Below are 72,089 nucleotides of genomic sequence, written 5' to 3'. Positions count from 1 at the left end.
GACTATCAAGATAACATTTTGGGGCTTCCCTGGTGGCGCAGTGGTTGAGAGTCCGCCTGCCGATGCAGGGGACACAGGTTCGTGCCCTGGTCCGGGAAGATCCCACATGCCGCGGAGCGGCTAGGCCCGTGAGCCGTGGCCACTGAGCCTGCGCGTCCGGAGCCTGTGCTCGCCAACGGGAGAGGCCACAACAGTGAGAGGCCCGTGAACACCCTCCCCCGACAAAAAAAAAAAAAAAAGATAACATTTTGCACATATATTTGATTAAATAAAAATATTGTTCTCACCACAAATGGAACTCATGAAAATAAAAAAAAAAATGATTTCAACTTCATCTTTCTCAATTAAATACCAATCTTTAATTTTCATTCTTAGATTTTTGTTAATAGTTGTCAAATTTTACTAAAAAGAACCTACACTATTAATTTTTCTACTGAAGCCATCAAATTATCATCCAAAGTTTTTACCATTTTTTTTTCCGCATTTTCCTACTCAAATGTTTTTCACCTATGACTTATTCAAACCTGCTTTTTTTTACAACTTATATTTTAGCTTTCAGGTAGCTTTTGAAGTTGCTAGTTCACCTGGCTAAATATTTTCAAAAGACATCATGGCTGTTCAAAGGTACCTAATATCTTTACTGCTTTATACTTTCTGTGAAAATTTAGAGCTTGTCACTACATTTCTAAAAGCAGTTAAAAAAAAAAAAAAAGGAAGAAGCATGAAAAAGAGAGAGTTCAATAGTAAAGAAAAAAATGCAACAACCTGCAGAGCAAAGACTCTAGAAGTCAATTTCCAGCCTGATCCCCTGTGTGACTTTAATAATCTAACCTTAGGAAAATGCATAGTTTTCACAGTTTGAAAGCATAAAGAATACACTATTCAAAACTTCTGTCAAGATTTCCTTATTCTAAAACCTTATCAGCTAAAAAAGACCCTGCTGTATTAAAACTGTCAGCAACAGTCCACAAATATGGAATATGGTTAATATCTCTCTTAATGTTTTGCAAATCAGTTTCCTCTAAGGAGTAAAAAATTTGGCTGTACCTGTAACACCAATCTGTTGATACTTTACGAATAACAAAATTCAAATCCCCTTTAAGCAGCAATAAAGTGATATGAAAGCACTATAATGTAGTGGAAAGAGCTTGGGCATTTTCAGTACGTTGAAATGGGTTTTGGCAGGGTAAGTACTGCGGTAGATAGCCTGTAAAATGGGACCCCATAATCCCCCTCCTATATTTATGCCCGTCTATAACCCTCTTTCCTGAATGTAGGCTGGACTTTCTGACTTACTTCAAACCAATAGAGCGTAGCAGAAATAATGGAATGTCGCTTCCAATTTAGATTATAAAAAGACCTGGTCTTCCATCTTGGTGTCTCTCTCTCTCTCTCTCTGTCTCCCTGTCTGTCTCTCTATCTGTCTGTCTCTCCTGTCTCTCTCTCTCTCACTGCTCAGCCTGGGGAAACCGTGTCATGTCATGAGAAAGCACCGTGGAGCAATCTATAGGGCAAACAACCAAACAACTGAGAGAGGGCTTTGGGCCACAGCCAGCAAGAAACTGAGATTCAGAAGAGTGAATCTGGAAGTAATTCTCCCCTAGTCTTCTGATGAGACTGCAGCCCTTGCCGATGGCTTTACTGCAACCTCACGAGAAACCTTAAACCAGAGGCACTGGATTCCTAATCAAAGAAATAGTGAGATAATAAACGTTAGCTGTTTCAAGCCAGAAATTTGGGGGTAATTTGTTATGTAACAATAAATAACTAATACAGGTGCTCTGTATTCTTACTACTGGTATCCTACAATTCCTTAATAGGAACTCAATAAATGGTACCTTCTGTTACTCTTTAAATCACAGCCTTGAGTTTAAGATACTGAGCTTTAAGCCTAATGCTTTCTCCCAAATAACATTCAGTAAGCATCCATGTGTCATATAAGACAATGTGTACAAGTCTACCAGGTATGAAGATGAATAAACTGTCTTGCCCTTATGATTATAACGAATGAAGTTACAATAGCATGGAAACTGAAAGATTAACAGAAAAATACAATTTTAAGTATCTATAGCGTAGAAATAATGTTAAATCACCTAGATATATAATAACAGACCCATTGCCTCTCTCACAATCCATTTTTCCACCAACTTCTTCGTCTCTCATTGATTCCTGAACAGAGTACCAGCGTCTTGCTTTCCAGGGGCTGCAGCTCTACAATTCACACAGCCCAAGATCATGCTTCACAGAACTACTAAGCATAGTGCACTTCCTCAAATGCTTGTTGGATATAATTAATGCACTCTATTTTAGGAAGCCACATGGTGGTTTCTCTCTCCTGCTGGACATGTATCATAACTGTGAAGTCATGTTTGTTTATTCATTACATCGTTCATGGTTTGCAGAAGGCAATAAAGCTTTCCAATCAGAACTCTCTGAGTTTTAATCTTGGTTCTATGACTTATTGGTTCTGTTACTTAGACGTTAAGAAATTAACCCCTGACACATAATTTGTTTCCCCTATAAATTGGAGGTATCAGTGCCAACTCTATCAATTATTAATTCTGAAGACTAAATAAGATGATCAAAGTGCAAAGAACCTAGTAGTGAGTCTGGGACAAAATGAGAACTCAATAAATTATAGTTAGATACATGGGGGTACAAAGATGAGTGAGACACAATACCAGCACGAGTTACACCATTTTTGAGAGACTTCTGATTAAATGAAAACATCAGTAAAGTATGGTTAAACCCACACAGATAACTGAAAGGTGATTCAGAATCAGAATTCAGTTTAAATACCTATCGATTGCCAACTCTCTGCAGATTTCCATGTTAATGCCTATGATGTGTGAGCAAGACATAGCCCTCGACCTAGAGTAGAATATTATGAAAAGAATAAGTGGACATAACATAAACTCCTGCTAAATAAGGACAAGAAGGCTAGCTATAATTTAAAAAAAGCAAGCCACAGTGAAAATGGGGACATAAGATTAAATATGACGAAAGTTTTGGGAAACTTCTTGAAGATTCTGTGATTTAAGATAGATTTTTTTTTTTTTTTTTTGCAGTACGCGGGCCTCTCACTGTCGTGGCCTCTCCCGTTGCGGAGCACAGGCTCCGGACGCGCAGGCTCAGCGGCCATGGCTCACGGGCCCAGCCGCTCCGCGGCATGTGGGATCTTCCCGGACCGGGGCACGAACCCGTGTCCCCCGCATCGGCAGGCGGACTCTCAACCACTGCGCCACCAGGGAAGCCCTGAGATAGATTTTAACGGCTAGGAATTATATTTACCAATAGGAAAAAAAGAAGTATGCAAGGCAGAGGAAACTATATGAGCAAATATCCTGAGGATGGAAAGTGCTGGAAAAGCAATTGTGACAAGATTAAAAGACAGAGGTGGTGAGAGAAAGAGGAAGGGAGGAAAGAGCAGAGAGACAGAGAAGAGAAAGTTTCCTGGGCATACATTGCAGATTGGTGGAAATTCAGTTACATGATAATGAAGGTGCCCTAATTTTTCAAGAATTTGATGCATTATATGTCTGGAGAAATCACTTTTAGATATAATAGTGCTCTCTAATATGTATCAGATTTCCTCCCTAAAGACAATTCTCTGCTATTCCAAAGTATTCCTATTTGTGAAATTAGAAATGTCTTCAATAATTATCTCTCAAGGCACAGAGGCATGCCTTTCTGCCATTATTATTTAATATACTACATATATGTTTACATGTTAGAAATGAGTTGAGCTAAATTCTCCTACAGAGTCAGCCCCATGAGAGCATAGCCTTATATTCTGTCTCTGATACAGGTACTCACGGACATCTCACTGAAAACATGATTTGCTTCCAACATGATCATCTAAGATATATAGGAATCCTTCCTCTAAACATCCCTTGATTTTCCTATGGTATAAACATTAGCATCTTTTTAGACTATAAAGCAGTTTTTCAAACTAACTTATATGGCAGCTAAGATGTTTTTAACCAGGAAAAGCCCAATAGGGGTTGATATGCAGTCAAACTCAGCAGCCCTCTCGCATTGACAGTGACCAGCAGTTTGAAGGAGGAACATGTTTCTGCCTATAATAAAAGAAAAACCAGGACCTTAAAACATAATTACAACTCTAATTCTCCCTCTCCAAATAAACAAACAAAATCATAAAGGCTTTGTTTGTACCCTCTGCAAAATAACTTATGAGGATAGAAACACCTGTCTCACTATTTTCCACTAATATTTCATGCTATTTAGTCTTTTTTTTTTTTTTTTTTTTGCGGTACGCTGGCCTCTCACTGCCGTGGCCTCCCCCGCCGCGGAGCACAGGCTCCGGATGCGCAGGCTCAGCGGCCATGGATCACGGACCCAGCCGCTCCGCGGCATGTGGGATCCTCCCGCACCGGGGCAGGAACCCATCCCCTGAATGGGCAGGCGGACTCCCAACCACTGCGCCACCAGGGAAGCCCTTTCTAAGTACTCTTGATAATTAATTTCTTAGAATATAAAGGTTGGTCAAATTATTATCATTCTCAAATATGAAGCTTATTTGCACAGTCCTTAAAAAAAATTAAGACCACAGATAAAGATAAAACCATTCTGGACAGTGGTGAGCAGATTCAACACATATCAGATACTTGAAATAATGCTTTTAAGAACATGTAAAATTCTCAGGATAGAATATATAATATGAGAGATTAATGCCTTAGATCCCCGTGGACACTTTCTCAATAGTAAGTCTTCACCAGTGTTAAAGCACTATCCAATTTAACTCCTGTCAAAATGCCAACAAGTCCCAGAAAAGTGTGATAGATTAACCTTCTTCAGCAATTAACAACCTCGACACCAAAGAGTTTAACAGAAATTCTAAAAAAAACCTGCAAAAAGACAATAGCAGTTAAGTGACCATGCTATATGTCACCCATCAAATTCACCTTCTTAAACACTTTTTACATCATTCCAGCCTCCAAATTAGAAACTCAAAGAAACTTCCCATTGCCCAAAGGATAAATTTTAAGATCCTTGGCCTGGAATTCATATTTAAACATAATTTGGAATCAATCTTTCATTTCATGTTTATTTCACATTGATTCTCAAAATGAACCCCTGCATCTAGTCCGTCTCATCTAATTCATACTGCTGATGGCCATGGCAATGTAATAATTAAAATACTTTTTCATGTTAATCCTTTTGAAACACCTATATGAAATCCAAGTGTCACCTCTTCATTGTTAATGAGGTCCGGTATCACTACTATAATCAAGATTAGCTTCCTCCTTTTCCAAACTTGTTTAGTACTTATGATCTGCACCATTTATTTAGCAGTTAATGATACCAGAGAATGTATGATGTGTATAGATGTCTCTTCCACTGTCCTTAAGTCTGACCACCAGTTGGACCTAAAAATTTTAAAGTAGCATTTTACAGTGAAATGAGACATATCAATGGGACCGACATCCATTTAGTGAGTTGCTACCAGACCTTACCCCCAATGAAATAGAATAGATCAGAACATATCACATACAGTAAGGGTAACTATTATCTATAAAATTTTTTTTTGTATGTGTGTGGATGTATGTGTTTAGAGGGTTGCAATGAATATTTCTTACAGTACTGCATTATTTCTTTTTAAGCTTGAAAAACACTGTCCTAGAAGACCATGTCCCCTGCTGATTTACATATAGAGTGCCTAATAAAGAACTCTATATTAAATAAATGCTTAAAATGGGAGCACTTGTATCCATAGGACAGGAGACTGAATGAAATTAAGAGAAAATCAGATACACACAAGGGGAAGCCAAAACTAAGGGACAGAATGGATACAGTGGGAGCACCAATGAATACATACTGAATGAAAAAAATGGGGAAGGTGAAGTTGCTATGGTTAAATTTGATTTTCAGTACTGCCTGGAGTTGTCTCAGATTTGGCACACGACTATGTGACACTTTGACTACCATGCTTCAATGAGGACATCTTTGAATCATCCTAAAACTCAAGGGTCATCTACAGCAGGTTGTAATACCAGGAAGTTGTGCTACTGAGCAATATAAAAGAAGAGCTCATTTCTCATCAACGTGTAAGGTGGAACATTTGGCACCCTTAATAAAATCCATAAATAGTGGTTTTCTAGATTCACGATTTTCTTACGACCATTTCCTTTATTGTTCTGTTACACAGCCCAGAATTTGGTATCTACTTTTCACATACGCTATAAAATTAAATCTTTATATTTTAATACAAAGATGACACATAAATAAACATTAACTAGCTTACAGAACTGAAATAGCATCATCTGTCTAAATAGTATCATTCCAAAATACATGGGACCTTTACCTGCTATATTTCTCAAAGTATAGTTTGAATTTATGTGAAGTGTACAAAATGTTACAGAATATTACTAAGCATATTTCATGTGGCAATAGTATTGTTTGTTAACAATTCTTTCTTCCTTCTCCATCGTGAAATGGCTTCATTGTGGTGTATATACAATGTGTGTATACATGTCCTCTTCACTGACTTGGAGCTTGACTATGTGCCTTGCCTGAACAATTGCCACGTGAGCTGATAGAATTTATCATATCCAACCAGGCTTTAGATGTGCATGTATGGCTTTGTTTGTATATGTAATCCTGCCTTAAACCATACAAATATTACTCCTCAGGTAAGCATCAATCCCAGAATATCAGACGTGTGAAAGAGACATGAACCTAACCACAGAAGCAGAATCACACCAGCCAACATTCAGTCATTTCAATGAAAAACAAATTTTCTTGTTGTTAGTCATTGAGATTTTTGATAGCTTGTTATGCAGCATTATTTTAATGAAAACTGACTAATACATTTCATAATTCAGAATACCTTAATATAACATAAATTCCTAAAAATATATCACAAAAATCCATTAGCACTCTTGAATTACCTCAAAGGTTTAAGTTTTCCAGCATAATTTTCTTGGTATATACTATTCTTTGTTTATAATCCTATTGAATCTTTAGCATGGAGATCATTTTAACTACTTTCCATTCTCATTATGAATTAAAACCCACCCTCCTGGTCACCTCAAATGCAACCTGTTGCAATTCACAATTACTTGAATTTGGACATATAACAACCAGAAAAAGATGGAAATAGATATAGACTTATGGGCTTCCAGCTAATGTATTTAATAATGGGCGTGTGTGTGTGTGTGTGTGTATGTATACATGGGTGTATGTTGAACACCTTTAGAATTTTTGCACTACCATTTTTCAAAGGAAAGATAAAGTTTTGAATCTTGTCTCAGAGACAAAAACCTATATAAAAATTACATGAGAAAAGCATGTGGCAGTAAATACTAAACCAGTGAAGCAATTCCTAACTTATTAATGAATAACTGTAGTCCTTCTTAATGATTCTTTGGAAGGTGCTTTTTTAAACAAGAATAGGATTTCTACGGATTTGCAGTTGTTAAGAGGACAAAGCTACCTACAACCAAGATTACTCTACCCAGCAAGGATCTCATTCAGATTTGATGGAGAAATTAAAACCTTTACAGACAAGCAAAAGCTGAGAGAGTTCAGCAACACCAAACCAGCTTTACAACAAATGCTAAAGGATCTTCTGTAGGCAAGAAACACAAGAGAAGGAAAAGACCTACGATAACAAACCCAAAACAATTAACACAACATTGTAAAGCAATTACACTCCAATAAAGATGTAAAAAAAAAAAAAAAAGAGGATAAAGCTGTTAAAGTAGCACAACCAATTATCATTTTTTAACATTTTTAACTTATTAGTTTCTGCTGTATAACAAAGTGAATCAGCTATACATATACATATATCCCCATATCTCCTCCCTCTTGTGTCTCCCTCCCACCCTCCCTATCACACCCCTCTAGGTGGTCACAAAGCTTCGAGCTGATCTCCCTGTGCTATGCGGCTGCTTCCCACTGGCTATTTTACATTTGGTAGTGTATATACATCCATGCCACTCTCTCACTTCGTCCCAGCTTACCCCTTCCCCTACCACCAACCCCTCCCCGCCCTGTGTCCTCAAGTCCAGAAGATTCCAAGTCTGTCCCTGGGAAGATCTTCAAAAGACAGAATATCACAAATCACTGTCAAGTACTTAAAAAGGACAACTCTTGATTACATAAGCTCTGGTGAAAAAGTCAGGACAAAGGCAGCCCTAATCATTCATTAAATAAAGATTCATGGCTAAATATACCCTTAAAGGTCATTCTGGGCCCAGGGCCCAAGGCAGGGCTACTTATTGAAATGGGCATTTTAGTAAGACAAGAGATGTGTGACTTCTGCTATAGATAAGCTCTCTACAATATTTTGTAGAATGAAAAACTACATCCAGGGAAATAAAATGATTTGCTCTAGGTTACAACTATTATTTCCAGAGACAGGACAACAAATGCTAATATTTTATTGACCCATTTAGACATTACTGTGGAAGGCACAGGCCACACACTGTGACTTAAAGGGGAATGAGGAATAAATGTAGGATGATTCTGCTACATCCAAAGAAATGTACCATGATTTTGGCTTATATTTTCCCCCTTGTGGAAATACATGGAATTTGGGGATTACTGTGCAATGTACTATAATGAGTTTATCTTCTTTACAGGGGCCTGGGGAAAAAGTAATTAATGAGAGCCATGAATATGGATATGCTAGTACAGAAAAAAGAAGACGAATGACATATGGCACTTCTATTAAAGTGAATTTCTCTGCACACAATTTATCCAAGAACCATCAGTGCTTTCAATTTTAAGATTACTTTATCGAACTTTTAATAAGTGTAATTTTTAAATTGAATTTTTCAATATATCAATTACTGACCAAGACACATATTTGAGACAGAAAGCATACGTATTTTTTTCAATGTTATGTTAGAATATAAGATGTACATATCATAATCAATAGTTGAACTAAACTATGTTACTTTCTGAACATATACTCAAAATGAATAAATATTGAGCTATATCCACTGACGGTTTTAGGTTTCCGAGAACATTTTTAAAAAAAAAAAGTAAAATAGTGGTGAGTAAAGGAAAATGATAATACAAAATAACTGTTGTGACATGAATGATACTTGGAGAAAGAAGACTAGAAGAAAATGAGAGACTGGTGACAAAAGATGAGGTGCTAAACCAAACAGATCTGTAATGACTGTTGGGCTTCCCTGGTGGCGCAGTGGTTGAGAGTCCGCCTGCCGATGCAAGGGACACGGGTTCGTGCCCCAGTCCGGGAAGATCCCACATGCCGCGGAGCGGCTGGGCCCGTGAGCCATGGCCGCTGAGCCTGCACGTCCAGAGCCTGTGCCCCGCAACGGGAGAGGCCACAACAGTGAGAGACCCGCGTACCGCAAAATATATATATATAATGACTGTTGACTTAAAATAACGCACAACGTTAGAGCTGCGAGTAAAGTTTTATTTGGGGCAAAATGAGGACTGCAGCCCGGGAGACAGCGTTTCAGATAACTCTGGGAAACTGCTCCTGAAGAGGCAATGGGACGAGCCAAGATATATAGTTTTGCAACAAAGAGCATGTAATTGGGACCATCAAAAGATTACTGTCAAATAAAGAAAACCAGATATCTCAAGTTAAGGAATTTAGCGCTTTTCTATGTATGGGAAGATGCAGAATTCTGGGCTCACTGAAATCATTCCTTTGCTATGCACCTCAGCTATCTGGGGCCTTTATTTCACACCCTGAGTTTCCTCAGGGCTCACCGCAGGGAGTGGCTACAGTATGATGGCTACTAGATGCCAGGTATTCTTTTCAGCCCTGAGTTTCCTCAGGGCTCACCAGCTCACATTGGAGGGCTGCAATCACTGGTGACTGTGACACCCTTTGTTTATACATATGGCAGAAAATATTCAATTTATAAATATTCCATTAGATTCATAAATATTCCATTTATCATGACCAATGAATTAAAGAAATAATAGCTTAGGGCTTTCAATTTGTGGCAAATTGACACATTGAAATAATATGTGCCCTTTTCCTGCAGGAAAAGCATAGAAATGTGAGCTGCATCCTTTATCAGATATTTTAGAAACAACTAACTGGGTTACAAAGAAAGAAAATTTATATATTCTAGAAATGAAAATGGAACTTCAAAATGAGAATCTTTAACTCTTAACAGGAGGTAAAGATTTTTTTTTGGAGGGGATTAAGGTGGGGTGTGGAAACTACATAAACATGCTAGAAACTGAGGTTTTAATTTTACTTTTGTTACCTGTATTGTTTACAAAAGGCACACCTAAAACATAAGAACAAAAAAGAGAACAATCAAAAGTAAAATCTTAGAAAATGACATGACTGACCGGGAAGAAAACAACCCAAAGAAAGTTGATGGAGACATATTATTATGGGACAAAAAAGACCTATAGGCAATAAATAATTCTAGATATGCAGATGAGGCATCACTTAATAACACAAGAGCTGACTAATCCTATAACAATTAAATGAGCTGAATAAGTAATTAAAAATATCCACGCAGTTTTACAGATAAATTCAACAAAACTTTCAATGAATAGGATAGGTAATTCCAATATTACTCTTTCAGAAAATGCAGTCAATCAGTCAATAAATGGGACAAAACTGCAACTCATTTGATGAAAATTATAACCTTGATCTCGAAAATTAATGACAGTAGAAAAAATGTAAAGGCCAATTTCACACATGAACATAGATGCAAAAACCTAAACAAAATATTAATAAAATAAATGTAGTGTTCAATCTAAGTAAACATGATTAACATCAGAAATCCAATTAAATAATCCATTCTGTTAATTATTTTTTCTTAAAATAATCATTCCAGGAAATAAATGAAAGCATTTGGTAGAAATATATATATATATATATACACACACATACATATATATGTGTGTGTGTATATGTACACATATAAATAGAATGGAACTTTAATATGATAGATGGTTTCTATCACATACCTACAGCAAACATCACACCTAACTGGAAAATGCTTAAATAATTCCCTTTAAGACCAGGAAATACATAAGAATGAGAGCCATTGACACTTCTATATAATAAGACACATGCATACAAAATGCAAGGGGATTAGAAAGGAAAAAACAGAACTGTCACTATCCATAAATGACATTCTTCATATTTAGAAAAACACGAAGCAGAAATTTTAGAATCTATGAGAATCTCTAGCCAGCTCCAGGGTTTGTAGACAGAAACAAAACAATTTCTATAAATCAGCAACAAGCAAATAATTGAATTTAAAATAAAAATAAAATCAATTCTATATATATATGTATGCATATATACATATACATATATTTAGAAATTTAAAACAATGCACAAGTATTTTTAGTAAAATCATAATGCTTTATTTGGTCATTTAAACATAGCTTAAATAAGATGAATATTGTATAGTTATCACCTGTTTGATCAATAGTTTCTATCAAAATCCCAGTAATTTTCTTCTTTAACTTGAAAAATGTCATGGTGATATTCATATGGGAGAGCAAATGACAATGAATTTGCAAATTATATCTGAGTCAAAACAAGAACAAGACCAAGTGGAAAACTGTGTTACAAGTTATAACGACTTTATAGCTATTGTTACAAATATAGTATGGTGTTGTCATAAGGATAGAAAAACAGAGCAAATGAGCAGAGCAGAGGTCCCAGTACTAGACCTATCCGTATATGGAAACATGATTTATTACAATGCTAGTATTACAGATAAATTAGTAGAGGATGCTTATTCAATTACTCTATGTATCTTGTATAAAGAAAGATATCTCTACCTCACACTATAAACGACAATCAAATCTGGGTGAATTAAAACATAAATGTAGAGATGAAATTATATAAATACTATATATATAATAATAAGTGAAATATTAACAAACCTGATTAAATTAAGATTAGACTCTTCTGTTGGTCAAATAACACCACAAACAACATGAAAAGGCAAGTCACAAACTGAGAAAACACATTTTCAAGACATAAAACTGACAAATAATTAAGATCTGGACAACATATAAAACTCCTATATGTAAAATTTAATTAAAAATATTTTGAATGAATGTTTCATTGAAGTGAAAAGTAGGGATGGCTGATATATACATATATCTACACATATATATACATATATACACACACACATATATATATTCATCCTCATTAGCAACAAAAAAATATGAACCAAAATCCCAGACACATTGCACACATCTTTCTGATGAGGGGGAAAGAGTGTGACATTATCAAATGTCGACAAAAATTAGGGCAATTGAAATTCTTATTCTTTTCATGAAATAGTTTGGCATTACCTGGAAATAATCTAAATGTCCAAAGAAAGGATAATAGAAAAATAAATTGTAGTATATTCATTCATACAGTGGGATACTCCATTGCAATAAAAATTAAACTACAGCTACATACCAACATGAATAAATCTGAGGGACATAATGTTGAAAAGCAAGTTACAAAGACTGAATATATATGTGTATGTGTTAAAAATATGGAAATGAATGTGATTAGTTTCAGGGGTATATCTGTATGTGGTGAGCTAAAGGAAAACAAGGTAATTATTTACTCAAAATGCAAGATTGAAGGGCTCAAATAAAAGAATAAAAATGTTTAATATATGAGCAGCATCCTTAAACAGCTTATTTTTTCAATATATACATATAATCTTCACCAAATTTATTAAAATGTACACATTATAGACTTTAAAATTTATAAAAATAACTAATATATGGTTAATTTTATATTCGCTCTAATCAAATATAAATAATTAACAAAAAAACATTTTCTGCTTGTGCTGCTTAAAGTGAGTAACCAGTAAACAAAACTGGAGAAAAAAAACTTGATTCAGAATTTTTAAAAAAATCATTAGAAATATATGTAGGCAAAAAAAGAAATAATAGTGGAAATTTAGAAATACTTAGAATTAAGGGGGAACAAAAGTACTACATTTCAAACATTCAGAACACAGCTAAAGGGGTACTCAGAGGTAAATTTAGTTCCTTAAATGGATATTTTAGAAATGATAAAATTTAAAATTAGCAAGTAAGCATTCAATTCAAAAAGTTAGGTGGCAGAGGGGAAGAAAGAAAATAAAGGTAGGGAATGCTTTTTCTTGTATCATAGTACCAGTAAAATAAATCTTGTCTATTCACAAATGCTCTGCTATAAAAACATCACACATTAGTTCAATGAGATATCCAAAACGGTTTAGACAAAGTATTAAACAAAATGCAGTACTGTATAGTAAACTTGGAGACTATTGACTTCAATCTGCTTTAAGACTAAGGTAAAAACCTCCGACACAACTCCTTCTCTTGCCTGAACTTTTATTCCCAAATACATTTTTTAATGATAAAGAAAATTATTTAAGTACAATTTAATTTTGTAAAATAAAGAATATTGATAATATGACTCTACTGGGTACTGTTTGGCTTATTTCATCATTTCAACATTTTCCAGTAAGGGGATGGAAGGGTTATGAAGGGTTTGAAAGGTAATCATAACTGAGTTTCATTTAAAATTAAAAAAGAATGCAGTGTCACCAATTTTCTCTGAAACTCTGACCAAACAGGTCATCGTCTTCCCAATATAAAGAGGAAAATATCAGCTCTTTATATCTTGCTGGCTTTGAACTCTTTCTAAATTCAATGGAGTTCTGTGAGTTCTCTCTGTTGAACATCGGTGTGATCTACTCCCTCACTACAGTGGTTCATAAATTTAGATTTGCTCTGGGTATTTAGTTTCCAAGCAAAGTCAAATGGGAGAGTGCAATTATACCCCTGAGGTTACAATCTCCCTTAAAAATGACTGAAATCAACTCAGTGACCCTAAGGTCTATTTTCTACATCTGAGAAAATATATGCATGTTATTTAGGCACCAGAAGGAAGGCATCCTGGCTCTAGCTTCTAAATCTATACTCCAAACCCAGTTGTTCTGTCTTGGTTTCTTTGTCTCACACCTGGTTTCTACCTTACTGCTCAGCATGTTCAGATCAATGTTTCAATAAGACAGTTTTATTTCAGCTTCATCACTTAAGCTCTCCTAAAGATTTCCCCAAGCATTAGTTCTGCAGGCTGCTTGCCAGGTCCTCTCTAATCCTTTGTCATTGCCTATAGCTGAAATCCCAAACTGACAAGACACTCCAATACACTGCTTACCCAGGGTCAAGTTAAGACAGCCACTACCTGTATAGTAGAACCGATTAGAACATGTTTTGGGAGGATGCCTGGGTCTTCTGAGAAGAGTTACAATAATATAACTAAATGTTGCAAAATACATGACAATACAGAGATAAGTAAAATACCTCTGCCTTATCATGAGTAGAATATGGGAAAGGTTAAAAAGAGAATGAAACAAACATTATATAACTACTTGCTGTAGTACAAGAGAATCACCTACCTTCCAAACCTTTAAACATTTCCTGCTGGTTTTACAACAGACACAAAATGTTGGCTTCCATACCGATAAACTCTCCCCCCAGTCCTTTCCAAGACGTGCATTCAAGAAATATGTGGCACCTCACACCGGTCAGAATGGCCATCATCAAAAAATCTACAAACGATAAATGCTGGAGAGGGCGTGGAGAAAAGGGAACCCTCTTGCACTGTTGGTGGGAATGTAAATTGACACAGCCACTATGGAGAACAGTATGGAGGTTCCTTAAAAAACTACAAATAGAACTACCATACGACCCAGCAATCCCACTACTGGGCATATACCCTGAGAAAACCATAATTCAAACAGTCATGTACCACAATGCTCATTGCAGCTCTATTTACAATAGCCAGGACATGGAAGCAACCTAAGTGTCCATCAACAGATGAATGGATAAAGAAGATGTGGTGCATATATACAATGCAATATTACTTGGCCATAAAAAGAAATGAAATTGAGTTATTTGTAGTGACGCGGATGGAACTAGAGTCTGCCATACAGAGTGAAGTAAGTCAGAAAGAGAAAAACTAATACCGTATGCTAACACATATATATGGAATCTAAAAAAAAGATGATTCTGATGAACCTAGGGGCAGGACACGAATAAAGACGCAGATGTAGAGAAAGGACTTGAGGACACGTGGAGGGGGAAGGGTAAGCTGGGATGAAGTGAGCGAGTGGCATGGACATATATACACTCCCAAATGTAAAGAAGATAGCTAGTGGGAAGCAGCTGCATAGCACAGGGAGATCAGCTCCATGCTTTGTGACCACCTAGAGGGGTGGGATAGGGAGGGTGGGAGGGAGACACAAGAGGGAGGAGATATGGGGATATATGTGTATGTATAGCTGATTCACTTTGTTATAAAGCAGAAACTAACACACCATTGTAAAACAATTATACTCCAATAAAGATGTTTAAAAAAAGAAGTATGTGGCAAAATTATTTTCTTTTAACAATAAAAAAGGCAAGAAATAAATTGGATTATAGAAAGTGTTGGGACAGAAAAACCGTCATATTTAAAAATGCTCAAGGCTGAATAGGAATTTGCCATGACTTCAAGGCAAATCTCTGAACTTCTAGGTCCACTTAGCCCTACTTCTTCACCAAGGGCTCCCTATAATGCTCCTAAGTACCCACTAGAAATATCCAAAGTGGAAATGGCCCACCAGAGTAACAGCATGACCCACTGCCTTTTATGCTCAACAAACTTGGGCTATCTAGAAGACTTAAAAAATAAAATAATTCCTATACAGCTTTTAACTAATGGCAATGAAATCCTGGATGACATAGGTTCAATTGATTCCAAGATGCAATTTAGAAATGCAGAAAAAGATGTGCTTTGCTTTTTTTCAAACCACAGAAATTATAGACCCTCTTCTTAATTATATTCTGTTAATGTGGTTGGGATTTACTGGCTATGAAATGCACTATTTCCAGCCAATGCTTCTATGCAGTATTTTCCACTGTTCCACTTCTATTAACAAGGACAACTCAAGGGCAAACACTAATTATGATTTTGACACAGTTTTACTTTTGTGTTTTGCTTTGAAAGTAATTCCGTAGTATGACCCAATTCCCTTGTCAGTTTCCTCTGCTTTTAATTTCTAATTTAATAAACTAGTGAACTGAGAAGAGGCTCTGACTTTAAGAGTATTTTTTCCCTTCCCCAAATTTTAGTTTCATTTTTCAAAAGAACATTTACAATTAAGGTATATTATGAAGAACACACTAAGAAAAATTTAAATTCTAAAGAACAGCTGTACAAAAGGGCTTTAAAAATTATGTATCTATCCCTTTTGACTGAGTAACCACTCACTATTACTAGTCAGGATAGACATTTGAGGTACAGTTCTATAAACTACAAAACATTCATGAACAAGAGTACCTTATACTCAAGGAAACAACAGCAATTGTTATTGAGATTTTGAGAAACATAAATTTACTCTCTTATTCCCGGCATGCGTCTTGGGGTTTTGGGGTCGTTTTAGAACACATCGATTTATCTCATCCCTAAAGTTGGACATCTGACTCTCAACTGAAAAGCGAGTACATTCATATGATCTCCAAGTTTCTTGGTTCAGAAATAATAAAAATAAACAAACAATTCTTATCATACCATAAAAGAGAAAGTCAGTCCAAGTAACACTGACAGAATGATCTGAACATATTTCCAACTTCCTAGTGCCATAAAAGATATTCTGGGGCTTCCCTGGTGGCACAGTGGTTGAGAGTCCGCCTGCCGATGCAGGGGACGCGGGTTCGTGCCCCGGTCCGGGAGGACCCCGCATGCCACAGAGCGGCTGAGCCTGCGCGTCCGGAGCCTGTGCTCCGCAACGGGAGAGGCCACACCAGTGAGAGGCCCACGTACCGCAAAAAAAAAAAAAAAGATATTCTGATATTGGCAAAAGACCTGAAAATAATACCTTAACGTTTAACATGTATGGTTTACGAAAAATAGTGACTGATGCTAGAAGGGTTAATCTAGGGAAAAACGGTGAATAAACATTATAAATTTCAAAATTATTATTTTAAAAAACTTACTTGTTATTTTTAAATGTATACTTATATAAGATCAAATGTTTTTAAATTATAAGCTAAAAAAAGAAAATAAACCATATGTTCCACTGATAAATAACCATTAATGAATATACTAAAGCAAGTGTAACTAAACAATTCTAACTATAGAAATATGCACATACATATACAGTTATTACATATGTATTACAATACATACATTTTTGCATATATGTGTATGTGTATTTTTAAAATCATTGTACGTTTAATGCAAATTGTACATTCAATGCCAGGACAGAGATTGCTATTTGGACACCCAAAAATTATACTTAGAGCAGGTAAGTCTATTTACATCCATTAAATCAACCATATTAATTGCACTATTCCTCACTAATTTTATGTCTACTTAACATGCCAATAATTGAGAGAGATATATTGAAAAATTCCACTATAATGGGAGATTTATCAATATCCCTTGGAATTTGAGCTAAAAGATATTCTGAGACTGTGCATATAACTTCATATTTTTATATCTTACTATATATATATATATATTTTTTTTTTTTTTTTTTTGCTGTACACGGGCCTCTCACTATTGTGGCCTCTCCCATTGCGGAGCACAGGCTCCGGACGCGCAGGCTCAGCGGCCATGGCTCACGGGCCCAGCCGCTCCGCAGCATGTGGGATCTTCCCGGACCGGGGCACAAACCCGTGTCCCCTGCATCGGCAGGCGGACTCTCAACCACTGCGCCACCAGGGAAGCCCTTACAATATGTATTTGTAAGTCTATATTATTAGGCATACAATGTCTAACAGGTATTGAACTTTCATCGTTACATATTTACCTTAGTGATACTAATGACTATTTTTGCCTTAGAGTCTGTTTTGTCTCATGTAATATAGCCGAAAGTGATCTTTTCATTATTGCTCTTGTTAATATTTGCTTGATTATTTCCCCCCTTTTTATTTTCTTTTAAACATACTTACTGAAACATATTTGACAGTCAATAAACTGTATATATTTAAAATGTAAAAAAGAGAAAAATAAAAAAGAATTATACTTAGGGTAGAAATATTTCCAGGTACAGACTATGTATTTCCTAGAATCTCTTGTAACTAAGTGTGGCCATGTGATAAAGTGCTTGGCTAATGAACAGTAAACAAAAGTTTTTTGAGGATGATTCCAAGTAGGCTCTTTAAAAGGTTACAGGGAGCTGAAGCATACTTCCTTTGCTGTCTTTCCTCCCTTCTGCTACCTGGAACGCAGGCACAGGGACTGGAACTCCAGCAGCAAGTTGGAAGATAAGTATTAAGTGCAGGAAATAAGATAAGCAGGGTGCAGGAAATGTATAACCGCTGCCCATACCTGCCCCGGAATGTCAGTCTCAGGGTTTCTTTTGTAAAAGAGAGAAATAAGGACCAACTTTGCCTAAGCCACTGCGATTTGCGGTGTTCTGATAAATGTGGCTGAACGCAAACTTCAGTGGTGATATACATGTGTAAAAGTAGACTAATTCTATCTGCTGTATGAAATCTATATTTCTTATTTAAAATTCTGCATACATGTTTATTTATTATTAAATATTATTCTATATTGAATTTAATTTCATCTTTAATCTAATTATAATTTATTTAACTAAATATTATGGAGGTTTAATTTGCCAAGTTGAATTTTTAGGTTTAATTTAGACATTTTTCAAATTTGATTTATTCCTAGATTCTTGTCTTTATTCTCTTGTTTTTGAATCAGTTATTTAAACTCTAGTTTTGCCATCAATGGGTTGCCATGAAAATTAAGAGATAAAAATGCATGTAGCTGGCACCCAGTGAGTATTCAAATAACATCAGCTACTGTCAGCATCTTCATCATTGTCTCGCTTAAGTCTTTCATTTCTAATGCTTTTGTATAATACAGTAATTTCAGATACATAAACTAGAATAAATCCAATTTCAGTGTACCATGACAATAACAAAATTAATTTAGAAGTACATCTGACCCTTGAACAACCTGGGGGTAGGGGCTCTGACTCCCCAGCACAGTTGTAAGTCTGTGTATAACTTTACAGTTGGCCCTCTGTACCAGTGAGTCTGCATCTGCAGATTCAACCAACCTCTAGATCGTGGGGTATATATTGATTGAAAAAAATCCACGTATAAGTGGACCCGTGCAGTTCAAACCCATGTTGTCCAAGGGTCAAATGTACTTTTTTTTTTTTTTTTTTTTTTGGTATGCGGGCCTCTCACTGCTGTGGCCTCTCCCGTTGCGGAGCACAGGCTCCGGACGCGCAGGCTCAGCGGCCATGGCTCACGGGCCCAGCGGCTCAGCGGCCATGGCTCACGGACCCAGCCGCTCCGCGGCATGTGGGATCTTCCCGGACCGGGGCACGAACCCGTGTCCCCTGCATTGGCAGGAGGACTCTCAACCACTGCGCCACCAGGGAAGCCCCAAATGTGCTTTTGTTTTATTGACGTTTCTAGCATCAATAAATCGTATTTGCTTTTTAAAAAGAAATAGGGCTGAGTTTTAATGACAGGTGTTTCCTGTCTTAGTTTTAATGACAGCTAATCCTGTTTTGACAGGATGAGAATTAATAATAAGAGTAGAGAGAAAAAGAAAAGCCAGGCTACACGTTTTTCAGTTCCAACTGAGATTCCATGTGGTTCTCTCTTTTCACATTTTGACTCCCCTGAACAGAAACCTCTTCTAGAACTCTCTATAACTTTAAATTCAATTCCATTGACATTATTACCTTGAAAATATCCTATTAAATAATTTTAAACTTGAATAGAACACAGGTTATATCATCAAAGCAAACGTGTGTATGAATAGATTAATTTATAAAAAAATCTAAGTTAGAAAAAAACATCTATTTGAAAACAATAGGGTTTCTACTTTTTTCACCCTTTACATATAAAATGCCATATTGAGACATACTGCATTCATATTAACTATATTAAGATGAAAGGGAAGTTGGAATCATAGGTCAGAAATTAAAATCTTTGTTAACAATTTTGTCTTTGGCAAACTCCCTACAGCTAGAAGGTTAGAAAAAAGATTTTCATTTCAAGGAATGCAACTGGGAAAGAGAAGCATTACATCCATCTGAGAAAACAATCTGAGATTTTACTGATTTGAAGAATTTAGGCACAGTTCACTCGAGTACATAAAGAAAAATCTGACAACTCTTTATTCTTTGGACCAAATTTAAAATAAAATCTTGATTAAGTATGAGACCAACAACTACAGTAAGCATCAAACCCATCAGAGCCCCCCTCCTTTATGCTCTGTGGACTGAAGTAAACACAGAGAGGAAAAAGGCTGCTCCCAATAAATCATGATTAATCAGATGAGAAGGATCAGAATACAGTTAACAAACATAATGAGGCATGAGTATCTCTGAGTTAAACTAGCATTAAACTAAACAATAACCTCAACAATTATTTCAGCTGTAATCCTCAGGGCTTACAGGTCGGCAGCCCATGGAGGGTCAAGTTTGAAGAGAAGCAATTACCCAAAAAATAAATAAAAGTCATTCATTGGAATTATTTAGATAATTAAGAGGAGTGACTCTTGCAGGAAGCAAAAATGAGTTTTCTGTAACTGTTCCCTATTATGTCCAAATGCTTTATATATTTTAATCAACCTTTTATCGAACAAATTAATATTAGAGGCGAAGTTCAGACCACAGTATCTGTTAGTCTAAGTACATTTTTAGAAAAAAATAATTCTGGATCAAATAGAAAGTTGCCTTCCTAAGACACATTAATTCTTTCATTTATAAGTTGATGTGGTGTGTTTGAAGGGATTCTACTGGAGTCTGCTTCAGCGTATCATATTAATATGTGATACAATGCAAAGTTCATAGGCATGGGCATTTTTTTAGATGTGGTTAAGAAAGTGTATCGTCTTGTACCAACTTTTCATATAGGTTTCTTTACTGATACTGGGAGGATGGGACTGCCCAAAGACAATCTATCTAAAAACTTTTTTCAAAGGCTGTTCTTTTGCCACAGTCTCAATCCTCTTTATAAATAGCTTAGAACATTTTACAAATATATATTTGTCCACCGCTTTTTAATCATCTTGAAGGTAAGAACCATTCCTATTATATTTATGACCCCTCACTACCTCACATGGGTTCTGCATGGGGTTTATATTCAACAAATAATGATACTGAAAAAAACTGGACTTCAAGAAGTATGTAAATCTTCACAGATTAAATGATTATTTTTCACATTCTATTCCTTTTCCTAGTAACTAATTATTTTCCACCATCCTCATTTTTCATCTCTAAATACTTTATATTTCTGAAGTATAAGTAAAAGCCACAAGATATTGTAAAATTCAGAAAACATATCAAAGATAAAACATTATCACCTAATCTACAGTAAAAAATTCAGATTTCCTCAATTTTCCAATAACATCCTTTATGATTTTCATTTCTGTTCAGTCCAAGATGCAATACTATATTGTATATTGCACTTAATTGTCATATCTCCTTTGTCTTTTTTATTCTGAAACAGTTCCACAACTTTTCTTTGTCTTCCTTCACCTTGACATTTTCGAAGAGCACAGGTCACTATTTTGTAAAATGTCCTCAATCTACATTGATGTGATATTTTCTCATGTTTAGATTCATGTTAAACATACTTGGTAGGAATGCCACATGCATGATGCTATATCATTCTTGGTGCCTTATGTCAGGACACAGACTATCAGTTTATCCTAATTATGGTGATGTTAACGTGAATCATTTGGTTAAAGTGATGTCTATCAACAGATTTCTCCTCTGTAAAGTTGGCATTGTTTTCTTTGTAATTAAAAAAGTATTATGTTTTGTACCCTGAGAAAACCATAATTCAAAAAGAGTCATGTACCACAATGTTCACTGCAGCACTATTTACAATAACCAGGACATGGAAACAACCTAGGTGTCTATCGACAGATGAACTGATAGAGAAGATGTGGCACATATAGACAATGGAATATCACTCACCCATAAAAAGAAACAAAATTGAGTTATTTGTCATGAGGAGGATGGACCTAGAGTCTGTCATACAGAGTGAAGTAAGTCAGAAAGAGAAAAACAAATATCGTATGCTAACACATATATATGGAATCTAAAAAAACAAAAATGCTTCTGATGAACCTAGGGGCAAGACAGGAATAAAGACGCAGATGTAGAGAATGGACTTGAGGACGTGGGGAGTGGGAAGGGTAAGCTGGGACAAAGTGAAAAGAGTAGCAAGGACACATATACACTACCAAATGTAAAATAGATAGCTAGTGGGAAGCAGCTGCATAGCACAGGGAGATCAGTTCGGTGCTCTGTGACCACCTAGAGGGGTGGGATGGGGAGGGTGGGAGGGAGACGCAAGTGGGAGGAGATATGGGGATATATGTATACATATAGCTGATTCACTTTGTTATACAGCAGCAACTAACACACCATTGTAAAGCAATTACACTCCAATAAAGTTGTTTAAAAAAAAGTATTATGTGAGGAGATACTTTGAGATTATGTAAGTAACCGTTCCTCATTAAGCTTTCTCCTAATTGAGCCCTTGATTTTTGAAAACCATCATTCTTTCTACTTATAGTATTTTGCCTTCCACAGCAAAGAAAAGCTTTTCTTTTCTTTTCTTTTTTCTTTTCTTTTTTCTTTCTCTCTTTCTTTCTTCCCTCCTTCCTTCCTTTCTTTCTCTTTCTTTCTTTCTTTCCTTCCTCCCCTCCCTCCCTTCCTTCTTTCCTTCTTTCCCTCCTTCCTTCCTTTCTTTCTCTCAGTACAAACTCATGGATTTCTATTTCGTTCAACATCTTGGCAAGTATTCATCCCTTAATTCCTCAAACATTTTTTCCTTTCTTTTTTATCCCATCTTTACAGGGGTATTATTGACATACAGCATATAAAAGTTTAAGACATACAACATTGACTTTATACTCATGTAAACTATGAAATTATTACCACAATAAGTTAATTAACTCTTATGTGATATCACATAATTATTATTTCTTTTTGTGGTGATAACAATTAAGATCTACTCTCTTAACAAATGTCAGGTAGATAATAAAGTATTGTTAATTTATAGTTACTATGCTATACTTATTAGATCCCCAGAATTTATTCATCTTATAGCTAGAAGTTTGTACCCATTTGACCAATATTTCCCCATTTCCTCTACTCTCCAGCCCCTAGTACCTACCATTCTGCTCTTTACTTGTATGAGTTACTATGTTTAGATTGCGCATACAAGTGAAAACGTAAGTACCTGTCTTTCTGTGTAGACTCATTTCACTTAGATTGAAGCCCTCAAGGTCAATCTATGCTGTCCAGAAGTTTTTCCTTCTTTCCCACGGCAGAATAACATTACATTGTATATGTACTTTTCCACATTTTCTTTATCCTTTCAATTATAGATGGACATTTTGGTTATTTCTATGTCTTGGCTATCACAAATAATGCTACAATGAACATGGAGACGAAGATATCCTGCAAGACAGTGATTTCATCTTTTTTTCAAATATAAACTCAGATGTGGGATTGTTGCATCATATGGTAGTTCTATATTTAACTTCTGAAGAACCTCCATACTGTTCTCCATAGTGGCTGTACAGTTTACATTCCCACCAACAGTGCAGAAGAGTTGCCTTTTCTCCACACCCTCACCAAAACTTATCTCTTCTTTGCTTAATAATAGCCAGGTGTGAGATGGTATCTCACTGTAGTTTTGATTTTCATTTCCCTGATGATTAGTGATGCTGGGCATTTCTTCATGTATGCTGTTGTTTTTTTTTTTTGGAGGGGGGAAATGTCCATTCACGTCCTCTGCCTATTTTTTTTAAATTGAATTATTTGTTTCCTTATGTATTTTGGATACTAACCCCTCTTCAGATAGATGATTTGCAAATATGTTCTCTCATTACATAGCTTGCCTTTTCATTTTGCTCAATGTTCCTATTTTTATGCAGAAGCTTTTTCAGTTTGATATAGTCCCACTTGTTTATTTTTGCTTTTGTTGCTTGGGCTTTTGGTGTCATATCTAAAAAATCACTGTCAAGAACAATGTCCAGAAGCTTTTTCCCCCACGTTTTCTTCTAGCAGTTTTACACTTTCATGTTGTACATTAAGATCTTTAATTCATTTTAAGTTACATTTTGTGAGTGGAGTAAGACAGAGGTCCCATTTCAGTCTTTTGCATGTGAATGTCCAGTTTTCCCAACCCCATGTATTGAAGAGACTATTCTTTCCCTATTCTTGGCTCCCTTGTCAAATATTAGCTGACTATACAAATGCAGGTTTATTTCTGGGCTCTTGACGATGTTCCATTGATCTATATGTCTGTTTTATTCTAGGACTACACTGTTTTGATTACTATATACTTGCAGTAATGTTTGAAACCATTATTACAAATGTGTGATATCTCCAGCTTTAATTTTCTTCTTTAGGATTGACTTGGCTATTTGAGCATCTTCTGTGGTTCCATATGAATTTTAGAATTGTTTTTTCTATTTTTTTGAGAAAGATATCATGCGGAATTTTGATAGGAATTGTACTTAATATATAAATGACTTTGAGTAGTATGGACATTTTAACAATATTAATTCTTCTGATAGATGAATGTGGAATATCCTGTATTTTCTATTTCTTCAATATCTTATAACTTTGAGTGTACAGATCTTTCACCTTCTTGAATAAAATTATTCCAAGTACTTTATTATTTTTGATGCTATTGTAAATGGGATTGTTTTCTTAATTTTTGTTTCCAATGGGTCATTGTTAGTATATAGAAATGCAGTTATATTTTGTATACAGTTGACCCTTGAACAACAAGGGTTTGAACTGCATGGGTCCAATGACAAGTGGATTTTTTTCAAGAAATACCACAGGACTACATGACCTACACTTAATTGGATCCATGGATGTGGTACTGCTGAGGGCCAACCATGGGACTTGAGCACCTGCAGATTTTGGTATCCACAGCAGGTCCTGGAACCAATCTCCTATGTATACCTAGGGACGACTGTACAGATTTTGAATCCTGCCACTTAAATCAATTCATATAATAGTTCTAACAGTTTTTTTGGTGGAATATTTAGGCCTTTCTATATATGAGATCATCATCTGTAAACAGAGAGAATTTTACTTCTTCTTTTCCATTTTGCATGCCTTCTATTTTTCCCAATTCTTTCCCAATTGCTGTGACAAGTACTTCCAGTTCTATATTGAATAGGAGTGGTAAGAGTGGGCAACCTTATCTTGTTCCTGAACTTAGTGGAAAAGCTTTCAAACTTTTACCATTTAGTGTTAACTGTAGGCTTGCCATATATGGCCTTTATTGTGTTTAGGTTCTATACCCAATTTTTTGAGAGTTTTTATCATGAAATGATGTTGAACTGTATCAAATACTTTTTTCTGCATGTATTGAGATGATCATGTAATTTTTATGTTTTATTCTATGAATGGGGTGTATCATATTTATTGATTTTCATATCGTGAACCACTCTTGCACTCCAGGGACAAATCCCACTTTATCATGGTGTATGATCCTTTCACTGTGCTGTTAAATTTGGTTTACTTATATTTTCTTGAAAATTGTTGCATTTGTGTTTATCAAGGATATGAGCCTGGAATTTTATTTTCTTTTAGTATCTTTATCTGGCTTTGGTAGCAGCATAATCCTGCCCTCATAAAATGAGATTGGTAGTGTTCCCTCCCCTTCAATTTTGTGGGAGAGTCTGAGAAGCATTGCTGTTAATTTTCTTTAAATGTTTGGTAGAACTCACTAGTGAAACCATCTGGTCCTGGACTTTTCATTGTTGTAAGGTTTTTGATTACTGGTCTGTTCAGATTTTTTATTTCTTCATGATTCAGTTTTGGTAGGTTGTATGTTTCTACGAATTTATCCATTACTTCTAGGTTATCCAGTTTGTTGGTATATAATTGTTCCTTGTAGTCTCTTATGATCCTTTGTATTTCTGTGTTGTCAGCTGCAACATCCCCTCTTTCTGACTGTATTTATTTGAGACTTCTCTCTTTTTTCTTAGTCTAACTAATGGTTGTCAAATTTGCTTATCTTTTCAAAAAATCATCTTAGTTTTGTTCATCTTTTCTAAAGTTTCCTGGTCTCTATTTCATTTATTTCTGCTCTAACCTTTGTTTTTTGCCTTTCATCTTCTAACTTCGCACTTTGTTCTTCTTTTTCCTTAAGGTATAAAGTTTGATTGTTTATTTGTGATCTTTCTTTTTACTTAATGTAGGTGCTTATGGCTATAAACTTCTCTCTTAACACCGCTTTTGCTGTACCCTATAATTTTGTTATGTTGTATTTCCATTTTCATTTAGAGATACATTTTTATTTCCCTTTTAATTTTTTATTTGACCCATCAGTCATTCAGGAGTATGTTATTTAATTTCCACACATTTGTGAATTTTCCAGTTTTCTTCCTGTTATTGATTTCTAATTTCATATCACTGTGGTCAGAAAAGATACCTGCTATGACTTGAATCTTAAATTTGTTACAGCTTGTTTTTGTGACCTGACATATATGACTGTCCTAGAAAATGTTCTATGTGTGCTTTGGAAGAATGTGTATTCTGCTGCTGTTTGGTAGAATATTCTGTGTATGCCTATTAAGTCCATTTGGTCTAAAATATAATTCAAGCTCATTATTTCCTTATTGATTTTTCTGACTGAATAGTCTATACATTGTTGAAAGTGGTGTATTGAAATCACCTGCTATTAATGTATTATTGTCTATTTTTCCCTTTGGATCTGTTATCATTTGTTTCGTATTTCTAGATGCTCCGATGTTGGGTGCATATTTATTTACAATTATGTTATCCTCTTTATATATTGATCCTTTTATCATTATATGGGGACTTTTTTTGTGTCTTGTTACAGTTTTGACTTAAAGTCTCTTTTGTCTAAATATAGCTACCCTATTCTATTTGGTTTACATATTCATGAAATACTTTTTCATCCCTCTACTTTGAGCCTATGCTTGTCCTTAAAGCTGAAGTGAGTCTCTTGTTGGCAGCATATAGTTGGGTTGTCTTTTAATCCATTCAGCCACTCTATGTCTTTTGACGTAATAATTTAATCCATTCACATTTAAAGTAATTATCAACAGGTAAAGACTTACTAATGTCACATTATTCATTTGTTCTGGTATGCTTTGATTCCCACCACATTAGAGTATTAGAGTATTCTGAATCTGACTATGTGCTTGCCTTTACTAGTTTGTTAGACATTTCATTCTTTTTCCTTTTTTACTCCTCTGATGATTTTAAATGACCTGTCTTTTAGTTCACTAATTCTTTCTTCTGATTCTGAGCCTGTGGTTGAAGATCTCTATTAAATTCTTCACTTCAGTCACTGCATTCATAACTCTAGGATTTTTCTTCAAAATGTTTCCATGTCTTCATTAAACTTCTCATGTTGTTCATGTATTGTTTTCCTAATTTCATTTAGTTGTCCAGCTGTGTGTCTTCTCATAGTTCACTGCATTTCTTTAAGAAAATGTTTTATCAGTTTCCTTTATTTGTGTCATGTTTCCTTAATCATTCATAATCCTTGTGGCCTTTTGTTGGTGTCTGTGCATTTGAGAAAGTAAGCACCCCCTGAGCCTGAGTGAGCAAGAGTGTCCTAATCAGCTCCTGCTTTAACCCCCTCCTGTCTGGCCAGGTAACAGACTCCTGAGTGTGACCTACACACAGAGGCGGGGCCAAAACCAAAGCTGAACCCCAGGAGCTGTGCGAACAAAGAAGAGAAAGGGAAATCTCTCCGTGCAGCCTCAGGAGCAGCAGATTAAATCCCCACAATCAACTTGATAAACCCTGCATCTAAAGAATACATAAATAGACGATGAGTGTTCCCAAAATTGAGGCAGTGGACGTCGGGAGCAACTGTAGACTTGGGGTTTGCTTTCTGCGGCTAATTTGTATCTGGGATTATGTTTATCTTAGTTTAGTATTTAGTGTTTATTATCATTGGTGGACTTGTATATTGGTCTGGTTGCTCTCTTCCTTTTTTTATATATTAAAAAAATTCTTTTTCTCCTTTTTCTCTTTTTGTGAGTGTGTATGTGTATGCTTTTTTGTGTGAGTTTGTCTGTATAGGTTTGCTTTTACTATTTGTCCTAGGGTTCTGTCTGTTAATTTTTTTGTTTCGTTTTGCTTTGTTTTGTTTTCTTTCTTCCTTTTCTTCTGAGCCATATGGCTGGTAGCATCTTGGTGTTCCAGCCGGGTATCGGGCCTGAGCCTCTGAGGTGGCAGGGCCGAGCTCATGACATTGGACCACCAGAAACTTTGTGAACCTACGTAATATCAATCGGCGAGAGCTCTCCCGGAAATCTTTGTCTCAACACTAAGACCCAGATCCACCCAACGATCAGCAAGCTCCAGTGCTGGACACCGCATGCCAAACAACTAGCAAGACAGGAACACAACCCCACCCATTAGCAGAGAGGCTGCCTAAAGTCATACTAAGTTCACAGAAATTCCAAAACACACTACCAGACACGGCCTTGCCCACCACAAGCACAAGAAACAGCCCCACCCACCAGAACACAGGCACCAGTCCCTTCCACCAGGAAGCCTACACAACCCACTGAACCAACCTCACCCACTGGAGGCAGACACCAAAAACAATGGGAACTACACACGTGCAGCCTGCAAAAAGGAGACCCCAAACACAGTAAGTTAAACAAAATGAGAAAACAGAAAAACACACAGGAGGTGAAGGAGCAAGGTAAAAACCCACCAGACCTAACAAATGAAGAGGAAATAGGAAGTCTACTTGAAAAAGAATTCAGAGTATTGATAGTAAAGATGATCCAAAATCATGGTAATAGAATGGAGAAAATACAAGACAGGTTTAACATGGACCTAGAAAAACTAAAGAGCAAAGAAACAATGAAGAACAACACAAAAAAATGAAATTAAAAATTCTCTAGAAGGAATCAATAGCAAAACAACTGAGGCAGAAGAACGGATAAGTGAGCTGGAAGATAAAATAGTGGAAATAACTACCGCAGAGAAGAATAAAGAAGAAAGGATGGAAAGAATTGAGGACAGTCTCAGAGACCTCTGGGACAACAGTAAATGCACCAACATTCGAATTATAGGGGTCCCAGAAGAAGAAGAGGAAAAGAAAGGGTCTGAGAAAATATTTGAAAAGATTATAGTTGAAAACTTCCCTAACATGGGAAAGGAAATAGTCAATTAAGTCCAGGAAGTGCAGAGAGCCCCATACAGAATAAATCAAAGGAGAAACATGCCAATACACATATTAATCAAACATTCAAAAATTAAATTCAAAGAAAAAATATTAAAAGAGTAGGGGAAAGGCAAAAAATAACATAGAAGGGAAACCCCATAAGGTTAACAGCTGATCTTTCAGCAGAAACTTTCTAAGCTAGAAGGGAGTGGCAGGGGATATTTAAAGTGATGAAAGGGAAAAACGTACAACCAAGATTACTTTACCCAGCAAGGAGCTCATTCAGATTTGATGGAGGAAATAAACATTGACAGACAACAAAAGGCAAGAGAATTCAGCATCACCAAACTATCTAAAGGAACTTCTCTAGGCAGGAAACACAAGAGAAGGAAAAGACCTACAATAACAAACATAAAACAATTTAAAAAATTATAATAGGAACATACATATCGAAAATTACCTTAAATGTAAAAGGATTAAATCCTCCAACCAAAACACACAGACTGGCTGGATGGATATAAAAACAAGACCCATATATATGCTGTCTACAAGACACCTACTTCAGACCTAGGGACACATACAGACTGAAAGTGAGGAAATGGAAAAAGATATTCCATGCAAATGGAAATCAAAAAAAAGCTGGAGTAGCAATTCTCATTATCAGACAAAAATAGACTTTAAAATAAAGACTATTACAAGAGACAAACAAGGACACTACATAATGATCAAGGGATCAATCCAAGAAGAAGATATAATAATTGTAAATATTTATGCACCCAAGATAGGCGCACCTAACTACATAAGGCAAATGCTAACAGCCATAAAAAGGTAATCGACAGTAACACAATCATAGTAGGGGACTTTAACACCCCACTTTCACCAATGGACAGTTCATCTAAAATGAAAATAAATAAGCAAACACAAGCTTTGAATGACATATTTAAAAAGATGGACCTAATTGATATTTATAGGACATTCCATCCAAAAACAACAGAGCACACTTTCTTCTCCAGTGCTCATGGAACATTCTTCAGGATAGATTATATCTTGGGTCACAAATCAAGCCTTGGTAAACTTAAGGAAACTGAAATCGTATCGAGTATCTTTTCCGACCACAACACTATGAGACTATATATCAATTACTGGAAAAAACAGTGTAAAACTACAAACACGTGGAGGCTGAACAATATGCTACTAAATAACCAAGAGATCACTGAAGAAATCAAAGAGGAAATCAAAAAATACCTAGAAACAAATGACAATGAAAACATGACAGCCCAAAACCTATGGGATGCAGCAAAAGCAGTTCTAGGAGGGAAGTTTATAGCAATACAATCCTACCTCAAGAAAAAGGAAAAATCTCAAATAAACAACCTAACCTTACACCTAAAGCAATTAGAGAAAGAAGATCAAAAAAACCCCAAAGTTAGCAGAAGGAAAGAAATCATAAAGATCAGTTCAGAAATTAATGAAAAAGAAATGAAGGAAACAATAGCAATGATAAATAAAACTAAAAGCTGCTTCTTTGAAAAGATAAAAAAAATTGATAAACCATTAGCCAGACTTATCAAGAAAACAGAGAAGACTCAAATCACCAGAATTAGAAATGGAAAAGAAGTTAACAACTGACACTGCAGAAATACAAAGGATCATGAGAAACTACTACAAGCAACTCTATGGCAATAAAATATACAACCTGGAAGAAATGGATGAATTCTTAGAAAAGTACAACCTTCCAAGACTGAACTGGGAAGAAATAGAAAATACGAACAGACCAATCACAAGCACTGAAATTGAAACTGTGATTAAAAATCTTCCAACAAACAAAAGCCCAAGACCAGCTGGCCGCACAGGTGAATTCTATCAAACATTTAGAGAAGAGTTAACACCTGTCCTTCTCAAACTCTTCTAAAATAAAGCAGAGGGAGGAACACTCCCAAACTCATTCTATGAGGTCATCATAACCCTGATACCAAAACCAGGAAAAGATGTCACAAAAAAAGAAAACTACAGATCAGTATCACTGACGAACATAGATGCAAAAATCCTCTACAAGATACTAGCAAACAGAATCCAACAGCACATTTAAAGGATCATACAACATGATCAAGTGGGATTTATCCCAGGAGTGCAAGGATTCTTCAATATATGCAAATCAATCAATGTGATACACCATATTAACAAACTGAAGGAGAAAAACCATACGATAATCTCAACAGATGCACAAAAAGCTTTGACAAAATTCAACCCCCATTTATGATAAAAAAACTCTCCAGAAAGTGGGCATAGAGGGAACTTACCTCAACATAATAAAGGCCATATATGACAAACCCAAAGCCAACATCGTTCTCAATGGTGAAAAACTGAAACCATTTCCATTAAGATCAGGAATAAGACAAGGTTGCCCACTCGCACCACGATTATTCAACATAGTTTTGGAAATTTTAGCCTCAGCAATCAGAGAAGAAGAAGAAATAAAAGGAATCCAAATCGGAAAAGAAGAAGTAAAGCTGTCACTGTTTGCAGATGATATGATACTATATATTGATAATCCTAAAGATGCGACCAGAAAGCTACTAGAGGTAATCAATGAATTTGGTAAAGTAGCAGGATAAAAAATTAATGCAAAGAAATCTCCTGCATTCCTATACACTAACGACAAAAAATCTGAAAGAGAAATTAAGGAAACTATCTCATTCACCATTGCGACGAAAAGAATAAAATACCTAGGAATAAACCTTCCTAAGGAGACAAAAGACCTATATGCAGAAAACTATAAGACACTGATGAAAGAAATTAAAGACGATACAAACAGATGAAGAGATATATCATGTTCTTGAGTGGAAGCATCAACATTGTGAAAATGACTATACTACCCAAAGCAATCTACAGATTCAGTGCAATCCCTATTAAGCTACCAGTGGTATTTTTCACAGAACTAGAACAAAAAGTTTCACAATTTGTATGGAAACACAAAAGAACCCAAATAGCTAAAGCAATCTTGAGAAAAATAAATGGAGCTGGAGGAATCAGGCTCCCAGACTTCAGACTACACTACAAAGCTACAGTAATCAAGACAGTATGGTACTGGCACAGAAACAGAAATATAGACCAGTGGGCCAGGAGAGAAACCCCAAAGATAAACCCACGCACATATGGTCACCTTATCTTTGATAAAGGAGGCAAGAATATACAATGGAGAACAGACAGCCTCTTCAGTAAGTGGTGCTGGGAAAACTGGACAGCTACATGTAAAAGAATGAAATTAAAACACTTCCTAACACCATACACAAAAATAAATTCAAAATGGATTAAAGACCTAAATGTAAGGCCAGACACTATAAAACTTAGAGGAAAACATATGCAGAACCCTCTATGACATAAATCACAGCAAAATCCTTTAGGACCCACTTCCTAGAGAAATGGAAATAAAAACAAAAATAAACAAATGGGACCTAATGAAACTTAAAAGCTTTTGCACACCAAAGGAAGCCATAAACAAGATGAAAAGACAACCCTCAGAATGGTAGAAAATATTTGCAAATGAAGCAACTGTCAAAGGATTAATCTCCAAAATTTACAAGCAGCTCTTTCAAGTCAGTATCAAAAGAAAAACAACCCAATCCCAAAACAGGCAGAAGACTTAAATAGACATTTCTCCAAAGAAGATACACAGTTTGCCAACAAACACATGATAAGATGCTCAACATCACTAATCATTAGAGAAACGCAAACCAAAACTACAATGAGGTATCACATCACACCAGTCCAGAATGGCCATCATCAAAAAATCTACAGACAATAAATGCTGGAGAGGGTGTGGAGAAAAGGCAACCCTCTTGCTCTGTTGGTGGGAATGTAAATTGATACAGCCACTATGGAGAACGGTATGGAGGCTCCTTAAAGAACTAAAAATAGAATTACCATATGACACAGCAATTCCACTACTGGACAAATCCCCTGAGAAAACCATCATTCAAAAAGAGTCATGTACCACAATGTTCATTGCAGCACTATTCACAATAGCCAGGACATGGAAGCAACCTAAGTGTCCATCGACAGGTGAAAGGATAAAGAAAATGTGGCACATATATACAATGGAATATTACTCGGCCATTTAAAGAAATGAAATTGAGTTATTTGTAGTGAGGTGGATGGACCTAGAGTCTGTCATACAGAGTGAAGTCAGAAAGAGAAAAACGAATACCGTATGCTAACACATATGTATGCTAACACATATATATGGAATCTTTAAAAAAAAAATGGTTCTGATGGGGCAGGACAGGAATAAAGACGCAGACATAGAGAATGGACTTGAGGACACGGGCCGGGGGAAGGGTAAGCTGGGACGAATTGAAAGAGTATCATTGACATATATACACTACCAAGTGTAAAATAGATAGCTAGTGGGAAGCAGCTGCATAGCACAGGGAGATCAGTTCGGTGTTTTGTGACCACCTAGAGGGGTGGGATAGGGAGGGTGGGAGGGAGATGCAAGAGGGAGGGGATATGGGGATATATGTATATGTATAGCTGATTCACTTTGTTATACAGCAGAAACTAACACAACATTGTAAAGCAGTTATACTCCAATAAAGATGTTAACAAAAATAAAATAAAATAGATAAGGCATACAGACAGAATAAAAACTGTCTATTATTATATATAAAAATTATATAAATAAAGTAATGAGAGGTAGTACCTCATATCACATTATACAATGGATGTGTTTCTAGAATGTTGCTTGTGAATCAAATTATTTTAATGAGAATTATATATTTAATCTACTAGAGGAGCTTATAGAATGGCATTATGAAATGCCATTCAAGCATTTCATAAAGCACAGAATTTTAGAATACTCAACTTCTGATATAGATGAGGTTTTGGTAAGGCTGATTCAGGTTTTATGCTCCCTGATTTAAAAGAAAACTATTTATAAATGGAGTCTAACCTTTAAAAATTGTGAATCACTATGTTGTACACACGAAAATATAATACTGTAAATCAACTACGCCTCAATTAAAAAAAAAAAGAATACTAGAAAAAAATTTTTTAATTAAAAAAATTTAAAAAGTGCACTAGTTTGCAAGACTTTTGTAGAAACTGCATTTTGACATAGAGGGTTCACCTGGTATAAAGCTTAGCTTCACAGTAGGAAAGCAGAAAAGTTTATTTTTATTGCGGTGATTGTTGTTGCTGTTATACATTAAGGGGCTACAGGAAAAACAAGGATTTCTAAGATCCTTATCTTGAATTCATGTTATTCAAGTCAAATTCCAAAATCTAGGGTATACATGTAATGCCCTTCCTTAAAATTCTGAACTCACTGGAACACTAAGATGTTACAGTTGTTTTCATGAATAAGGAAAGCCAACTTAACTCCATGACAGAGAGTATCCTGTGAGTCTAGCTCACCCTGCATAGTACCTAATAAGCGCTTCTTACAAATCAACCTATCTCTTACGGATCTGAGTTAAAAATTCAAAATTGTCTTTTCAATCATCGGAACAGGAGGGTCATAGGAAGGAAGAAGGCCACCATGGTGTCAATCTTGATGCCCTCAACAATCTGGCTAGAATGCTGTCTGTGAATGATTGTGCTGACAGACTTTGTTCCACCAGAGAGAATGCTTTAATCAGTTAATAATGTCTGCCATAGAAAAAGAAAGCAAATGAGAATCCCTGGTGTTTGATTAGGGAAATTATTACTAACATAAAAATATTGCTTGGAAATAAGAGGACCAAAGAGAACACATTTCTTCATCTTGATTTTCACTATTAATAGACAAGACAGCTACTGGATTCCCACTAGATGTCTGAAAGGGTACCTAGGGTACCTATATCATTAAATAACAAAGGGCAACTCTACGTAAACACATTTGACTGACACCCATGTCGAGAGTATATTCGTAAGGACTTGGGTTAAAAGCTCTACCACCATGATGTTACATCAGTAAGAAAGTTCTTGAGCTTTTTTTATTTTACCAAAAGGGGATAGTATTTACCTCAGAGTTTTGTTTTGAGGATTTAACAATGTTTAGGAGAGTGTCAGGCACACACCCAGAAAAGCACTCTGTAGATGGTTACAATCATACAATGAAACAGAACTTCGAGTGTGTGTGGGGGGGTGGGGCAGTGTATATAAGCTTTGTTCTGGTTTGTTTCCTGCACTCCTTATTCAAGAAAAAAGCTTTGATTTTACTCATGAGGTGAGGTGCTAGGGTTGGGGCTTAGAGAACAATTTAAACATTTCACTGAGAAATTGCCCATGCTGCAGACTCAAGCACAAAGCCCATAACCACAAAATGTACTTCTTAGGGTAATAGCCTCAAATTTCAACTTTAGGATAATTTGGAGCACTTCAGGAAATGGTATCACATGCTCAGCTTTGAAATAACCAAGTAAGGCAATGTGATTTTTTTTAAAAATAAATTTGTTTACTTATTTATTTTTGGCTGCATTGGGTCTTCTTTGCTACACGCAGGTTTTCTCTAGTTGTGGCGATCAGGGGCTACTCTTCGTTGTGGTGCGCATGCTTCTCATTGCAATGGCTTCTCTTGCTACGAAGCACGGGCTCTAGGCGCACAGGCTTCAGTAGTTGTGGCATGCGGGCTCAGTAGTTGTGGCTTGCAGGCTCTAGAGCGCAGGCTCAGTAGTTGTGGTGCACGGGCTTAGTTGCTCCGCGGCATGTGGGATCTTCCCAGACCAGGTCTTGAACCCATGTCCCCTGTATTGGAAGGCAGATTCTTAGCCACTGCACCACCAGGAAATTCCAAGGCAACGTGATTTTAAAATAGAATTATATTGTTTTAAATGAATCTGTACCACAAATTGTACCCTTCTATCCACAGTTCTTTTTTTCCATAAATTCAAAACCAGAGACCAATACGTCAATACCTTAGATGACAAATACTTAAAAAAGTAATTGAGGAAAAGTCTTCATTATTGTTTTAATAATCCAGATCTTTATTTCTACTCTCCTGCTCTCTTGGTATGTGGAAGAGTTTTTGTGCCCCAGTAAACCATTCCCAGCCCATATTATTCTTACAAAGAGAAGTCTATTTCCTGAACTTCCTTGCATGGAGGTTTTCTAGGGCAATTTGCCTTTCCCTGTAGATATCTGAGAGGTCACACTGAGAATAAACTTAGCGATTGTACAATAAAAGCTAAAAGAAAAGTTACAAAGAAAAACCTAAGCATTTTCATGGGAAATGAGAGACAAGCTGAAGAAAAGCTAACAGAGTCTAAAGATCATGTTCTCATCCCAGGGAGATCATAAATTCACCCTTCCAGGCAACAGGGAGGTGCCAGTTTAAACTTTAGAGCAAGAGCTGACTCCCATGCCAAGGTCACACTGTCTATGATGATCAACTTTTAGAACAAGTAAAGCCCTGGCAGAAATGCAAGACTACTAAAATATAAGAGTGAATGAGTATATATGTGTACCGTGTAGGGCCTGAAAAAGATCTGGAGTAATCGTTACTCGTCAGGAGTCAGAAAGAACAGGTAATTTTTTACTTACATATTTCAAAATATCTTTTAAACAATAAGCATGTATTATTGTCATATTCAGGGAAAACAGTAAAATTGGTCTAATAAATATAAACGCTCATGCACACACGCACATGCACACACACACACACACACACACACACACAGAGCTATCCTCTAGTCAAAGTGTACGCAACGAGCAGTTGCCATGACATACCGAGTACTTTTTTCTTGCCTCCAAATGTTCCCCAGTAGTGCACGGATTACAGCAGAGAAAACTCCTGTTGAGAATTAAGATTCTAAAATTTCAGGGCCAATTTTAGGAAAGTCCACCTATTGATCTGAGAGTCCAAAGTATCAGGGAGAGAAAGGCCAACATGTTTATTAGTCTTTACCTTCTACAGCAGTGTTTTATAAACTGTGGACTTGACCCATTCAAAGGTTATCTAATCAGTTTAGTGGGTCGTGAAACAAGTGTCCTGAAAACTGATAGGACTGAATAGAGGAAATTATAGTGCAGGCATGTAGTATAGATAAGTATTGGATTTAAAAATATATTTCAGGTGTGTGTGTTTCTGTGTGTGTGTAGGTATGAGAGAGAGAGAGAGAAAGAGAGAGAGGGAGAGAGAGACAGAGAGCTAGATTATGATGCAAAATGTATTTTTTATTGTGAGCTGGAGGTAAAAACGATAAGTACTAATCCTCATAATAAAACTGGGGGACAAGTGAATCTGAGAGAAAACGACTTCAACTTCTTCCTAATACTTGCGAGAATCCTCCCCTTTTCTTTAAGACTGAAGTGCTGAAAAGCATTTCTCCCACTCCCTTCACTAATCTCCCTACCAATTTGAGGACCAGTTTATATCTCATATCTGGAATGTTCTGTTTTAAAGCGACCTGATACAGTTGGGGCAACAGAAAGGTCAGGAGGGAGACAGGAGAACAGAGATTGGGGGCGGCGGAAGGAACAGCAGAGCCTCTCCCCTCGCATTTGATATGGAAAAGGTAAGCGAGGGGTGTATGAGTCAGAGGATGCTGTAGAAGTTACCTGGGGATTAGCATCCTGTGCACACCCACAAGTGGACTGCAAACCAGGAGAGGAGTTCCCATCCATGACAGGCTCTGCTGTGGGTTGTTCTCTGTGGAAACTGAGTCTCCATGCCAGGAAACTCAAAGTCTCTAAGAAGAACCATCAAATGCATCCTCAGAAAGAACTCACACTGTAATGTTCCTGATAAAGTGAAACACCAGGAGGAAAATCAGAGAGCAGAGGAAGGGGTGGGGAAACAATAGACTTCTCCAACCCAGAAGATGCCTATGGAGTCAAGTCTGGTCTGTACTGGGGACCAGGTTGGACAATCACACATGGGACTGTATCTTTAGACTGCATTCCAGAACCACGTTTTTAAAAACTAGATGAAAATCTTTAAATAACAAAAAGTACCTCAAATATTCAATCAGGCTGTTTTCTTTCAGAAAGCACAGTGGGAGCAGTTACTAGAGAACATAATACCACTCATCTAGCTTCATTTGAACTGCATGAAAACAAATATCACACAAACACACACACACACACACACACGCACCTATGCTTCCAACACAATTACAACCTTCTTTGAGTTGTTTGAAAGATCACCTTCGATTCTGTAAAACAGACTAAATTCTGTCACTGTAACCTTTAAAATACAAGATAGTCACCTATTTTGCTTTGCCACTTTAAATTCTTTTTTTTTTTTTTTAAAAAGACAATTTACAGTCAAGACTAGATGATTATGGACACTATCAATAAAGTTGCTAACAGTTTATATGTTTGAGGCAGCTCTGGTCCCTACTAGCTATTGCAACGTATTACTCAATTTTCCTCAGCCTCACCTTGCTCCAGATGTGAAATGGAGTTAACAAAGCTACCTCTCAGCTTGGCTGTGGTCATGACAGCTAACGATAATTACATGCACAAAACACTTTAGAAAGGCTGGTACGTATTAACTGCGGAATAAACAGCAGCTGTTATTATGATTACTAGGAAATATTAATGCCATAAGATTAAGAGCTCACACTGAGTGTATTCGCTCCATTCAATACACATTTTAGGGAGCTTGTCATGTGCGGTGATTATGAAAAGGAATCAGATTAGCTCCCTTGTCTTGTGTGAGGATAATCGGAACGCACACTGACACTCATACGTCTGAATATCTTTCCTAACAGTGGCTACATGACAATTGTACACACGTTCAGAGGACGAAGAAAGCACAAAACCCTGGCGAAATCATAGTAGGCTTCTGGGAGTCTGTGAAATCACACCTGAACAATGACGCGCAAGTTTAAAAGAGAGGGTCAGGTGAAACTCTGTAAGCAAAATAATTAAAGGAGAAAGGGGACAACGTGACCTGTCACATTAGCAAGGCCAATGCCTTCTTCCCTATGCTCAGTGTTTTATGGGCATTATATTCAAAGCTCATAAAAAAAGCTCTGTGTTTTTTATTTTCCAGAAAAAATGATGAGGCCCAGAAAAGTTCTATGGGGAATAACTCTGAGTTTAACTCAAGACTGAGAGCAGAAAATATATTTTTATGCCAATGATATAGACTTAGAACAAAAAAATGGACTAGGCATTGAGAAGACTTGTACCAGCCAGTGTCTGTGCTCTGGATTAGAGCGGAGTGAGGGAGGGCTCCAGTGGAAACATAGGCAGAACTCTAGACCCGTGATTCTAAACTCTAGTGGGCACCAATGTCAACTGACAATGTCAATTGTCAAATGTAAAATTTGATAAAAATCTAAAGGCCCAGTTTGAACAAGCCTAGGCAGCTGCGTGCATTGTTAACTCTCCAGATGATTTTCATACCTACCAAAGTTTGAGAAGCGTTGGTCTGACAAGAGGTAATGTGGGACTGATCTGGAGTCAAGGCCATAGGAGGACGAGGAGGGGGCATGGGAGGAGTCACAAAAAAGAATGACCTATGAGACTAGATTTATTTCATGTCTCTGCTTCTTGAATGAAAAATTGGGGGGCTGGAGTTTGTTCCAAACAGAAGTATAAAAACTTATTTCTGGTAGGATTCATTTCCTATTAGCTATGAAATGAATAATATGGGAGATCCTCCTGAATTGACACTTGGGGCTCTCATATCTTTTGGAATTTTTCTATTCACTAACCATTCAAGAGATGAGTTTCCTCTCTAGAAAAATGATGTGCCTCGACTAAGATGACTGAAGCCCCTTCCAACTCTAAATGTAGTTATAACACACAGAAAAACAGAAAACTTAAGTATTAATATGAATCATAGTGTAAAATGGGTACTTAAAATTCTTCATGGATAGACTGGTGTTTGCCAAGGGGGAGGTGCGTGGGAGAGGGATGGATTGGGAATTTGGGATTAGCAAATGCAAACTATTATATATAGAATGGATAAACAACAAGGTCCTACTGTAGAGCACATGGAACTATATTCAGTATCCTGGGATAAACCATAATGGAAAAGAATGTGAAAAAGAATGTGCGTTTATATATATTTATACATATATATATATTTATATATATATATGTATGTGTGTATAACTGAGTCACTTTGCTGTATAGCGGTAATTAACACAATATTGTAAATCAACTATATTTCAATCAAAAATTTTTTTTAATTTTTCATGGGAAAATGTGAGAATAACAAAAAAAATGATTACAAATATATGTACCATAGGATAAGCATACATGCTTATACATAGAATGCATGTTATTCTATTTTCATGTAGAATGAGATAAAGGTAAAGGAATATGCACATTCTTGTCTCAATACATTAAAGTTAGACTTATTCTTCCATACTTCATAACCTTAGATTGGTAATTATGTGTAAGCAATTTTTTTTCAGTCTATAAATCAATACTACTAGTTTTCTACTACAGAAATTTAAATAACTGAGCTTTAACTCTACTTCAAATACGTGGGCTAATAAAAGTAGGGAACTCCCTGGAAGAATATGGGTTAGTTCAAACAATAAATTACAGTTTTCTTTCTCTTCTTTTTTTTAATGTTTTTAACATTGAAGCATTTTCCCCCATCCATACTCCATAGACTCGGCTTGCTTCCCCTAAGTTAACTAAATTACCTAATTTTGGTTTCACTTTAAAACCTTCCAAATTGAATGTAAATCAATAGTTCTCAATTTTTGAGATTAAGGTTACAGACATTAGAGATTAAAAAAATATATTTATTGTATTTCTTTTCCAGCAAACTATAAACAATGTTAGAGTACTATAGATTTTTCTCCTTTTATTCTTTTATAAGTATCTTTAGTTCAAATTTTTCACAATTAACTTGATACCAAAAAAGCATCCCAAAAAAGTACAAAAATAAATCATTATCAAACCTTGAGGTCTTAAAAGAATCTTTTATCATATGATTCATTTTTTATTAAATGCAATACTTATTTAAATGTAAATGTTTACAAATAATATAGTACATTAAAAAAGCTCCCTGTTTTCAAAGACTAAAATCATGAGAGCTCATTTGAAAAATCCTAAAAGAAAATAAGTGTACACAAATGTACACAAAATGATCATTAGTCAAAGTGCTAATAGAATGCTAAGTGTTCATGGCAGAAACCCTACCTAGAAAATAAAAAGAAAGCATAAAAGGGCTGAACACACTGTGGTAGATACATACAATGGGATGGTCTTCAGCAATAAAAAGAAATGGAGTACCGAGGCACACAATAGCAGGAATTAATCTCAAATGCATTAAGTTAAAGAAGTCAGTCCCTAAAGGCAACAGACTGTATAATTTTATTTATATGAAAATCTGGAATATGCAAAACTATAGAGACAAATATCATATCAGTGCCTACCAAGGGCTGACAGTCAAGGATGGGTGACTAAAGAGGGGCAAGAGGGAGTTTGGGGGAACTTAAGTATCTTAATTGTGCTAATAGTTATATGACTCCATGCGGCTGTCAAAACTCCAAACTGTTCACTAAAAAAGAGTGAATTATACTGTATGAAAATTACATCTCTAAAAAAACCAGACAAAAGAAAAAGAGAGGGGGCTTCGCTGGTGGCGCAGTGGTTGAGAGTCCGCCTGCCGATGCACGGGACACGGGTTCGTGCCCCGGTCCGGGAGGATCCCACATGCCGCGGAGCGGCTGGGCCAGTGAGCCATGGCCGCTGAGCCTGCGCGTCCGGAGCCTGTGCTCTGCAATGGGAGAGGCCACAACAGTGAGAGGCCCGCGTACCGCCAAAACAAAAAAAAGAAAAAGAAAAAGAACAAAACAGCATGATTCCAACTGGAAGATTCAGTATATTCCTGTACTGCAAGGTAAATATTTCTAAATGATTCCTGGTACTCTGAAAACTGACCTCACTCTGACAAATAATTTCTTGCTAAAAATAGCAGTCTGCACCGAAATGAAAATACTATTTCTATATTTCATTAAGTCCCTAGAATCTGACATATTTGCATAATTCAGACTATTCAGAACATTTTATTTTATGTAACCTAAGAAGAAGGAAGCATATGGGTACTTAGAAACTCTAAACAACAACTTATAATTAAATCTTGAGAAGCTCAATCCCATCCAAATGTCTTGATGTCAAAATAATATTATGATGTCATAATAAGATGTAGTGTCTGCCTGCATTCAGAGACTATAAGAATGTCCTAGGGACATGGCAATTTATATGGAGTTTCCAGCGTTTAGTGTAAACTTGTAATGTGCCTTGATGTCTACGGTCAATGCTTTGGTGCCATGCTTTGGTGATTTCTTGTTTTGATTTACTTGAAATTTGTAGTTCTTCAGACAGGAACACACGCATTATGCCAAATGGAAAGCTTAGCCTATTACAACTGGTTATACAAAGGTAAACTCCATTAACAAAAAAAACTGCGAAGTCCAAATAAGTAATTTGAAGTAGTGACTTTTGTTCTGATTTCAATTTCCTCCTTGCAGATATTTAACTAAATTATGCTTTCTTTAACTACTATTGGAAATACTGAACAGATCCAACAGTTATTAAGTAGTCAAACTGAGCATTTTCATAACTTTGTTATAGACAGAAGAGTTCAGTAAAGTGTCATTTCAAAAGTATTAAGTATTTCATAGTTTAATAAGATTACCTAACACAATAATACATGACAGTTAAAAGACTTTGTTCAGGGCTTCCCTGGTGGCGCAGTGGTTGAGAGTCCGCCTGCTGATGCAGGGGACACGGGTTTGTGCCCCGGTCCGGGAGGATCCCACATGCCGCGGAGCGGCTGAGCCCGTGAGCCATGGCCGCTGAGCCTGCCCGTCCAGAGCCTGTGCTCTGCAACAGGAGAGGCCACCACAACAGTGAGAGGCCTGCGTACCGCAAAAAAAAAAAAGATTTTGTTCATGCTTGTTAATTTTTCCATGTGGATAAGTGACAGTATGTTTATAAGTATCAAATTCAAAACTACGGGTTTACTATGTTTCAAATGATTTTCATGGAAATGCAGAATATAACCACATGATGACTAAATGGAAACTTTTCTAACTCAAAATCGAAGTAGATCTTATTGATTTCTTGTTCTCACAGTGTCTTTGTAGAAATGTGTCAGATTCAACAAAACAGTTGGACGCACATTCACACTTATGTATAACTCATAAGGCATATGTAGTTAGAGCTCTAAGTAATTAAGTTTCTTAATAAAGAATGCACCAAAAAAGAGCATGATAAACATATTGTGATAGAAAATAATACTTAGGCAGTCTAACCCACCCACTACCAGAATTTGCTCAATGCATCATAACAACAAAATCTGCAAATCAGACAAATGACAACAGCATTCTAAGTGACAAGATATTTATCATATATGCTCTGTTTCTTGAAGAGTATGTAAAATTGAATTCAAGCTTTGCTGACATTTTCTGATAACGTCTTACAATGCTGCCAGATGAAATACTTGATAACTAGAGATTTGATGGAAGCGATACTGCCGTGTACATCTCTATGTATACATCTATGCACATTATCATCTATCTATCAGGTGCTGTACTGTGTAGTATTTCACATTTACTTCTAATTATCATATCCTTCTTCAAGAAATAGATAGATAATGAAATAGATCAATATTTTGAAGAATAGATATGATAATTAGAAGTTACTATGTAAAATACATAGTACAGTGTGTGGTATAGTAGTAGTGAACTATTGTTATGTTCCCTTTTGAATTTTTCAAGATTCATCAGAGGCACAGTGTGTTTTTTTTCAGAAATAATAATTAAATGAACTCCAAGTTAGGGCAAGTCTAATACTTTCTCAAGTTCATTTATGTTGGTGAGATATTGCTCCCCTATCAAGGATTGGTTATGTCTAGACTACACATAATCTTCTGCCAACAGATGACTTTGTAACACAATTCTTCCTGAACGCATTTTTCTTAGAATAATATTAAATCCAAGGTGTCCTTCATAAGTTCACATGGGAAGCCTACACAAAGGTAACTAACTGGAAACATACTATTTTTTTTTCTTACTGTCACAAACAAGTTCATAAAGACAGTCTTTGGCAGTGGTAATGTGTGCAATGTTGACAGCAACCGGTAGATACAATGGTATATGAAACAAAGGAGGCAATATAAATAGTGATTAAGGATATAGACTTTGGTGTTAGAAAACCTGGATTCAAACATTTACCCTGCAAAAATGCCAAGGGAAATGAACAATTAAATCTCTCTGAGGGGGGCTTCCCTGGTGGCGCAGTGGTTGAGAGTCTGCCTGCCGATGCAGGGGACACGGGTTCGTGCCCCGGTCCGGGAAGATCCCACATGCCGCAGAGCGCTTGGGCCCGTGAGCCATGGCCGCTGAGCCTGCGCGTCTGGAGCCTGTGCTCCACAACGGGAGAGGCCACAACAGTGAGAGGCCCGCGTACCGCCAAAAAAAAAAAAAAAAAAATCTCTCTGAGGATCAGGGTCTCCATCTTCAGAATAGAAATTTTAATTCCTACGGGGTTGAAGTGAAGATTAAATTGAATGATGCTTATAAAGATCACAGCAAACACTCAATAAATGCTAATCATTGGTGGCATTTATTATAATCTCTGCCATCACTCTACCACAGTTAAGTGGGCTCACTGGCTCACACATTTCTAGTTGTTGATCGCAGATGACAAATTCTGAGAAAAAGTCCAACAATTCACATTTTTCTATGACAGATTTTCTCTTTATTGACATAAAAGCCAAGGCAAGGTAGCATCATTAAAGGGCATAAGAACAAAACAGTATAGTTATGTTTTCTTCCAAGCTCAATTCCAAGCTAAGTGTGAGACTCTGGTCAGTTTCTTTAAGTTTCTGTTCCTCAGAGTTTGGCTAATGACATTTAAGGTCATTTTATTCTCCTATTACTAAGTTTTCAGAACTTCTAAATTGAGAATTTAGGGTAGTATTTCAAGAAATACAAACTTCGCTGTGTTATGTCTCAGTAATACATATGATAAACATCAATCATCTGATGGTTGATAAATACAGCAACTTTTTATGGTTATTATTCTTTTTTTTTCTGCCACACCGTGCGACTTATGGGATTTTAGTCCCCTGACCACGGGGGCCCAGCAGTGAGATGAGTGCCAAGTCCTAACCTAAACACTGGACTGCCAGGGAATTCCCTGTTATTATTATTTATGTATAGCTCACTGGCTTCAGGACCACGGACAGAGAAAGATCCGTAATAAGAATGGAAGTATGTATTGGTATTTGTACTCTGAAACAGAAGTAAACTAAATATGGGAAAGTACTCAGAGCTAGAGCTGGAAATATTGAACCACATAAATATGAACATATACTCAAGACTCGGATACAAAAATTAACTGCATCCCTATTATGTAATAAATAGTGGGGAAATAAATACAATATAATGTTGCTCATTTTCAAGGATTTCACTTCACAGTCTAGAAATTAAAATTACTCAAACTTTTACCAGTACTAACAGGTAAATGCAGGACTTCCCTGGTGGCACAGTGGTTAAGAATCTTCCTGCCAATGCAGAGGACACAGGTTCGATCCCTGGTCCGGGAAGATCCTACATGCCGCGGAGCAACTGAGCCCGTGCACCACAACTACTGAGCCCGCGTGCTGCAACTACTGAAGCCCATGCGCCTAGAGTCCGTGCTCCGCAACAAGAGAAGCTACCGCAATGAGAAGCCTGCACGCCACAACAGAGAGTAGCCCCCGCTCACCACAACTAGAGAAAGCCCATACACAGCAACGATTCAAAGCAGCCAAAAAAAAAAAGCCTACGTTGTGAATGTTTATTGTCTTAGCAGAAGAATTAAGGCCTGCTTCCACTTTTTAAAGCTATGCTACTTTGAACTCTCTGTGCCCTTGTTTATCATCCATAAAATGGGGATAATAACAGTTACCTTAGGTAGTTTGATAAATAAGATAACGCATATTATCACTAATCACAGATCCTAGTGTATAGTAAGCACTCAGTGTGTTTTGGTGGGCAGTGATCATGGATATCAGAATGTGCAATGTGCTTCTAAGACCAATAAGTAAATTGACTTCAATTTGAACATACAATATTGGCCTTCTTTAGTAAAAAAAAAAAAAAAAAAAAAGTAATATATATGGAATCTAAAAATAAAGAAAAAAATGGTAGTAATGAACCTAGTTGTAGGGCAGGAATAAAGAGGTAGACATAGAGAATGGACTTGAGGACATGGGGTGGGAGGGTGAAGCTGAGGTGAACTGAGAGTAGCATCGACATATATACACTACCAATTGTAAAATAGTTGGCTGGTGGGAAGCAGCAGAACAGCACAGGGAGATTGGCTCGGTGCTTTGCGATGACCTAGAGGGATGGGATAGGGAGGGTGGGAGGGAGGCGGCTCAAGAGGGAGGGGATATGCGGACATGTGTATGCATATGGCTGATCCGCTTTGTTGTGCAATAGAAACTAACATGGTATTGTGAAGCAATTGTACTCCAATAAAGATCTATCAAGAAAAAAGAGAGAGATAGAAAAAAATTTAAATCTACATTGTGTTTCTCTTAATTAAAACACAGTTTAATTCAGTAGTATTTTCTGTTTAAATTATGGTCAGAAAAACAATCATCACAAAACTGATTTGTAGCTCATAAACATTAGAGACCCAAATGTTCGACATGGGAAATTGGAAGCAGATTTTATTATAATTATTTCCAGTAGATACTACTCTGTAGAGAATTTCCTTGGCATGGGAAGTAAGCCAACGATTTTACTGACAGCATTCTCAAAGAAAAAGTTTACATGGAACATACAGTCCGGTTCAAATGGAGTGAAAGGGAACTAGATCTTGCTGTCTCCAATTAAAATATTAAAAGCAGACCAGAATTTTTATAGTATCAGAATTACTTACATTATTCTGTGCTCTTTGTTTGGAGGAGCTTCAGATAACCTTCTAAGAAATCAATGCATTTCCTGGTTTATTAAAGGACATTTCCTTTCTTAACAAAAACTAGACATGACCACTGCTTTGAATTTTATGCCAGTACGATAGCTGGAAACCATACAGGGTAAAAGAAATACATTTTCCTAAGGTACACATTTCATTCGAATGTCACGCTCTAAGGAAGTTAGGTATAAGTACATGTAAGGGAATAAAGTTTTCTAGAAAATGTAAGGATCCAGCAGAACTTTCTTGCTACACACTGATTAAAGTCACAGGAAAGATATGTAAGGCCAGACATCATGCTTCAAGAACAACCAAATCCTTTTTTCTCTCCTTTCCCAAAACCTCAAAGCCACTTATCTCTTGAGTTCAATTTTTTATGTATATTTGACAGCTAAGATACAAGGGCCTCAAAACATTTTACACCAGCAAGTGCAAAAATAGAAAGGGTGTCCTTTTGAATCCAAGTCAAGAAGCTGTATCCTCAAAGTATAACTCTATATAACATATTCAGTTCAGCTCAACACACGTTTACTGAGTCCTTTTAAGAAACTAAGAACTAACTCTCAGACAAAAACATTCATAATTAATTAAGACACTGGAACTTTGCCTGCCCTTACAAAAGACTATAATCACATGGGTGAGAGACAAAAACAATAAGGGTTAAGTGACATATGACAAGTAGGCAAAGCAGAGCATAGTGTCGGTGTGGGAGTAAACCTAAACCTAGTAGAGATTTGAGAGAAGGTGATGCTTGAGTTGAGTCATGGAATAAGTAGGTTACACAAGTAAATAAGGCAAGGACAATTCTAGTCATAAGTAACCAAAGGCAAAGGCAAAAAGATCTGTGAATCAATCATGTGTTTTAGGAGACAAAATAGTTCAGGATAAAGAGTATTGGGCAAAGTGACAAGAGCTAACCTCAGTAGTTCTCAAAAGACTTTGGTTTTCATGTGTAGGAGATCAGATGCTTTAAGATGGGAGATGGGTGGCACTGAATGAAAATAAGATCAACGGTGCATGTGAAGTTCCACTGGCAGCATTTTGTAAAGCATTCTTTCTTTATTCACCCTAAATTAATTAAATATTTATTATGTTTAGGACACACGAGCTACTGAGGAAAAACCAATACATACCAAGTTATTACTGTCTGGAAAAAGTCCCAGTATAATAGGGGAAGTAGCCAGACATGCAAAAAGTTAAACGAAAAAGTCAAAGTCCTAAATAAATAATAATGACCATCACTCACAGAAACAGAACTAACATTAAATGAGCCTTATGTGGGCTTCCCTGGGGCGCAGTGTCTGAGAGTCCGCCTGCCAATGCAGGGGACACGGGTTTGTGCCCCAGTCAGGGAAGATCCCACATGCCGCGGAGCGGCTGGGCCCGTGAGCCATGGCCACTGAACCTGCGTGTCCGGAGCCTGTGCTCCGCAACGGGAGAGGCCACAACAGTGAGAGGCCCGCGTACCGCAAAAAAAAAAAAAAAAAATGAGCCTTATGTGACAAGCACTCTACATGTGTTTGCCATGTCATTATGTCATTTATAATTCGCAAAAGAGGGCCAGTTACTATTATTAAATAGCTACCCTTGTATCATATTACGGATGAAGAAATTAAGATTTCAAGTCATTAAATAATTTTTCCAAGGTCAAATGAGCAGATCTAGGATTCAAAACTAAGTTGTTTGATGCTTCTTCCTTGCTCCTAATTATGAAGTATCTTGGTAGAACCCCGAAGTAAAAACAACTCATCTGGAAGAAGATGGAAAATTAATAAGTGAATTAGGACTTGAGGATGAATAGAAGCTTACTGAACAGATAAAGGAATAAATCCAAACAGATGGTAGGTATAAGGGTATACTGCAGTAAAACTCAAATATTTTAATGCATGTTTTTGATTATGTTAAATCAGACACATGTATATTTATAAAATCAGTCACTGAAATTTTTAAAGTTTCGTGGTCTCTCCATAGACCTTGGAGGATTTACATTTTTGCATGTGTATATTAGCTACAACAACATATGGCCTACTTTAAAATTTAAGGTTTTATTTCCTAAACTTTGCAGATTTATAAAATCATATAGCATCTTTTATAAAGCCTTCTCTTTTCAGAGTTAAAATTGCAACTTAAAATGTTCATCACATTGGTCAAATAATTTAAAAATTTTACTATCAAAAGAAATCTTGTGATTTCTTGTTAGATGGGAATAAAGATATATAGTATAAGCCCTGAAAGTTGGGTTTTCTCCTTTTTTTCAGTGCAAGTGCCTGACTTTGGTTGCTGAGGCATCCAGTTCAAAGAGGGCTATCTCAGAAAAACACACTGCCAGCCACACTGGGTAAAGAGTCAGACTACCTCCCCTCACTGAGTCTCCTTTGCTTTAGAGACCTTGGTTGCTTTCGATAAGTGACCGTTTGGGCCACTTGTTTTTTCTCTTCCAGCTTTAAATTTCCACTCTTGTGTTTTAAATTCACCAAGAAAGAGTGAGCCTGTGGAAATCCTAAGTCCCCACCTTCGACACCAATAAAAGTAGAACTGCAGGCACACGTCCTCTCTTTCTTTACCCACAACCTCACTGTGTAGCCCCGGGTGTGCTGTGTAATTTCCAGGTCCTTTAAGTCGCAGGCTTTTATTTTTTCATAGCTTCTGATGGTTACTGCTAAAGAGTGTCTTGCAATCACAAGAACCACAAGGGTCAACCCAACCACAACAGTGCTAGGCTGAGATTAGCACAAAACAAGATGCTTCTTTATTTGGTACAATATTATAACAAGTCACTCTTTGACAACACATTAATACTAGAATAATATATTGACCGACCTAGAGAATTATACCAACACCTTTGTTTTGAGGCAATTCTGGATAATCGACATTGAAAATATCCACAAAATTCTTACCACATAGGTATATCATAACACAAATTGTCTCGTCTGGAATAAAAACAGATTTTAAAAACCAAACCTACTGGGTAATGCAATAGGTTAAAATTTTTGCCCCAGCCTTTTTCGAATTGTGTCATGTCCACAACACAGGTAGTAGTTTAGCTAACAATAAGACAGTGATCTCAGTAAGACAAGATGAGAGTGGGGAAAGCAAATGAGGGCCAGATATGGGCACAGTCAGACTGAGTGGATTGGAAACCTGAGGGTACAGGGAAGCAAGGGGTCACAATTCTGTGAGGCAAGCGACAGCGCAGTCAGGAGGTCAGGAGGGAGGTATGGGAATGGATGACAGTGCCAGTGATGAGTTGATACAGAAAACCCAGCAAACCTCTGACATTTCTCCAGAGCCAGAAGACAAGCTCAAATTATGGCCAATGTAGGTCCACTGAGTGTTACTGAATAAAGAGGGAAGTCAGGGAAATTTCCTGGCGGTCCAGTGGTTAGGACTCCATGCTTCCGCTGCAGGGAGCACGGGTTCAATCCCTGGTCGGGGAACTAAGATTCCACATGCTGGGCTGCGTGGTCAAAAAAAAAAAAAAAGGGGTGGGGAGGTCAGAAGGAAGGATGGATTGGGATACACATACGACTTCCAGACAAACACAGTTTAATGACACATTAATTATTTCATATAGAAAATGCCCATCACACGGCAATACTGATTAATATTTCCCTATCTGCTCCTCCCCAAAGTAGGCTGAAGTAGAAATTAGTCAAAAATGAACTCAATGTATCTTAACATCACTTTTGTTGATACAGATGATTTCAAAAGGCCATTCAAAATCCACGGGGTTGAACAATTTCATACCATCTATCAGGACATGACGCTTAGACTTGGAAATGAGGTAATACACTTGGGTAAGCTTAACCCCCAAAACGATGCCTGTAACTGAAGCAGAATTGGAATAATAAAGCTTTTCATCAACTTGCTGAAAGCCAGGGTTGTCACTAAACCATCTTCATGGGATGTAGCTTTCGCTCCTTACATTGCCTTGGCACCCAGACCAAACCTCCATTCATTCCACAGCCACAACTTTTCTCAATTTGCATGGCGCTGTCCAACCCACTGGCCACACTTGCCAGAAAATTATGTTACAGTCTCAAGTCTGCTTTCCAGCTCCTGTTCATGGAAGGCTTGCTTCTCAAACACAGAATTTCTCTCCAAATGCTAAATGCTGTTTTAAAAATACATACATTTTACTCTAATTATTTTGTTTTAAACATTTTTTTGCTGACATTTTTCCATCTATGAATCCTACCCTTACTTCAGTATAGCAAACAGTATTTTAGGGACCTGAGTCAGCTTATTAAGCTCTTAAATATGCCTAAAAATCTACTGACTATAGTAAGTACTGAATTAATAGTAGTCTAGGTGCTTTAGACCTAAACTTACTATTACAGTACTTAGGACACAGGTATATGCCAATCATCTTGAAATACCGTACACTGTGATGTATCACATTATTATTCATTTAAGATTAAACACACGGACGTTAGCAAATAAATATTAATTGCAGCAATATAACTAAAAACAAAATCAAGGAATAATCAGGAAGAGTTCACAAACAAAAAACGTAGACCTTACTCTTTCCTACTAAAAATCATCAACCAACAACATCAGAACAAGGATGTCAGAGGAACTGCTTTGAGTAACAAGTAAAGAAAATAAGAAAAATGATAAGTTCTCAGTCTGAAAAGAGTAAAGGTAAGTGGTGTATAGTCACTCAGGATGAAGATAGATAAACACAAATACATCCATGGAGACCTGATATAAAACGAACCCTGAAGCCTTAAGGATGAGTATTGATTACTCTTATTATCCCTTCACACTGTGGGTAAGTGAAGCACGGTAAAAGCACGAAGAGTTTCTTATAAGCAAGAGATTGGCAAAATGGGTCTTTGATATGTTTGAGTTTACAATCCCAGTCTTTTCTAAATTAATGCTTGTCAAGAACACAGCTTCCTACTCCAAGGTATCTCTTACTGATTCTGAAACAAAATACGTGAAATAAAAAGGCACTGCATTCAGCCAAGTCCAGGAGTGTATATATATACCCCAGCTATCTAAAATGAGTCCTTAGTGAAGACTTTCCCAATATCCTCTTGGAAATTCTCCTCACTATAACTGCTGAGCGTCCCTTCAACTATATTCTATAGGCTCTACAAGGCCTATAGTTAAATAGAACTATTTAAGAACTCATTTAAAGGATAACAGAGTGGTGAATACTAACTATTAATGGACATGGTTAGTCATGTGAATGTCTCAGTTTCGTACTTAGATAAATGAATTGCTTACATGGTTTTGAAAGAGAAGTAAAATAGACTCTTTCAATTCCATACATAATAAACCCAATGTGAATAACTTATGCATTTCTCAAATTGAAATACTGAACTCATTGAACTCATTTCAAACAGAACATGTAAAAACATGTCACTTTAAGAATTTATGGACAAATATATCCAAATATGTATCTACACATTGAATATACTGGGTCTTCCCAGGTGGCACGGTGGTTAGGAATCCACCTGCCAATGTAGGGGACGCTGGTTCGAGCCCTGGTCCAGGAAGATCCCACATGCCACGGAGCAACTAAGCTCTGCGCCAAAACTACTGAGCCTGCGCTCTAGAGCCCGCGAGCCACAACCATGGAACCCACGCGCCACAACTACTGATGCCCGTGAGCCTAGAGCCCGTGCCCTACAACAAGAGAAGCCACCGCAATGAGAAGCCCGCGTACCACAACGAAGAGTAGCCCCCGCTCACCGCAACTAGAGAAAACCCGCACGCAGCAACGAAGACCCAATGCAGCCAAAAATAAATAAATAAATAAATAAATTTATTAGAAAAAAGAATATATCAAGGTAAAAGACAGTTTAGCATATGTGTGTGTGCTTCAGATAGGTAGCAATTAATGAAAGTTGGTTTTCACAATACTGTTACATAGATTATCATTCCACCAAACACAAAAATATTGTTTTGTCTCATATGTTAAAAGGTCACTACGCAGTGACCCCGAGTGCCAACAAGGACTTTTCAAAGGTATGCACCACAGAAGTTTATGTTGAATCTAAGAAGATGCAGATCAAAGTGGAGTATTTTGGCCACAGCAATGAAAGGTAGTCTCTGATCTGAATAATTAGAGGATGCCCTTTGGTGAGGGTAAACACTACTACATATCATGCATATTGGATTGATTCTTTCCAATAAAGCAGGCTGCTCTGATCATCTCGGCTAAATATAAAACCTCCTCACAGCTTCCAAAGAGCCCATAATGAAGGGTCATGACCTAACAAATTCAGTCAAGAAGGTTCACTCCTTCTTTTCTAAAGTACTAACATGCTTAAGGAAACAATAAGTATTTAGTTTAAAGGTAACATAGATAAAGATTAACCTCGCAACTTGAAAATTAGCTAATTTGTGGATAACGTACAAGTACTTGACAAAGGCATCAGCAGAGCTTCATTGAGAAGTAATTGCAGGAGAAGGTCAGAGCTAAGCCATGCATCCTGGGTTTTTACTCTTGCATGACGCTGCATGCACACTTAACAAAGGATTTTCACCCGTTTTTGCATAGAAAGCTAAACAGCCATAGCATCAAATAGCTTTAACTAACACTTACTTGTTAATCAAGAAAAGAATAATAAATGGAATAGGAAAACATTTCAACGCCTCAAATAAAGCAGTTGCTACCTCTCACACACCAAAAATAAATAAATAAATAAATACCTAACAGTTCACTTCCCACTCTGTTTAACGCGAGTACTGATATCATTTGTTTCTTGAAGAGATTCCAAGCAATATATGAAAAATATATTTCAAAATATGAATGCACTGAAGTGATAATTGGTTTTATTACCTCTGATGTTATACATAACTGACTGATAGGTGGTATATTACTGCCATATTAAATGAAAGAACATACTGTGAAAGCCCCCCAAGAGTCAATAATAATCTAAGTTGAAAGTGAAAAAAAAAACGTAAGGAGGAATTCTTTGAATTATATATATAAAATATATTATATATATATAACATATATGTAATTAATATATATATATCATATTATATATTGAATATAATTCAATGGGCTAAATGAACCAATGTTATTAAATCCAAAATTTGTCTGCATTGACAATGGATGATGTATGACTAATCTCATACACAGAACCAGTAGAACTTATAGGAATGGTAATGATACTATATTAACCCAGGGCAATTTAGTCAGTCCTTCCTAGGGCTTGGCTCTGCTAAATGATTTTCATGTCTCACAAGTGTCTTCTCACGTGGGCACTGGTATTTGTGCCATTTTACAAATAAGAAGCCTGAGGCCAACTTGCCTAGTATTATTATCCTTACTTATCTAATGTCACACAGGAAGGGGTAGGCAGGCCTCTTGGCTGGCACATTTCAGAGCCCATCCTTTCACTTACCACACCAGGCAGTTCTGTGTTCTAGCAAATTTCAGAGCAAATCCATAAAAAATATTTAGTTATTTTTCTTATTCAAACTGGATCTTTCTGGCTGACGTATCACATTCATCCAGTTTAGAATAAATAAGAACAATTTATGGGCTCTAATTATTCGACTGTGGTGTGGTTTATATTATTCAATTGCAGATATGGTTACTCGAATGTAAAAAAGAAGAATGATGAATTCTAAAAAAAAAAAGGAGGTAATAAAAAGATTGCTTTAGGAAAAGTCAAATATAATGTCAAATTTTCCAGGTCAAATAAATAAGAGCATTGATTTTATTAGTCAAACTTCCTTAATATGTTGGCAAATTGAGGCATTTTTTGACCCACTGATAAATTATCATTTCAAAAATATATTTTCATAGGAAATTTTATAGTCTAAAACAAAAACAAAAGGACAGTAAAATACAAATAAGATTAACAAAAAGAAAAACTAAGTAAGCGGGCTTCCCTGGTGGCACAGTGGTTGAGAGTCTGCCTGCCGATGCAGGGGATGCGGGTTCGTGGCCCGGTCCAGGAAGATCCCACATGCCGCGGAGCGGCTGGGCCCGTGAGCCATGGCCGCTGAGCCTGTGCATCCGGAGCCTGTGCTCCGCAACGGGAGAGGCCACAACAGTGAGAGGCCCGCGTACCGCAAAAAAAAAAAAAAAAAAAAAACTAAGTAAGCAACCCATCTTTCTGAAAAGCACCCATAAATTTAGCAAAATAATGCTAAAATTAATAAATAGCACTATTCAAGACAAGTTACATATTGATCTTTAAAGTACAATACAAAAATGGAATCAGATTCATACCACTGCTCAAACAGTTGTGGATTTCTGTTTGCAAAATAAACAAATTGCATTAAAATGTAAATAAATGCCTTGAGTGTTTCTTATTTGTACTGCTTGGATTTATTCAATCTCCCTCTATGTATCTTTAGCATCCATGATGACTATATTGTGGAAATGCAGTGCTTTCTATCTGCATTACTATCGGTGTCAGTAAATCTGGGAATTACAACCTTGAGACATCTGTAGTTCTTCTCTGTCTCCGCCAGAGCTGTTGCTTCTTGCATCTGCTTTGGCACAAATTCATCTTCAGGAAACGCAGTTCCTTCCTTATAGTTCCTGCATTATTTTTTCTTTGCTGTTCTGAGCTGCAAGGCCACATTTCCCAGAGGTTTGTTTGCCTGCTCTGGAGATGAGCGAAGGCAAAATGAGTAGAGCAAGGCATAAAAGAAGATAGTTAGACTGGACAAGGAAAAGTGGTAGACAAGCAATACTAGGGAAACAAAACCCACAGAAAGAAGTCTACTTTAGCAGGAATGCAACTGAATGAGATGATAGCAATTGCATATGCTGAAACTTTTCCTGATTAAACCTAGCTAGACTATTGCAAACGTGTGTGTGTACAACGTATATTAAAACAAGTGTGCATATCTTAAATTTTGCTAAGCAAATCTGTCTGATAAAAACAATCAAGGAGTCAGTGAGTACAGGATACAAGCTTTGTAAACAGCTTCATTTTCTCAAGATGCTCATGTTTCATACAGAGGCATATTTGGCCTTTTGGAAAGAATGTGGGTTTTATGAGGGCAGTGACATTTTCCTTAAGATGAAAATGTTTAACTTTTATAACTCAGTCACAGCTTGAAGTTGGGGAAAGTGTTCAAAACCAAGGATATCTCCTCAGGATCAAGATGGTGTAGTCTAAGTTAGGAAAGGGATGCCTTTGAGGTGAGTATTGTTTCCATTACCCCTAGAGTGAGGGCTGGCCCAAGTAATTCAATATGGTACCAGTTTATAATGACTCAACTCTTGTCTTAGAATTGATCTGTTGTCCACAAGGCCAATTCCGGAAAGGGTTTCAGAATAATAAACATGTCACAACCGATCACAAGGGTCAGGTACAAAAACAAAATAGGCAGAGTATTTTTTCGGCTTTGTAGATTTGCTCCTAAATGTACACACTTCAGGCAATTTGAAACTCTGATGTCGGCACTGCCCTCAAATAAGTTTCACGCCCAGGAAGCCATTCTGAACTCCTCAGAAAGGGCTGGATGTCCTGTTGCCCTGTGTATTTGTCCTATGCTGCAAAGCCTCAAGGACAGAGCTTTACTCAAAATGTACACCCAGCACCTATTATAGTCCCTGGAGCATGGGTGGCAATCAATAGTTGTTCACTGAATGATGGAGACAAGTGAGACTGGTAGAGTCAAAAATTATAAAGTAGATATTGGAACCAAATGAATGCATTGCTCAAAGTCAAGTAACAAGAGGCAGAGGCAGAGGCAGCTGCCATTAAACAGTCCCCCTCTGCTACAAGACCTCATTTTAGCAATTTATAATAATATTAAAAGACATTACTCTTTTACTCAGTGCTATGCAGTTAAGGCTAAATGAAGGTAATAAAATACAAAATAAAATCGGAATGGAGAGGTGATATAAAGCAAGATTCCCTAGAGACATAGGTTCTGATCCTAGCTTTGCTACTAACCAGCTTTAAAAGTCTTAGGAAGGTGATTTAATTGCCCTGAGACTTGGTCTCTGCATCTTAAACCAAGGGCTTGGATTAGTGGCTCTTTCAGCTCTAAAATTCTATCATCCTCTTAGTGAAATAAGTCAGAGAGAGAAAGACAAATACTGTATGATATCACTATTATGTGGAACCTAAAAAATAATACAAATAAATGTCAGTGCAAAACAGAAACAGACTCACAGATATAGAAAACCAACTTATGGTTACCAAAGGGGAGAGGGAAATTAGGGATGTGGAATTAAGAGATACAAACTACAATGAATAAAATAAGTAAGCAGCAAGACTATATTTTATAGCACAGATAACGATAGACATTATCTTCTAATAACTTTTAATGGATTATAATCTGCAAAAATACTGAATTACTATGCTGTACCCCTGAAACTAATATAATATTATAAATCAACTGTACTTCAATAAAAAAAAAACATAAAATTCTATCACCCTTTAGCTCATACCTGTATACATCAGGTAACAGATATGTATAAGAAAACTACTGGGACCCTCCATTTCCACTGCCCACTTCTTGCCGACCCTACTGTTAAGTAACTAGGTGATAACGTCCTTAGGGTTTCCCTGCATCCAGTCTGACTCTTTCCAATTTATTCTCTATAGGATACTGAGTCATCTTTGCCTAAAAACACAAATCTGACCTTGGTATCTCCCTACTGAAAATCCTCCAAAGGCTTTCCATTTGCTCAGGCACAATTCCAAGCTCTATAACATGGCCTTCCACAACCTATATGCTGCTTTCCAAGTTTTACTTTAAGATATTCTGATTTTGGACTCTGCTCTAGCCTCACTGGGTTTCCTTCTGTTGCACTAAAGTGATATGTTCTCTATCACTTCGAAAATTTTGGTGTTCCTTAGAACAAATTTCCCCTCTGCCCTTTACCCAACTAATTTATACTATTTACTGTTCAATGGCTGTAAAATACTTAGCAGAGTGCCTTCAACACAACGGGCGCACAAATATTTGTTGAGTAAACAATCTTAAAGTGACTCAAGTCAGGACAAAGCGTATTCCTTTTTCTCCTTTATTTTTGTATGGTAATTGCTCTTAAAAAATCCTACAAGTCATTACCTTGGTTTGTACATGGTTCACAGTACAGGGCACCTGTTGCACTGAAGAAAAACTGGAGCTAGGAAAGCACTAATTGCTAAGACGGTTGGAGGGAAACAAATACTCTTCTGTCACTGTACACGAGTTACTCCGCAAAAAGCAAAGCAAGGCTAACTGAAGAGACAGCTGCAAAATACACAATGATATAATGTGTTTGCCAATCTGCAAAATCATTTGAAAGTTGCTGCTTCAACAGCTGGTATCTGGAAAGTGCAAGCATCATTCAGTCTAGTTAAAATTACACAGAGCAGAAATGTTTATTATGCACACAAAAAGGAGGTTCGAATATTGAAGTTACAGCACTTTTAAAAGTCTGGAACAGTCAACAAAACACTTGGTGGCAGTTGGAAAGAAATCTCCAATATTTGTTTAGTCATGGTCTCTTTCTAGTTCTATAAATCTTATGATCACATCTTTGAAGACTGTTGAAGAGATAGCACTCCCATGTCACATCATTCTTTGAGCCTAGTCTGCATCTGGATTGAGGATGTACATGCTCAATCTTAGCATTATTATTTAACATTGGTTAGAATTTACAGAATCCAGGCAAAACCAATGGGTTCTATTACCCTGGAAAACTCTTAAGTATATATTCTTAGCACCAGATGCTGCCAAACAGAGGTGTAAACCTAGCTGAATAGGGTAACAAAATGGTTGTCCACAACCCACCCCCTGCCAAAAATGTTTCCATAGTCCCACTGGTACGCCTGAATTTGCCTGAATTTTCCACATCATTTATTCCTTTAGTTTAATGAAACGTTTTTCAAATGTGTTCTGCAGAAATATGTTAGTAGGTTGACTTTGGAAGAGGGAAAAAATCCAACAAGGCTCCAGTGTCAGATGTGGGAAGGAATGTTTTAAACAAAATCAAGGATCTAGTAGGAAGTTTCTCCCACATGTAACCATAAATATGGACCACATTTACCTCTTTGTTCATGAAACTCTTGTTCAGGGAATGGTAATTAACAGATGTGGAAGGTATATCAGAAAAAGCTCATTTAAGGTGTTGTAGATTCTTTAAAAAAATGAAATTGGTTTCCGAAGGCATCTACTACATTACCTCACAAAAACATATTCACCTCACGAATACATGCAGAAAGCAGCCCAGTCACCTGTGAGAGGGAAACATTTCTGCATCTTCATGTTCCCGTGAGAAAATGTGTACACTAATCTCCAGGAATAAGAAGCTGCTTCTTCCCTTTTTGGATTCCTGTCACTGACTGGGTCACTGATCCCCAGGGGAGGAGCTGTCTCTATCTGATAAGGGAGGCTGGGAAAAGAAACTGAGCTGCTTTCTCGTCCTTTGATGACCTGTTTGCCCTGCGAGCATGGATGCAGCCCAGACAGGGGCCCAAGGTTTCATCCAGAGGCCACTTCCCTGAGCCTCAGAACTCTCATTTGTGATATGCAGGTGGTAACGCGGGCTTTGTGGGTTGTTGGTAGATTAGAGTTCATGTGAGTAAACTGCTTGGTAAAGTCCTGACATTGTCTAAAGGCTGAAGAGATTTTTCTCGGTTCCTATCACAGAATTCATCACAATTGCACACTGGATCTACCTGGTCCTCACAGTACCTATCACTCCTGTCAGATGCAAGGGGCTAGAGGCTTTGTCTTTTCATTCCACAGGTGCTGAGGCCAGTGTCTGACATGTGGCCAGTTCCTGATGCTTGTGTAGAGAACGACTCCCCTGGAGAGAGTTAAATCACTCTCTTCTCTACTTGTGTTTTTATACCTTGCCTAATGAGAAGCGGTCACTTAGTGTTTTTAGAGGCCCCCAGTGTATGCACAGCTTTATAGCAGAGACAGGGAGACAAGGCATAATAGAATTTTAACTGCAGATGACAATTACACTAATTAGCTTTCTTTTTCTTTACAAAAAAACCCTAAAATCAGCGCAAATCAGGATGACTGACGACAACTCAGAGTAGGCAAGGGGAATCTTTTCTGCTCAGTCACCCACCCCTGCAGGATTCCATCACTTAGATTCATTTGAATAACAGACTTTCTCTATATTTATTCCTAGCCTAGAGAACTGCTTCACAACTGAGTATGAATTGCTTTAGTATGATAATTAGGTAAACTTGTATAGGCAGGGAAAGAGTTTTGATTGGACAGGGAGGAGGGAAAAATTTAACAAGAGATGAACATAAGAAAATATATTGTATGATATAAAGAATACTGTGATTGGACAGGGAGATTGAGGTAAGTCACAGAGACATTCAAAAAGAGAAATAAGAGGCCAACAAAGATAAAGTGCCAACTTCACGGTGGTGGTGGTGGTGTGTGTATGTGTGCGCGCGTATGTGTGTGTGTTTGTCTTTTTTATTTTTCCAGAGCAGGAAAATGACTACACTAGTTGGATGAGTCTGAAAGTAAAATACTGTAATAATTTGGAAGGCTACCACCCTTAGCTCTGATCAGTTCAGCTCTGCCCAATGTGATGCAACTTAGCATCACCATCTCTAATCTGTTCACCCTGGAATCAAGAATGGAGAACAGGGCCTCCCTGGTGGCGCAGTGGTTGAGAGTCCGTCTGCCGATGTAGGGGACACTGGTTCGTGCCCCGGTCTGGGAAGATCCCACGTGCCGCGGAGCGGCTAGGCCCGTGAGCCATGGCCGCTGAGCCTGCGCGTCCGGAGCCTGTGCTCCGCAACGGGAGAGGCCACACCGTGAGAGGCCCGCGTACCGCAAAAAAAAAAAAAAAATGGAGAACAATCAGGTCTTCCCTGGTGGCACAGTGGTTGAGGGTCCGCCTGCCGATGCAAGGGACACGGGTTCGTGCCCTGGGCCGGGAAGATCCCACATACCGCGGAGCGGCTGGTCCTGTGAGCCATGGCCACTGAGCCTGCGCGTCCGGAGCCTTTGCTCCGCAACGGGAGAGGCCACAACCGTGAGAGGCCCGCATACCACAAAAAAAAAAAAAAAAATGGAGAACAATCAAACAAAGGATAAAGACAAGCATATATGTGCATGACCCTCCGTCTTTTCACCTGAATAACAGAGTTGACCCTTCAGTAAAGATTTGAGAAATGCCAAAGATTTATACACACTGGAAACAACTTTGGGAAAAAAATAAGGATAAATAGAAAAAAAACCCTTAACAATAGACTGCAACAGTCACCCCCGCCCCCTCACCTCTCTAGGAGACCCTCCGAGACCAACAGGAAATGTGATAAAATTGAAAAAAATTCAACAACTTGGGGTAAACAAGATTTGGTATCTGGATCCTAAGGCTTCAGATGGGACATCTGGGTCAGTGCACTAGAAAACCTTGAAATCCCAATACCCCTGAGTCGTCTGGGCCTGCAGAAGTGGCCTACTGCTTTCTATTAATAGCTAGCATTCTCTCCTTCAGGATCTACTTCTACTTCCTTTCCTGGCCACCAGACATTGGCATCTTGGTAAGAAACAAAGACACGTGAACACTAGTAGGCGGCTGATATGCTATATGAAAACCCAGGAGTACCTTGGAGATATTGTGGGTTTGGTTCCAGACCACCACAATAAAGTGAATATTGCAGTAAAGTGAGTCACACAGTTTTTTTGGTTTCCCAGTGCATATGAAAGTTATGTTTACACTATACTGTAGTCTATTAAGAGCGCTAGCACTATGTCAAAAAAATGTACATACCTCAATTTAAAAAATACTTTATTGCTAAAAAATGCTAACCATCATTTGAGCTTCAGCAAGTTGGAATCTTTGTGCTGGTGGAGGGTCTTGCCTCGATGTGGATGGCTGCTGACTGATCAGGGTGGTGACTGCTGAAGGTAGGGTGGCTGCAGCAATTTCTTAAAATAGGACAACAATGGATTTTGCCACGTCATCGACTCTTCCTTTCCTGAACAATTTTTCTGTCGAATGCAGTGCTATTTGATAGCATTTTACCCACTGCAGAACTTCTTTCAAAACTGGAGTCAAGGGCTTCCCTGGTGGCGCAGTGGTTGAGAGTCTGCCTGCTGATGCAGGGGACACGGGTTCGTGCCCTGGTCCGGGAGGATCACATGTGCCACAGAGCGGCTGGGCCCGTAAGCCATGGCCGCTGAGCCTGCGCGTCCGGAGACTGTGCTCCGCAGCGGAAAAGGCAACAACAGTGAGGGGACCGCGTACCGAAAAAAAAAAAACTGGAGTCAATCCTCTCAAACCTCGATGCTGCTTTATCAAGTAAGTTTATGTAATATTCTAAATCCTTTGTTGTCATTTCAACAGTCTACACAGCATCTTCACCAGGAATAGATTCCACCTCAAGAAACTACTTTCTTTGCTCATCCGTAAGAAGCAACTCCCCATCTGTTAAAATTTTATCATGAGATTACAGCAATTCAGTCACATCTTCAGACTTCACTTCTTTTTTTTATCTGTTAATGTTTTTATTTAGAATTTATTGTTTTTCAACTTTTTAATTGTGCTAAAATATACATAACATACAAGTTATTACCTTTACCATTTTTAAATGTAGAATTCATTGGTATTAAGTACATTCATATTGCTGTGAAACTATAACCACTATCCATGTCGAACAGATGCTTCATCTTGCAACACTGAAAATCTATGCCCGTTAAAAAATAATTTCTGATTACCCCACTGCCCCAGACCCTGGCAATGGACTTCACTTCTCATTCTAGTTCTTTTTCTATTTCCACCACATCTGCTCCACCACTTCCTCACCTGAAGTCTGGAAACCCTCAAAGTCATCCGTGAGCATTGGACTCAACTGCCCCCCAACTCCTGTTAGTGTTGATATTTGGACCTCTTACCATGAATTACAAATGTTCTTAAAAGGCATCTAGAATGGTTAATCCTTTCCAGAAGGCTTTCAATTGACTTTGCCTAGATCCATCAGAGAAATCATTATCGATGGCAGCTATAGCCTTATGAAAGTGTATTTCTTCAATAATAAGACTTGAAAGTTGAAATTACTCCTTGATCCATGGGTTGCAGAATGGGCGTTGTGTTAGGGCATAAAAACGACTTTAAACTCATACATCTCCATAAGAGCTGTTGGGAAACAAGGTGCATTGTCAATGAGCAGTAATATTTTGAAAGAATCTTTTTTTTCTGAGCAATAGTTCTCCAGAGTGGGCTTGAAATATTCAGTAAACCATATTACTTAGGAAAAAAAAAAAAAAACTCAATAGACTGCAAGCTAACCCTATTCCTTGTACTGAAGACCCATCCATTCTTGCAGGAAACATGAACTTGGACAATGCAGTTGAATTACTGCCACTGTTCGTTGTCCTACTGCCGTTTCTATCCCCCCTTCTATGCCTTCCCTACCCATCTCTCCCTTGATTGACTATCATGTAGAGCTACTTTCTAAACTTGAGTTGACCATATACTGAATTTTCCTTATGACTTCATTTCTATGCAAAAATAAGCATTAACACCAAAAGCTCTTTCTCAAACGTTTGTGAAAGAAGATCGTGTGAGTGGTGTATTACCTGTGAGGCAGTATATAAGAGATTATTTTCTTCTCTCTGCCCTGATGACAGCAATATTTCTAGATATCCAATACTGCAGCCACTAGCCATGGGTGGGTATTTTAATTTAGTTAAAATTTGATTAAAAATTCAGTTTTTCCATCATATTAGTCACATTTCAAGGGCTATAGCCACATAGTCATATGGACATATACAGAACATTTCTTCATCACAGAAAGCACTATTAGAGAGTGCTATTCTAACATTAAAAAAAAGTATTGCTCTGAGAAGCAAGTAAAATTATAAGGAATCCAATTTAGACTTAAAATAATCTCTAAAATGAATACAACTGTCAGATGTAGAGACTTTCCCGGAAATAAGTAGGGGGAAACAGGTCTACTGGAAGTATTTAAACCAAAGCTATACAATTAAAAAAACATCCTTAAGAAGCTGAATTAGGTGAGTTTAAAATTCCAAGGGCATTTGGTCAGGAAACTGAGATAAGTTCAATTCCACCAAACCACAATTTTCCCATTCTTAATTAACAGGTATTTTTCATTTAGTGATAAACCAGAGGAAGTTGTGCTTTAAGTTGCTAGGTCATAGCAAACTTCTTGACTTTCAAATCAGCAGTGCTTATTTCTTGAATTCGTAATTAATTAAATAATGGAAATGAATTACGACTTGCGGCTGAGTTTTGATCAAATGTAAAATAATCTTGGTGATTAGCATTTTGAGAAAGCACAAGCACTAATTTAACATAAAACTTAGAATCCTTCATAACACAGGATATCCCAAGACATAAGAGCACCGCATTTTGAAAAAAGACACTAGCACGAGGAAGTGAAAGACATTCACAGTCTATAATTTCCCAATATTTTCCCTCTTTAAATAAGGATTTTTAACCTCAAGATTTCCTAATGGGGTAGCAGTTCTGAATACACAGAAATATTGCTCCTGAACAAGGTGTCACCCTCCTTTTGTTGCTCCATGGTCAGGAGGCAAGGCTGGAACTGGGTCCATAGCAGAAGGGGGCGGTATTAAAAAATAAGATTTCCATACACCTCAAGGACAACAGGGGCTCTTCAAAAGAAATAGTCTACTTACAAGGGAATCATTCTTGATTCCTTTTCTTGGACTCACCTCCTCTGCTGTTTACACATACACACAACTAGTAGATCCTTGTGTAAGACTGAATTAGCTTAAAAGCGATATGAAAAATCTGAACTTTCTCCAAAGTGGCCACCAAACTGGCTCCGTATTCTGAAAACTGTGAGGTGTGTTCAGGTGGAGATAAATTCAATATAGTTTCAAAGTGGGCTTTTTTAATCTTTTAGATTATAGAGTGGGCTGAGTTCCCATTTACTTTCTTAATAGCACTCATAGGATAACCTAAAATAGGACTAGGTAAGTGCTATGAATTGAGGAACAAACAAGCCTCTCTTGTTTCCAAATATTAATTTTCTGCTTCTTCCTTTCTTAATGAATGACAAACACGTTTGCTTCCCCTCTATTCGGGTTATTTCTTTGGGATAAAGCTGTGTAGTCATTCGGAAAATGCAAATACATTCAGCAAGTCAGCCAATAGCATCTTAGTTTAAATTGTTATAAAAGGCAAGTTCCCATTATGTGGAATGACTCAAGTAGACAAGTATACAGAATAATCAAGTCATGATACATGAGAACAAGATTAGGAAGGGTCTAGCACCTGAAGCATATTCAGCAGGATAAGTCCTAGGTGGATTGTTCTATGCCAGAATGGAAAAAAGCATTGACAAGAGAAATGGGCAGAGAATTAGGTTAGCAGAGTAAACAGATACTCCATAACCTTCACAAGGGCTATACCTGCTTGGGGAAATAATATTCTTACAAAGTCTTATTCTTCTGCATAATAAATTACTAACAGGCACCAAAGAAACCAACAAATATGCTGCAGTTTTTTTTCTGAATGAATCTTCCTTTGTTGTTATTTAATCAACCTTCATTTTTGTTTTTTGTTTGTTTGTTTGTTTGTTTTGCGGTACGCGGGCCTCTCACTGTTGTGGCCTCTCCCGTTGCGGAGCACAGGCTCTGGACGCTCAGGCTCCGCGGCCATGACTCACGGGCCCAGCCGCTTCCCGGACCCCGGCACCCCTGCATCGGCAGGCGGACTCTCAACCACTGCGCCACCAGCGACGCCCCAACCTTCATTTTTAATCTGCATATAGGAAAGATTAAATGCTAGGTGCTTAATGACTTTGGAAAAAAACACACATTTCCTGAATGTTTAATCTCACCCCAGGGCTTCTTCTACACGTATATGAAAAACCAAGAATTAACAGCTGAGATTGGCAGTAGTAATGGTTATTTGAAACTCTGCTTCTATAAGACAAATGATCTCTCACAATGCTTTCATTCTTCAAATACCGCACTTCTCTGGATGGAAAAGACGCCCAACCAAACCATGTGTCAGAGAAGACAGAGTTCAGCTGGAAAAGGCAGTTTGTCTTGCTGCACTCTTAAATTTTCTTGCTTCAAACTAGATGAACTATAGGGGAACAGAAAATACTCTGCTTCTTGGATGTAATAACTGATGCACAGAAATAGTGAGGGGACCCGGAGTTGGTGTCATTTCTGTATAATCTAAGTTTGGAATACCATCATTCCACTCTAGAGACATTTTATATACTTCCTGTTGATTAAAGGTCAGCTATGTTGGAGGCCAGACACCTGCCTTCTTTTAAAACACTGTGGGTGTTAGGCCAGTGTTTGATCTCAAAAGTGTCAAGTAGAGAGTTTCGTATGCTATTTGACATATATTCAAACAGATCTACAGCCTTGTAAAATCCAGATATTTTAAACCATCTCATGAAGAAAATGAATGGAAAGGAAGTCATGACACAAAGACTATCTTCTTTAAATCATCTTTCATTCTAAATACAAATTTAAAAGTACACAGTGCTATGAACAAAGATAAAGAATAAGAAGAGGGTATGGACACAAAAGGTGAAAAACACAAACGCCAGAACCAAAAAATGTCAAAACCTAAACGAATCACAAATTTCCTCTCAAACACTTTTGGGAAGTTAGTATGACATTAAAATATAGAATTACATGGCTCTGTGTGGACAAAAGGTTTCTCTCGAGTATTTGTTACATTCAAACCTAAGATCTAAAAGTTCAAATGACTAATAAAGGATGATTCCCTTAGTATACAAGCCAAAACAGAAGAGTCAGATGAAAACAACTTAATAGTTATTTATATTAGTTTTTGATTCCTAGTGCTTAAAAACCAATGGATTTCAAAAAAAGAACAGAATTTACCTGACCCCGATATTCTCCAAGCTAGATATGGCTATCATAAAACCCACATACAACTACCCAATGAATCCCAAGTAGAAAAAATATACACATACATATACACAAATTACCAACTAATAAATAAATACATACGTGAACAAATAATTAAAATAGAAAAGAGATTAAAGATTCCTGCAAACAGAGTAGTGGTTAATAGAGTTCTGTAGCACATTGGTTAAAGCATGGGCTCTGAGGCAGGTCCTTGTTTGGTAAGTGAAATCTATTCTTTACCAGCTGTCTAACCGTGGGCAAGCTACTCTAAGTTTCTATGGTTGGTTTCCATCATATTTAAAACAGGCATAATATTGCCCTACACTGCTTATCAAAATGTGTGTTAAAAACTTAAGACTTTTACTGAATAATTTAATAAAATCTCTATAAAATTTAATAAAATAACAAAATGTAATGAAAATTTAAGAAAATTTAATACCTAGCAATGAACCCACACTAGTATGGGCAATTAACCTACAACAAAGGAGGCAAGAATACACAGTGGGGAAAAGATAGCCTCTTCAATAAATGGTGTTGGGGAAACTGGACAGCTACATCCAAAAAAGTCAAACTGGACTACTTTCTCATGCCATGCACAGAAATAAATTCAAAATGGATTAAAGACTTAAAGGTAAGACCTGAAACTTCTAGAAGAAGTTTCTAGGAGAAACTTCTAGGAGAAAACATAGGAAGTACACTCTTTGACATCAGTATTAGTGATATTTTTTGGATATGTCTCCTCAGGTAAGGGAAACAAAAGCAAAAATGAGCAAATGGGACTACAACAAACTAAAAAGCTTTTTGCACAGCAAAGGAAATGATCAGCAAAATGAAAAGGTCACCTACTGAATGGGAAAAGCAAACGATATGTCTGATAAGGGTTAATAGCCAAAATATACAAAGAACTCATACAAGTCAACATCAAAAAAACAGACAACCTGATTTAAAAATGGGCAGAGGATCTGAATAGACATTTTTCCAAAGAAGACATACAGATGGCCAAGAGGCACATGAAAAGATGCTCAACATCACTAATCATCAGGCAAATACAACCCAAAACCACAAAAAAGATATCACCTCACCCCTGTGAGAATGGCTATTATTCACAAGACAACAAATAACAAGTGTTGGCAAGGATGTGGAGAAAAGGAAACCCTCATGCACTATTGATGGGAATGTGTACTGGTACAGCCACTATGGAAAACAGCATGGAGATTCCTTTAAAAATTAAAAACAGAACTACCATATAATCCAGCAATTCCACACCTGGGTATTTATCAAAGAAAATGAAAACCCTCATTCAAAAAGATATATTCACTCATATGTTCATTGCAGCATGATTTACGATAGCCAAGACACGGAAGCAACCTAAGTGTCTGTCAATAGATGAACAGATAAAGAACATGTGGTATATATACATACAATGAAATAGTATTCAGTCATAAAAATTAATGACATCTTCCCATTTGGGAGAACATGGATATGGACCTAGAGGGGTATTATGTTAAATGAAATAAGTCAGACAGACAGAAACAAATTCTGTAAGATTTCACTTACATGTGGAAACTAAAAAACATAACAAGTGAACACACATAACAACACAGAAACAGAGTCATAGATACAGAGAAGAACCAAATGGTTGCCAGAGGGGGGGGGTGGGTGGAGGGAGGAAACAGGTGAGGGGAATTAAGGGGTACGGACTTCCAGCTGAAAAATAACTGAGTCATGAGTATAAAACGTACAGTGTGAGGCATATAGTCAATAATTTTGTAACCTCTTTGGTGACAGATGATAACTAGACTTATCATGGTGATTATTTTGAAATACATAGAAATATTAAATCACTCTGTTGTTTAAAAGAAACTAACATAGTGTTGCAGGTCAATTAGACTTCAAAAACAAAGAAAGAAACAAGCTCATAGAGAAAGATATCAGATGGTACAAACTTCCAGTTATGAGATAAATAAGCACCAGAGATGTAACGTACAACGTGATAAATATAATTGATACTGCAGTATGTTGTATATTAAAGTTGTTCAGAGGGTAAATTCTAAGGGCTCTCATCACAAGGAAAAATTTTTTTCTATTCCTTTAATCTCATATCTATACAAGATGATGGAAGTTCAATAAACTTTTCGTGTGGGACTTCCTTGGAGGTCCAGTGGTTAAGACTCCACGCTTCCACTGCAGGGGGTGCGGGTTCAATCCCTGGTTGGGAAACTAAGACCCACATGCCACACAGCACGGCCAAAACAATAAATAAATAAATAATAAACTTATTGTGGCCATCACTTCATGATGTATGCAAGTCAAATCCTTATGCTGTATACCTGAAACTTACACAGTGTTCTATGTCAATAATATCCTAATAAAATTGCCAGGAAAAATTGAACAAAAATAGTGCTTGAGATTTAATAAGTCCTTATTAAATGTTAACTATGATTATTGTTACTACTACGATAACATTATTATCCATGTCATCATAATTAGTCTCTGGCATGTTTGTAGATGGATTGTCAATGTCACCTGGAGATATAAATAGAAATAAATCTAGAAATTTAGTTCCATTTAATGTTTCAAGCATGACAAAGTCTTCTGATTAGAAGAAAAAGTAAGAAGAACTTTTCCATCCTTTTTGACCACAAGATCTACTTCTTGAGAGGTGATAATAAGGGTAGACTCATATTTAGATGAAGCTTCCAGTCATTTATTTAATGTGTATTTATAAAATGCTTACTCCACGCAAGACTGAATTAGGTGCTGGAGATTCAATAGTGAAAAGGAGCAAAGAAACGTCTTATCCTCTCTGAACTTATGTTCTGTGGATGGGGTGGGGATACCGACCACAAAGGGAATAAATACGTAAAAATAAAGTATATTAGAAAGTGGCAACCATTGTGCAGAAAAAGAGCGCTTGGAAGAAAAAGTGGTGAAATTTTTAATAAACCTTTCTAGGGAAAGACTCATTAGGAAGTAATTTGATCAAAGTCTTTGAGAAGTTGAAGGAGTATTCCATGAAGACATATGAGAGAACATTCCAGACTAATGGAACAGCATGGGGAAAGGCATGACTGAGGCACAGCGAAAAATCCAGGGTATACATATGGAGCAACATGCAGTTATACTAAGGGACAGAACCTCCATCTGTGAGAGTTCACAGTTACACACACACACACACACACACACACACACACACACACAATTTCATTTGGTACCTTCACCACAATCCAGAGCAGTACATCAAGGTGAATGCCATAAGACAGAGTTGGAGAAGATGAGTTCCGACAAGTATCAGGGTGTTCAATTACATGGGTTCTCATAAACCATGAAAAGAACTGTGGCTTTTACTCTGAGTAAGATGAGGAAAAATTGGAAGATTTTAAGCTGAGGAGTGCTCATTTAAGTCTTAGCCCAGTTATTTAGGACAGACATCTCTATTTTATTTAGTCTTGATGCAGTTATACGAATCATTTCCAAGAAAATAGGGTTGATATGATCACTAAATTGTAATGAGATATTACAGTGAATGAGGAATACAGAAAAAGTTTTAGAGAAAATGCACTAAATCAATTAGCAAATCTCAGTAAATATTTCACAGTGAAAAGCACTGAGTAGATGAGCTAGTACATGTCATGGGGAAGTAATAACATTTTTCATGACCATAGGTACATCACAAATTACTGAAATTACCCTTTGAAGAGTGCTACAAAAGTTGGTAATGAGACCCTAAAGAATACAGACACATGCAGTTTACCCAGCTGAATTCTGAATCACACCAACTACAAATGCCACAGTATATTCATTTTCTTAAGCATAATTCAAGACCCCAATGTCCTGCTGCTTCATTCAAACAGGATGTGAAATAAGCCAACTCTCAAATGTTATGGCCAAGATTTACCAACATCCCACATCCTGGCTATGAATCAAGTCATCTATTAGGGTTTATGGTGCACTTTAAATGCAGTAGAGAAAATAAGATGTTAGCCTCCAAAGATTTGCAGATACAGCCAATAAGATCTCTTACTCTACAATTTGAATTCTGAGCTAAATTACAGTGACGAAAATGGTTGAGGTTTCCCAGCTGCCAGTAGTGGTATCTTGACAACTCCTGAAGGTAAGTTTATGAGTCCATATTCCCAACTCCATTTATCCCAGTCTCCTCTCTGTTTCCCCAAGACTCTGTGATTAAACCTTGTCCCACATCATATTTATTTACCAGTACTATCCATCATTTCACTTCTACCAGGCTAAGCCTATCCATCCATATTTTAAGATGTGACTTAAGTTCCAATTTTACGATAAAGCAACTCCCAGTAGGAAGCCCTTCTCTTTTCAGCTCCACATATTTCATCATAGTTTGTGATTATATTTAACCTTATGCTTCAGTTTTATTGTGCCTTGTCCACCACATGTTCTCTGATAAGCTCCTTTAGGACAGTTACTTTGCATACACCATACTCACACCTTCTTATGTTTTAGCAAAGTGAGAGGTGCAGAGAGCTCAGAAAAGATACGTGAATCTTTATTAGGAAGACATGGTCAGAGGTTTTGGCCATGATTCTACTTACAGTATAAGGAAAGTAAAAGTCAATCTTTTTAAAAAAAGTCATCTTTCATGGGGATAGCTACCCACTAAAAGGAAGGGAAATATTAGTATATATATATTTTTAAATGTAGCTTCAGTTTCAGTTATTGTGGATAGCACAACTAAAACAAAATTATAAATATATTTTGAAACAGAAAACTTCGAAACCCCAATTCACTGGAGAGTGTTTACTATAAATATAATCTTATAGTAATAAGTGTTAAATATGCTTTCATAGAATAGAGGAGAAGAATAACTAATCTAGTCGGTCACTATCAACATAACAAACCCCAGTAGGAGAAGCACACAGATCTAAGATTCAAGCAAGATGTTAATATATTCTTTACATTTGTAATATATTCTAATACATTTGTCATCTGAGGGAAGAATATGCTCCAATGATCAAATATATTTAAGTTGCACTCTAATTCTTCTGTCCCAGCTGAAATTTTTGTTTTCTACATTTCAAATAAATTAGAAAACCACAGGAGGAAATCTCTGGGAAAATATTGCTGTGCTTTATGGACTGTTCACAATTAATAAATAAAATGAAACTCTGGTCCCTGAAAAAAATGGCACTTCGCTGGCACATATTTTTCCCCTCAATGCTGAAAACACCTCAGATTGACATGAAACACTGCTTCTTGTATTTCTTTTAAGACGT

The sequence above is a fragment of the Delphinapterus leucas genome, chromosome 8, assembly GCF_059928025.1.
Source record: "Delphinapterus leucas isolate spDelLeu-1000000601 "Yukka" chromosome 8, BTC_Dleu_Yukka2, whole genome shotgun sequence".
NCBI lineage: Eukaryota > Metazoa > Chordata > Mammalia > Artiodactyla > Monodontidae > Delphinapterus > Delphinapterus leucas.
Note: the sequence above shows the minus strand (reverse complement) of the source record.